The following is a 72,089-nucleotide window of genomic DNA, read 5'->3' on the forward strand; positions in this document are numbered from 1 at the left end:
AAATAACTGATTTACATTAACTTGGTCAAATCCTTTCATTATTTAGTAGACCTCTATCATATCCCCCCTCAGTTGTCTCTTCTTTAGTCTTTCCTCATAGGGGAGCTGTTCCATGCCCTTTATCATTTTGGTCGCCCTTCTCTGCACTTTCTCCAGTGCAACTATATCTTTTTTAGATGTGGCAACAGATTTGCACACAGTGTTCAAGGTGCGGTCTCACCATGGAGCGATACAGAGGCATTATGACATTTTCCGTTTTATTCACCATTCCCTTCCTAATAATTCCCAACATTCTGTTTGCTTTTTTGACTGCCGCAGCACACTGAGCCGACGATTTCAATGTGTTATCCACTATGATGCCTAGATCTCTTTCTTGGGTTGTAGCACCTAATATGGAACCTAACATTGTGTAACTACAGCAAGGGTTGTTTTTTCCCTATATGCATCACCTTGCACTTGTCCATGTTAAATTTCATCTGCCATTTGGATGCCCAAACTTCCAGTCTTGCAAGGTCCTCCTGCAATGTATCACAATCTGCTTGAGATTTAACTACTCTGCATAATTTTGTATCTTCCACAAATTTGATTACCTCACTTGTTGTACCCCTTTCCAGATCATTTATAAATATATTGAAAAGAATGGGTCCTAATACAGATCCCTGAGGCACTCCACTGCCCACTCCCTTCCACTGAGAAAATTGTCCATTTAATCCTACTCTCTGTTTCCTGTCTTTTAACCAGCTTGCTATCCACAAAAGAACATCACCTCCTATCCCATGACTTTTTAGTTTTCTTAGAAGCCTCTCATGCGGGACTTTGTTGAACGCCTTCTGAAAATCCAGTTACACCACATCTACCGGTTCACCTTTGTCCACATGTTTATTCACCCCTTCAAAAAATGTAGGAGATTTGTGAGGCAAGACTTCCTTTGGGTAAATACATGCTGGCTGTGTCCCATTAAACCGTGTCTATCTACATGTTTGGAATTTTATTCTTTAAAACAGTTTCCATGATTTTTCCCAGCTCTGAAGTCAGGCTCACCAGTCTATAGTTTCTCGGATCACCCCTGTAGCCCTTTGTAAATATCAGGGTTGCATGGCCATCTTCCAATCTTCAGGTACAATTATTTTAATGATAGGTTACAAATAGATTGAAATAGGTCTGAAATTTCATTTTTTAGTTCTTTCAGAAGCCTGGGGTGTATACCATCTGGTCCAGGTGATTTACTACTCTTCAGTTTGTCAATCTGGCCTACCACATCTTCCAGGTTCACCGCAATTTGATTCAGTTCATCTGAATCATCACCCTTGAAAACCGTCTCCAGAATGGGTATCTCCTCAACATCCTCTTCAGTAAACACCAAAGCAAAGAAATCATTTAATCTTTCCGCGATGGCATTATCTTCTCTAAGTGCCCCTTTAACCCCTCGATCATCTAACAGTCCAACCAACTCCCTCACAGGATTTCTGCTTTGGATATATTTTTTTAAGTTTTTATTCTGAGTTTTTGCCTCTACGGCCAACTTCTTTTCAAATTCTTTCTTCGCCTGTCTTCTCAATGTCTTATATTTAACTTGCCAATGCTTATGCTTTATCATATTTTCTTCTGATGGATCCTTCTTCCAATTTCTGAATGAAGATCTTTTGGCTAAAATAGCCTCTTTCACTCTCCCATACTTGTTGGTCATGTTGTATGGCTAAAGCAACACTTTTTCATCTTTTACTATTGATACATGATGAATTCCTTTTGGCAGGTTGTGTGGGAAAAGATTTTGCAAATAAGCTTAACTGACACACACAGTTTTTGACACTAAATTGTTACCGTTCTATGATGGCACATGAGTAATCTATACCACTCGTATTTTTCGTTAACGTGCCTTTTTGTAAACCGTTGTGCTGGTTATCTAACTCAACGATGGTATAGAAGAGTTTTTAAATAAATAAAATAAACAAATGTTGTTTTTAACTTCTCCTTTAACATATGATATTATTATTCTCAAATCTCTAGTTTTACAACCTAAATTGTCATATCCGAAAGCAAACTTGCTAGATATTTTGCTATCTGTTGCCACTAAGATGGTTTTAGCTAACTGGTAGAAACCAGCAATCCTTAATGTTCATTTTTGGTGAAATACAGTTTGCATGTATTATAAATATGAAGTAATGAATTGCAATGTGGCGATCAATAGGCCATTATTTCCAATTTTAATGTGCCTCCTTTTGTTAATCAAAGCTGATTAATAATATGGCCTCTGCTATTAATTGCATCAGTAGCATGGGATCTTCTTAGTGTTTGGGTACTTGCCAGGTTCTTGTGGCCTGGATTGGCCTCTGTTGGAAACAGGATGCTGGGCTTGATGGACACTTGGTCTGACCTAGCATGGCAATTTCTCATGTTCTTATGTTCTTATGCCTCAAGCTGTATGGTTCTCTGTCTTTGATCTTTTCTTGGCTGTTAATGCCAAATGATATTTTCTTTTGGTGTGGACTCCAGAATGTTCCCGTTAAGTAATGTGTCCTTTTTATGATACGCCTTGGCTTTCTCTTGTTTTGTTCATGTATATTTTTTGTTTCAATAAAAAGGTTTTATTGAAAAATAAAAAGATGGACTTGTGTACCTGCAAATAACTGTGAATTCTCCTAGAAATTAAAATGTACCTTTTATTTATTTAATGCACTGAGTATTGAATTTGGCTCTTCTCTTTCCATTTTGGTATTGCATCTTCCAGTGATCTCAAGGCAGCAAAACTTGTAACCATAGAGATAGCAGGAGAAATATAAAGTAGTGTGCTGGAGACTTTGGTGTAGCAACGCCCACCCCAGGATCCTAACCTCCACCTTCCAAATGTCCCAACACTGAAAAATTATGGGAATGTAAAGTCAAAAACCAGGATGGAGTCAAAAGTCTCCCTTCCAGAAACCGGGCCTGGATGGGGGAGCCTAAGCCAGGGCCTACACATTCCCAAAGCTCCTCTCTGTAGGGAAGAGAATAGCAATGGGGAGATGCCTGTTCTGTGGAAAAAAGAAGATGCAGATTTATCAACAAAAATAAAGGCCAGGATTATTACTGGGAAAACACTCAGGGCACCAGGCTCACCACTATCATGAGGACATCCTCACAGAAGCTGATCTGTCATGCAGGGATGATGAAACGCTGCCATCTTGTGGGATTGCAGACTCATTTCCTGTGGAGAAAGTCAATTTAAAGAAAACTTAAAGGAGAAGCCACGCGCGGATTCCTTTTCTTGTCAAACTGTTGTAGCTGTTTTGGTCCTGAAAACGTAAAAGTATGTACATACCATGATTGTGGGGGTCATTTTAAACATAGGTCACACAGTCCTCTAAAAGGCCAATTCTGTGGGTAAAGCACCAGTCCCAGACACATGCACAGACACAGACAGAACCACACCCCCTCCATGCACATGTGATCACCTGTATGAAGCCCGCACACACTGATATGTACACTCACACACCTGCACGCAAGGTCCAGGGCCAGTCCCAGACACATGCACAGATACAGACAGAACCACACCCCCTCCATGCACATGTGATCACCTGTATGAAGCCCGCACACACTGATATGTACACTCACACTCCTGCACGCAAGGTCCAGGGCCAGTCCCAGACACATGCACAGATACAGACAGAACCACACCCCCTCCATGCACATGTGATCACCTGTATGAAGCCCGCACACACTGATATGTACACTCACACTCCTGCACGCAAGGTCCAGGAGCAGCCCTTTCCGTACTAACAGGATCCGTATTTCTCTTTCAGCGCCGTGGCATGTTTATGGCTCACGAGCTGCCTCACACTGACTCTCTGTTGAGAAGGGATGGGTGATGGCCTCCATATCCCGAGTAATTGTGGGCACCAAGCAGTGGCACAGGGAATCGAGGAAGGTGAAGTGTATTCTGTATCTTGGCGAATAATTCCATCTGTCGTTACAAAGATTAACAAAGCCTACACTGCACTCTCAGCCCCTGTGTTCTCTGCATTTTGCTGCTCTAGAAGCGTAAGAACGACCGGACCCAGTCCTACTCTGCTCCTCTTTGCCAGTTCTGCTCAGGTAACGGGAGGCAGGAGGGAGGGAGGGAAGAAGGGGATGCTTTGTGGGTTTTTCATGCTCCACACCTAAAATCTTTCCAATCAGACTTTTATTTCTTTTACAAAGTGTCGGGAGCTCTGGCAGAATCCATCACCGTGGGGAAACCATGTGTTTGGGCCACAGGAGAGTGGTGAGGGCGGCATGTGCGGCAAGAGCATGGCATTTAGGGAGGGGGTGCGAGACACCACTATCTCTGTGCCTGGATCAGTCCTGGAGCACCACAAACAGGTCTGGTGTTCCGGATATCAACAATGAATATATTTTCAGATAAACTTGCTTGAGCTGCCTCCACTGTACGCAAATCTACCACATACATATTCACTGTGGATATCCTGAAAAGCAGAGCTGCTTGTGGCGCTCCAGGACTGGAGTTGCCTATCCCTGGCCTGGATATTATCAGTGGCTGTTCGCGGTCCCCCTGTTAATTATTTTGCTTCTGATCTTTCTCGTGTGTCACCTCTTTGGCCTTCTGTAGTACTCAGAGCAGCGAGGGACTGTGAGGGTCCTTGCAGAGTGCCACAGACCCTTTTGAGACCATGTTCTGGGAGTCATATCCACCAACAAGGAATTTGGGGGCCTCTTCCATTGTCCAAGAGACTCCCACATGAACCCTGATAGCAGGCGTCACATCTAGTGAGCTCTGAAAGTAAGGGAATGATGGATGCTACAGGCCAAAAGTATCTGGAACTGCTCTTTCATGGATAAAATCCTTCCTACAAAATCGACACTACTCAGTTACCATTGACAACTACAAATCCGACCCAATTAGCCTTGACCAAGGCGTTCCCCAAGGTTCCTCTCTCTCCTCAACTCTCTTTAACCTATACATGCTCCCCCTTGCCAATCTCCTTACCAGTCTTGGTATCAAAGACTTCATCTATGCAGATGACATTCAAATTCTCCTCCCCTTTACAGACTCTCTTCAAACCACTCTCCAAAACTGGGAATCCTGCCTCACCTCTATTAACCGACTACTCACTGGTATGCACCTGGCTCTCAACCCCCAGAAAACTGAACTTCTCATCATCTCCTCAGAACGCCCCTTACCACCCATTCCCCCATCCTACTCTTCCACAACCTTCCCTACTCACACGCGAAGCCTGGGGGTCATGATTGATGACCAGCTCACCCTTAAACCCTTTATAAAATCAATCCTCAGCGACTGCTACTTCAAGCTGCAAACGATTAAAAAACTCAGACCATTACTATACTTCACCGACTTTCGCACCATTCTACAGTCTATTGTCTTTTCCAAAATAGACTATTGCAATGCCCTTCTCCTGGGCCTCCCTTCCACCCATACTAAACCCTTACAACCTTTACAGAATGCCGCAGCACACATCCTCACAAACTCTAAAAAGAGAGACCATATCACACCAACACTCAAAGAGCTACACTGGCTACCAATTAAATCGAGAATCCTATACAAAACCTTATCCCTCATTCATAAGAGCATCATAAATGAGAACACTCACTGGATCAACCCTCCATTCATTCCACGCACCTCCACAAGGCCTACTCGGTCCACCCATCAAGGAACGCTCCACCCCCCTTCGATCAAGTCCACCAAACTCCTTCGATCAAGTCCACCAAACTCATCTCTACAACTAAAAGAGCTTTCTCACTTGCTGGCCCTACCCTTTGGAACTCCATGCCCCCAGACCTACATACTGAAACCTCCTCCCCAAAATTAAAAAATAAACTAAAAACTTGGCTGTTCCTACAGGCCTTCCCCTCAAATACCCCTCTTTATCCTTCACCTCCCGACATTGCGAATGAATAAATGCAAAATGTTGTTTTACACTATATTGATACTAGCCACTTTTGTTGCCATATATTGTAAATATTGTAAATATTGACCGGTATATACAGCCTGCTCTGTATATACAATTTTCCTAGCCTTTGTTTTCTTGCGTTTCCTTGAACTACCAAACTTAACCCTCCTCTTCCTGCCTATCCTCTTCCCTGTGATATCCCCTCAATTACTCTGTACCCAGTTAATCTGTAATTCGAAAATTTGTACCAAGTTATCCCATATCCCATATTTAACTTTGTGCTACAGTTTTTTGTTCCTTGTAAAGGCTCTGCCTGTCATTATGATGACACTGTTTTTTGTTATATGTAAACCGATACGATGTGCAAATGGATGTCGGTATATAAAAATACCTAAATAAATAAATAAATAAAAGCGTCATCAAAGGAAGCATTGATGCCACTTTTGCATGACCCTCAGCTGCATCATTGGCGATGGACACAATCTTTATCTTTATTGGTATTTATATACTGCCACATATATATACTGCCCAGGACAGTTTACAAAAAACATACATAATAAACAGAAAAAAAGTGACATAAAATCAGATATAGTAAATCAGTATCATTAAAATGTCATAGTGTGTATCAGATAAAATGAGGGCAATGGAGGCTATCGTCCATCCCTTCTTAACACCCAGTACATAACTCTACTCATAGCACGGAGTTCCCCATGCTGTTTTAATACCAAGCATTAGGGATGTGCAGAGCAAAATTTTATGTTCATATTTTTTATGTCCGAAAGGGGGTCCCACTTGCGGCCAATATGGACATAAAAAAAATCCAATGAGTTGGGTATATGTACATATGTGCAAAAAAAAAATTTAAACCCCCTCACCCTCCTTAATCCCCCCCCCCCCAGACTTACCACAACTCCCTGGTGATCGAGCGAGGAGTGAGGACGTCATTTCTGCAATCCTTGGCGAGAAGCATGTGACGTCGGTGGCACGTCGAGTGACGCGGCGTCACGTGATTCCTGGCTCGTTCGCGCCGGACGGCTCGTTCGGCCCAAAAAGAACTTTTGGCCAGCTTGGGGGGGCCTCCTGACCCCCCCAAGCTGGCCAAAAGTTCTTTTTGGGCCGAACGAGCCGGGAATCACGTGCCGCCGACGTCACATGCTTCTCGCCAAGGATTGCAGAAATGGCGTCCTCACTCCTCGCTCCATCACCAGGGAGTTGTGGTAAGTCGGGGGGGGGGATTAAGGAGGGTGAGGGGGTTTATATTTTTATTTTGGCTCAACAATCGCGATTTCCCACATATCGAACATATCTATGTTCGATATGTGGGAAATCCGATCGTTTATGTCGAATCAATTTTTTAAGTAAAAAAAAAATATGAGTTGCGTTTTACTAATGCGGTCAATCCGAATGCACACCCCTACCAAGCATTTCCTGGACATTTTCTTTATTTAAATGACTCGGTGTTTGTTATTTTTACTGCTTACTGGCTCCGAATAGACAAGGAAAATGCCACCCTTGAAACCAAGAGACTTGCAATCAACCCATGAGTCCTCAAGATGGTGCCCTTGCTCCACAAATATTGCAGTGTCTGGACCTCAGCATCTTTCTCTAGATTTCACCCACCTCCACCCAGGCTCACAGCCTGATTTCCACGTTATCTGCAATGACTCTTCATCCATTGCATCCGCATTCGTTTCAGTCATGGTCAGAGTTTTGTTGAATTCTCCGTGCATCTCTCAAGGAGCGTACCTTAGAGTGACGGCTTCCTCCTCCTTCTTCTCCCTCAGATGGGATTTCAGGGTGACTGAAAAATGCTAATTACCCCTAAAATAAACAAATTCTAATTATATCTCATTAATATTCAGTGTAGATATCCCAAAATAAGAAAACAAAACAAAATCTACAGGCCAATAGAGTTAAGCTCCAGGCCCGGGTGGGAAACACTGTGATGCACCCTTCATCCCTGAGCTGTAAGTCATTGCTGGAGCGCCAGTGGTCCCAGCCAGCCCAACACCGGAGGAGAGCTGCATGCTTGGAAGATGAGGAGTGGGAAGAGCTGGGGCCTGGATTTACCCAGAGCCAGCGAGTCCCTCTGGTTCTCAGCCCCATTCCTCTCCCTCCTTCCCTCTCTTATCGTATCCGTCATGCAGTGAAGTGACAGTGAAGGTGCCCTGCTCAGCCCCCGCCCCAGAGGTGGCTGCATGCCTTTCACTTTGCGATTCCATTTTGACAGATGTTGTACAAATACAAATTATTATCATGACAGATAACATTTGTAATAAAGCTATGCAAATCTTAGCCTTCTCGCATGGCCTGTCAGAGCACTGTTACAGGGACTGATCCATTTGTCACTGGATCCATTCGAGGGACTGATGTCTGCAGCCTTCAGTGTTATATTAAGAAATAATGTCTGACTTTGTGTTCTCTTTCTGGTGTTAAGTTGATTTATTTATTTGCAAAGGCGCGCACGGTCATATAATGTGTTAGGCAGAAGGGAACCCAAACGTCTCTGGAATCGGACCTTCCCTTGACTGCCTAACAGCTCCCTCTTTCTCTGCCAGGGTAATCCAGGGAACAGTGAAAAACAAATTACCTGCTCTTCATCCGGAGCCAGCTGTACAGTGATGAAAAATATTCCTTTCCAAACTCAGATCTGATAATCAGCTCAGGATTGCAGGATCAGCTCTCTTTCCTAGTGCGAAGCTGTAACATCCCACCAATATATTTTCTGTCCATAAAACAACGGCTCCCCAACTTGTCCTGCTGTCCTCCCACAACTGGCTGAGTTTCCAGGAGTATCCACAGTGAATACGCACGACTTTAACTTTGTCTATTCTGGGTCTCCAGTGCGTGCAGGCCACTCTCGTGCATTGTGCATCGTGGATATCCTGCAAACTCAGATGGCTGTGAGCTGGCCCAGACACACTTGGGAAACCCTGCCCTAAAAAACTGTCCAGCTGATTTCTGGAAGTATTAAGTGATGTAGCCATAACTTCTGCTGGCAAAATGCTCCATAATTTCACCACTTGTTGAGCAGAGAATCCCTTCCTCTGAAGGTGGGGAGATCTGTCAGTCTTCTAGGATGTCCACTGGTTTTTGTTTGTTTTTTGGGGGGTTTTTTTGCTTTTTCTGAGGTTAAAGGGAGAGGATAAGAGTGGTGTGGTGAAGTGTCTGTTATTTGGGGAGGGCGGGAGATGGAAGACAGGGAGGTAAAAGGGTAAAACATGGCAGCGAGTCCTCATCATTGAGCAGAGCAATTCTATAGGGGGATTTCCTGTGTAATGCCCACCACCACCACCACCCTATCCCTGTTAATGGGATTGGGGGGGGGGTGCTGCTGTGACTATGGGGAGACACCTCGTCAAAATTAGTTATTCAAAATTTTATGGATCTCGTCATGGGAACCATCTCTTATAAACCTGCCCCCGAGCCATAGACTTTTCCCTGGGAGCCATGGGAAGGGCCTTCTCCAAAAGATGGAGGCACAGTCACCCAGAGAGATGTCTCTCATGACGTGGGCTTCTCTAAGGTTGCACAGACCTCTCCAGAGAGACTTCCACAATCTTCCTGAACAAAAGGTAGTAACAGGCTTATATCTAAAGCCACCAAATCAGTTTTCCTCTAACCTCAGAGCTAAACAGCACTCCGTGTCTAGAGGGGATGAATTTATCCAAGCAATTAAACACATTTTTTATTATATGTCTCAACTTCATCTTTTTAACCCCTTATCACAAAAATGTAATCAGTTGTAGTCACCAGTCTGATACATTCAAGACTAATTTTGCATACATTGTATCTAGTTTATGAGGGTTGTGGTTAAGAGTGATACAAACTGAAAATTAACGTGCATGCTTGTTTGGGTTCTCTTTTGTAAGGGATATTATCCATTAAAAGGTTTTCTTTTCTGGAATGAATGTGCTGTAAGATTGGGTTTGATGTGTGCTACGTCTGATTTGTATTTTTTATTTCACGAGAGTTGGAAGGTGTTGAGGGTTTTTGGATTATGCATATTGTTTGATATGTAAAACTTTTGTGAAAAAAAATGTTTATGATAAGGGGTTAAAAAGATTAAGTTGAGACACATAATAAAAATGAGTTTTATTGCTTGGATAAATTGATTCCCTTTAATTTTTGGTTTGTTTTACAATAGTTCATTCTTGTATTACTCGGGAGGGGATGACCCCATGAAAGCTGCTGAGGTGCGGGGTTGAGGGGGACTGAGCAGACTTCAGGCCATAGGAGACTCAGCGCCGGCTGAGATGCCACAAGAAATGTAACCAATGTCAGCAGATGGGTCACATTAACCTACCCACAGCCTGTGGTCATTCCCTCTGCTCCACTCTCCTCAGTAGGCAATCAGGAAGGGGATGTACACATCCAGGTCCTCTTCCAGGAACCACCCGATCCCATCCAGGACACGCTCCTGCATTAAAAAAAAACAGGATGCCCTGGTTAAAGCAAAGGGCCAGGTTGAAGAGCTGTTTCCTCACTGCCATGTTGGCCAACCTGGATTCATGGGTCTGGGCCATGTTGGAGACCTCTATGTCTTCATTCGTGGATCCAGTCAGGAAGACGTTCATCTGCTGTTCCCTCTGTGTGTGTGTGTGTGAGAGAGAGAGAGAGAGAGAGAGAGAGATGGGATCCTCTGTTGCTGGTCCTATATAAACTTTCCCATTATCTTATGACTAAGAGCATTCACTTTGTCCTCCAACCAACTGCCTACACTTAAGCTCTCCAGAGAGAAAACTTAAATCTCTCTCTGAAAAGCTACAGTCAGGAGTATTTTAAATAAAACAAAAGAAATGGCAGTGAAGTGTAGCTTTTGGGTCAAACACCTGTAAAATCACCTTTCTAACAATGAAAAGTTGGTGAACCCACCTCTCTCTGTGCTACCTTCGTGCAATGAAAGAGCCAAAGCCCCATTCAGGTCTTGCACCTGTTGACCTTGAGGGAGTGCCGTGTGAGTTGGGGGAAGGGCAGACAAGAAGAGACTTGAGGTAAAAGTGAGCCTGCAGGCACCATCTGACATCACCACAGGGGAATGGAAGGCATCTGTGGATCGAAGTTTCGTGCCAAACATGAGGCTAAATCTGCCCCATGCATAGAGAATGGAAGCTGCTCTATCCGTAAACTCATTGACTCCACTGGATGCAGCACTGAAACCAGTTCAGGCAGCAACTGGAGAAGTCCTGTATGGTTCCAGCAGAATGCAACGGCTTTGCACTCAAGAATCAGAGGGGAAACACGTGTAAGAAGTGCTCACGGTGACGGGAATTAAAGGACCACTTTTATGGTGATACCACCTGGGAAGCAATGTAGAAACAGATCCTTCACTCCTATGTTCCCCTTTCTTCCAGCTCCTTCCCTCCCCCCCTAAATATCCCAATCACTGCAGTGACAGGATCCACAGACCGTGACTCTCTCTGGAACCCAGGACCCTTAGCCTGTCCAGCAGGTGTCACCATTGTGCAAATGCCAGGGCTGCCTCCTACCCAGGGTGCACTGCATGACGGGGACACAGCCCAAACTGGCCTAAAAACACAAGAATAAGCCAGATATAAAACACACGAAAGGCATCTCAAAGTGGATATCCCAAAGAGCGAGCAGGGTGCAAGGCACAGCCTCATGCTGGATGCCCTAAGCTCATTTTAAATAGGTGCAATGCCTAAATCTGCCACATTTTGATCTTCTGCTGCGTCCCGTGCTGATGCATCTAACTAGGCACCTAATCCATGGCTCCAATCAAAGAAGGAGATTTAGATTCATTTCTGAGCTGACCAGAAGGGTGGGTGGTGCATCTGCAGAGGCCATCATGACTTCTTGAGCCAGATATTCTCATGAGATCCAGGTGTGAAAATCTGCAAAATATCTGTCACGCATGCCCGAAATCAGGCTCCTCTTACTAGCAATTTTGCATTTGTAGAAACCTGAAGGGATGTCTCTAAACCACCATGCTTGCGGTATTGGTGATGAGTATTGTTGCAGGGATTAGTAAGGGGTTTGGTCATTGCCATTATCATTCTGCCCCTAATAAATGGTTAGAATTTGTTACTTAACCTCTACCTTTCCTCCAATGATGAGGGATGCATGACGAGCTGAGTATGGGAATTCTGTGGATACCACTTTAAGTAACAGAGAATATATCTAGGGGGGTGAGCTCTGGTGTTAAAAAAAACAACAACTTTTGTGGTGTGGATGGGAGGGAGGATGTTTGAATAGAGGAAGAGTGGAATACAGCCAGAAGGGGAAAGTCTTTGTGGTCCATCAGTGGGGCCATCCTTTCAGGGGTCCCTTTGCTATGTTTGGTGAAAGGGCCCTGAAAGAAACTGGGATACTGAAGAGCTTCTGTTCTGAGGAAGGACTGTGAGCCCTGCCTGTGTGTTAGAAAGTAGGAAAAAGAGGAAGGGGACGTCTAGATGGAAACGTTTGAAGAGAAGAAATGTATTTTTTGCCACTACTGCAATGCCGTGAGGAAGCTGTGAACCCTGAGAAATCATTGATTGTTAACGTCTGACTGCTGGGGGCTCCAGAACTGAAAAAGAGATTTTGTGTTTAAAGAGCCCTTCGAGTGAGACCCTTTTTAATCCCAAGGACTAGGGGTTCGAGGGAGGCATCTGCCAGTCCAAGAAGAATGTTGGAGTGCAGGCAGATTGGTCATAAAGATGAACGAAAGGATATTGGTGGTTTTTCCTACCTGGCCAGCATGAGATACAGCCCTGGTCTCTGGGCCAGGTCCACTACACCACCTGCTTGACCAATTTTTATTCTGAACCCACAGAAGCTGGTGCTCAGTTTCCAAACAGGCATCTGGTACCTCTGTCATTTTATGTGCCCCAAGCTGAGGTTACATATTAGCAAATATTTGCCACAGCAACAAGCTCTTCCCTTACCAAGGCACTATTATGAGTGGAGTGCCTCCAGTGCATATCCAGATAATGTGATATGTTCCACGTAGGACCTGGGCAGCCACTCTCAAGAAGAAGCACATTCTGGAGCATTCTATGATTTCCATAATTATTTTATTTTTTAATTTTCTCTGACAGTGAAGTATTTACAGATGATGTGGTCTGGCAATGATATCTATGACATCCATGGAGATAAATGTCATAGCTAGAAGACGGATCTCATTGAAGTCTATGGAGGTGAATGACATGGTTAGGAGGGAAATACCTTTGAAGTCTATGGAGGTGAATGACGTGGTTATGAGGGAGATACCATTGAAGTCTATGGAGGTGAATGACGTGGTTAGGAGGGTGATACCATTGAAGTCTATGGAGGTGAATGACATGGTTAGGAGGGAGATATCATTGAAGTCTATGGAGGTGAATGATGTGGTTAGGAGGGTGATACCATTGAAGTCTATGGAGGTGAATGATGTGGTTAGGAGGGAGATACCATTGAAGTCTACGGCGGTGAATAATGTGGTTAGGAGGGTGATACCATTGAAGTCTATGGAGGTGAATGATGTGGTTAGGAGGGTGATACCATTGAAGTCTATGGAGGTGAATAATGTGGTTAGGAGGGTGATACCATTGAAGTCTATGGAGGTGAATGATGTGGTTAGGAGGGACATATCATTGAAGTCTATGGAGAGGAATGATGTGGTTAGGAGGGTGATACCATTGAAGTCTATGGAGGTGAATGATGTGGTTAGGAGGGAGATACCATTGAAGCCTATGGATGGGGAATGATGTGGTTAGGAGGGTGATACCATTGAAGTCTATGGAGGAGAATGATGTGGTTAGGAGGGAGATACCATTGAAGTCTATGGAGGGGAATGATGTGGTTAGGAGGGAGATACCATTGAAGTCTATGGAGGAGAATGATGTGGATAGGAGGGAGATACCATTGAAGTCTATGGAGGTGAATGATGTGGTTAGGAGGGAGATACCATTGAAGCCTATGGAGGGGACTGATATGATTAAGAAAGTGATATCATTGAAGTCTACAAGAGTCATCAGGCATCACACTAAGGAATTTTTTTTATCTCCTCCAGCACATTTTACTTTCTTTCCTTTCATTCAGTTTGCATCCCATAAGTATCCATGAAACCCCCATCCCCACCCTTCCCCACCTCCCTTATCTGCTCCTGCACTATACCCTTCCTGTCACTGATGCCATCCCTATATCTCCCTTTTCTTCCCATTTAGGCTGTAAGCTCTCTCTTGAAGGGACCTCAATTACCCATGGCACCTACAGAATGTGTGCTGTACCAGTGTACATTGTACAGGGCTGTGTACATTATCAGCATTCTAGAAAATGATAGCAATAATAGCCATCAGCGGAGTAACAGAGACAGAAGGTTGTTTGGCAGGGCTGCCTGCCTTTTCTCCTGTGTTCATTCCTGATGTGCATCGCAGGGAAGCTTCTGGCTCCCATCCAACCACACCCAGCGTTACTGTACTTTCAACCCTATGCCCCCAGAAGTCAACGGGTTTACACAGCAAGACGAAAAATGCTGGGGTGTGTATTATTATCTATTTGCATGTGTGGGTGGGGGGATATCACAAGCTAAGAGGGGGCAAGGGAATAGAAAGAGTCTCTGCTGTTCCCCTGCATGGGGGATGGTGGTGAGGGCTCAGGAGTGCCAACCAGACAGAAGAGACAAGCCTTGAATCCCAATGCCCATCCCAGGTCCCCTCCAGTCCTAGAGGTGACAGGCTCTGTATCCCTGCATCCATCCCCTTATCCCTCCAGTCCTAGAGGTGACAGGCTCTGTATCCCTGCACCCACCCCTGATCACTCCAGTCCTAGAGGTGACAGGATCTGTATCCCTACTCCCATCCCCTGATCCCTCCAGTCCTAGAGGTGACGGGCTCTGTATCCCTGCACCCATCCCCTGATCCCTCCAGTCCTAGAGGTGACAGGCTCTGTATCCCTGCTCCCATGCCCTGATCCCTCCAGTCCTAGAGGTGACAGGCTCTGTATCCCTGCTCCCATCCCTGATCCCTCCAGTCCTAGAGGTGACAGGCTCTGTATCCCTGCTCCCATCCCCTGATCCCTCCAGTCCTAGAGGTGACAGGCTCTGTATCCCTGCTCCCATCCCCTGCTCCCTCCAGTCCTAGAGGTGACAGGCTCTGTATCCCTGCGCCCATCCCCTGATCCCTCCAGTCCTAGAGGTGACAGGCTCTGTATCCCTGCTCCCATCCCCTGATCCCTCCAGTCCTAGAGGTGACAGGCTCTGTATCCCTGCTCCCATCCCCTGAGCCCTCCAGTCCTAGAGGTGACAGGCTCTGTATCCCTGCTCCCATCCCCAGATCCCTCCAGTCCTAGAGGTGACAGGCTCTGTATCCCTGCACCCATCCCCTGATCCCTCCAGTCCTAGAGGTGACAGGCTCTGTATCCCTGCTCCCATCCCCTGATCCCTCCAGTCCTAGAGGTGACAGGCTCTGTATCCCTGCTCCCATCCCCTGAGCCCTCCAGTCCTAGAGGTGACAGGCTCTGTATCCCTGCTCCCATCCCCAGATCCCTCCAGTCCTAGAGGTGACAGGCTCTGTATCCCTGCACCCATCCCCTGATCCCTCCAGTCCTAGAGGTGACAGGCTCTGTATCCCTGCTCCCATCCCCTGATCCCTCCAGTCCTAGAGGTGACAGGCTCTGTATCCCTGCTCCCATCCCCGATCCCTCCAGTCCTAGAGGTGACAGGCTCTGTATCCCTGCTCCCATCCCCCGATCCCTCCAGTCCTAGAGGTGACAGGCTCTGTATCCCTGCTCCCATCCCCCGATCCCTCCAGTCCTAGAGGTGACAGGCTCTGTATCCCTGCTCCCATCCCCCGATCCCTCCAGTCCTAGAGGTGTCAGGCTCTGTATCCCTGCTCCCATCCCCCGATCCCTCCAGTCCTAGAGGTGACAGGCTCTGTATCCCTGCATCCATCCCCTTATCCCTCCAGTCCTAGAGGTGACAGGCTCTGTATCCCTGCTCCCATCCCCTGATCCCTCCAGTCCTAGAGGTGACAGGCTCTGTATCCCTGCCCCCATCCCCTGATCCCTCCAGTCCTAGAGGTGACAGGCTCTGTATCCCTGCACCCACCCCTGATCACTCCAGTCCTAGAGGTGACAGGCTCTGTATCCCTGCTCCCATCCCCTGATCCCTCCAGTCCTAGAGGTGACAGGCTCTGTATCCCTGCTCCCATCCCCTGATCCCTCCAGTCCTAGAGGTGACAGGCTCTGTATCCCTGCTCCCATCCCCTGATCCCTCCAGTCCTAGAGGTGACAGGCCCTGTATCCCTGCTCCCGTCCCCTGATCCCTCCAGTCCTAGAGGTGACAGGCTCTGTATCCCTGCTCCTATCCCCTGATCCCTCCAGTCCTAGAGGTGACAGGCTCTGTATCCCTGCTCCCATCCCCTGATCCCTCCAGTCCTAGAGGTGACAGGCTCTGTATCCCTGCTCCCATCCCCTGATCTCTCCAGTCCTAGAGGTGACAGGCTCTGTATCCCTGCTCCCATCCCCTGATCCCTCCAGTCCTAGAGGTGACAGGCTCTGTATCCCTGCTCCCATCCCCTGATCCCTCCAGTCCTAGAGGTGACAGGCTCTGTATCCCTGCTCCCATCCCCTGATCCCTCCAGTCCTAGAGGTGACAGGCTCTGTATCCCTGCTCCCATCCCCTGATCTCTCCAGTCCTAGAGGTGACAGGCTCTGTATCCCTGCTCCCATCCCCTGATCCCTCTAGTCCTAGAGGTGACAGGCTCTGTATCCCTGCACTCATCCCCGATCCCTCCAGTCCTAGAGGTGACAGGCTCTGTATCCCTGCTCCCATCCCCTGATCCCTCCAGTCCTAGAGGTGACAGGCTCTGTATCCCTGCTCCCATCCCCTGATCCCTCCAGTCCTAGAGGTGCCAGGCTCTGTATCCCTGCACCCATCCCCTGATCCTTCCAGTCCTAGAGGTGACAGGCTCTGTATCCCTGCTCCCTTCCCCTGATCCCTCCAGTCCTAGAGGTGACAGGATCTGTATCCCTGCTCCCATCCCCTGATCCCTCCAGTCCTAGGGGTGACAGGCTCTGTATCCCTGCTCCCATCCCCTGATCCCTCCAGTCCTAGAGGTGACAGGCTCTGTATCCCTGCACCCATCCCCTGATCCCTCCAGTCCTAGAGGTGACAAGTTCTGTACCCCTGTGCCCCTCGCCCAAGCTACGGAGTCCTAACCAAGAAAATCTATTGCTATCTGTGCTAATTCTGATTATCCTCACCCAGTTTATTAATAACCATAAGAACATAGGAATTGCCATGCTGGGTCATACCAGTGGTCCATTGAGCCCAGCAATCTGTCTCTGAGGGTAGCCAGTCTGGATCACTTAGAAGTACCTGGCACATCCTAATGGGGAGATCTTTTCCCTGTTTCTCTCTCCCAAGCTGTTGCCCTCAGTGCTACCTGCCTTATAATTGTTAATGGAACTGTCCAATCCCTTTTTAAACCCAGCTGTGCTGTGGGCCTTCATCACATCCTCTGACAACAAATTCCATTGCTTAATTTTGTGTTTACTGAAAATAAATTATTTTTATATTTGTTACAAATTTTCAACCAGCTACTGTAATTTCATGGAGTGTCCCCTATACCTAGGGATACCTAACTGTTTTCTTTTTACCCATTGCATTCCACTCATTATTTAATAGACCTCTATCCTATCTCCCCTCAGTCGTCTCTTCTCCAAGCTGATGCCCTGACCTGTTCAGCTTTTCTTTACACTGGAGTCATCCTAATCCCCTTTTGCATTTTGGGCGCTCTCCTCTGCACCTTTTCTAGTTCTGCTTTATAGTTTTTGAGATGGGGGTGAGCAGAACTGCACACAGTACTCAAGGTGTGGTCGCACCATGGCTCGATAAAGAGGCAATTTGATCTTTTTTTGTTTTATTCTCCATTCCTTTCCGTATCATTCCTAACATTCTCTTTTGCTTTTTTTATTTTTGTCCACTACACACCGAGCTGAGAACTTCAATCTGTCATATTCAGCGACCATAAATATCAGAGCATCCTCAGGCAACTCCTCAGATCAAAGCTCCCTCTTGCCAAACCGTAGTCCCCATCTCTGCCCCGGGTGGAATGTGGTCAGACCGCTCGCATTAGCGTTACGTAAACTCGTCTCATTCCCCGATGGGGGCTGCCGGGGCTCCCGGGCGAGGTGCTCTTCCTGCCCTCTGCGAGCTCAATGGCACCACATCAGGCCTATCAGGTAAGAGCACATATATGCACACCCCCTCTGCCTTCCTGCTCGCACACACTCGCTTAACCTGTTATGGGGTTTTTTCTTAATTTAATTTGCCTTTTTTTTTTTTCCTACTTTTCTAGGTGGTTGTGGGGCTCAGTTTTCAATGGGAAACCTCAATGCAAAGTCTTAGCCAAACTTTTCAAGCTGGCATGCAACAAGCCAGCTTCAAATGCAAGGCAACTGCCTGAAATGGGCAACTGTGCACGTGTGCCAATCTGCCCCGCTTAAATCTTTAATTATGTGCCTAGATTCAGACTAATGCAGCCCTGAATGTAGATGTTTAAGAGTTAGACAGAGCATGTTGTGAATACATTGAGGTATTTCTTGGTTTATTGAGCTCCAGGAGCCATATTGGACTTGGACCACACTGGACATGCTGCAGGTTCTGATACCTCCTGTTTGAGTAAAGTTACAAATTATCCCAAAGTAGACTAGGGGTCTTGCAGTCACATCTGTGAGTCATCCTTGGACGCTGTGGGATGGCCTGTGGGACGCTGTGGGATGGCTTTCAAAGCAGCTTAGCAGGACTGACTTCCAAAGTTAGGCGGCTGCACTCAACATTTCAAAATCCTGTTGCACTGAAAGGTTTCTTTAGCTGATCAAAGAGGAGGTGGTCCCAGAGGGACACAGTTGGGGCAGGGAGAGATTAGCTGGCTGGTGCCGACTTTCAGCAGCTCGGTTGTGGCCAAAAATTCAAGACAACTTCACCGGCGATCCCATGAGCGCTTAAGTCGGGAGCTTGGCACGGTTTCAAAATTTGGTTCCATGTGCTCTCGAATCCTCATGAAGTTGAAGATGATGGCAGATAATGTCTTCCTGGCCCATCCTGTCTGTACCCATTTTCCCTCCCTATTGTAGGATCATAGATGCTCCCTGATCCCAGCTTAAACCTCTCGCTCCTCCATATCAATGAATCCTCTGTGTCTGTCCCAAGCTTTGCCCCTCACTCCACCACCTCTGAGGATCCTCTGTGCCCGTCCCAGGCTTTACCCCCTCACTCCCCCACCTCTGAGGATCCTCTGTGCCCATCCCAACCTCTGAGGATCCCCTGTACTCATCCCAGGCTTTACCCCTCACTCCCCCACCTCTGAGGATCCTCTGTGCTTATCCCAGGCTTTACCCCTCACTCCCCCACCTCTGAGGATCCTCTGTGCCCATCCCAACCTCTGAGGATCCCCTGTACTCATCCCAGGCTTTACCCCTCACTCCCCCACCTCTGAGGATCCTCTGTGCTTATCCCAGGCTTTACCCATCACTCCCCCACCTCTGAGGATCCTCTGTGCTTATCCCAGGCTTTACCTCTCACTCCCCCACCTCTGAGGATCCTATCTGCTTATCCCAGGCTTTACCCCTCACTCCCCCACCTCTGAGGATCCTCTGTGCTTATCCCAGGCTTTACCCCTCACTCCCCCACCACTGAGGATCCTCTGTGCTTATCCCAGGCTTTACCCCTCACTCCCCCACCTCTGAGGATCCTCTGTGTCTGTCCCACCTCTCCCAGAAGGCCGTTCCACCACCACCCTTTGCTGGTAGTTGGACTCAGGCCACTGATCAGCATTTTATATTTGCGAGAGGTGACTGCAAGGTTTAGTTTGATTTTTTCCTTCTACCTAAGCGATGTCGTGAAACAGGAAAAGGTCCCCTTATCAACTATTAATGAGGTGGCCCCCGCTCCATGAGAAGAAAGGGCCCAGAAGACAATTATGGATTTTTGTTTAACAAAGATGAAGCTGAAAGTGGCTCAAAACAGTTCAAACTCCTAGGCCGATTCAGAAAGAAACGCGGGAGACCGGGCGAGCACCCCCTCTCCCGGTGCACGCACAGGCCAGTGACCTGTGCGCATGATACACTAAATAAAAATATGCTAATTAGGGCCCGTGGTAAAAGGAGGCGCTAGGGACACTAGCGCATTCCTAGCGCCTCTTTTTGGACAGGAGCGGCGGCTGTCAGAGGGTTTGACAGCCAACGCTCAATTTTGCCGGCGTTGGTTCTCAAACCCACTGACAGCCACGGGTTTGGAAACCGGACACCGGCAAAATTGAGCGGCCGGGTTTCAACCCGCGAGCCGATTTTAAATTTTTTTATTTTTAATTATTTTTTACTTTTGGGACCTCCGACTTAATATCACCATGATATTAAGTCGAAGGGTGCACAGAAAAGCAGTTTTTACTGCTTTTCTGTGCACTTTCCTGGTGCCGAGAGAAATTAATGCCGACCTTTTAGTAGGCGCTAATTTCTGAAAGTAAAATGTGCGGCTTGGCTGCACATTTTACTTTCTGAATCACGCAGGAATAACTAATAGGGGGATATGATAGAGGTCTTTAAGATCATGAGAGGTCTTCAACGAGTAGATGTGAATCGGTTATTTACACTTTCGAATAATAGAAGGACTAGGGGGCATTCCATGAAGTTAGCATGGGGCACATTTAAGACTAATCGGAGAAAGTTCTTTTTCACTCAACGCACAATAAAGCTCTGGAATTTGTTGCCAGAGGATGTGGTTAGTGCAGATAGTGTAACTGGGTTCAAAAAAGGTTCTTGGAGGAGAAGTCCATTAACGGCTATTAATCAAATTATACTTAGGGAATAGCCACTGCTATTAATTGCATCAGTAGCATGGGATCTTCTTGGTGTTTGGTAATTGCCAAGTTCTTGTGGCCTGGATTGGCCTCTGTTGGAAACAGGATGCTGGGCTTGATGGACCCTTGGTCTGACCCAGCATGGCAAGTTCTTATGTTCTTATCAATATGCATTTGCATGTTGCGGGCACTATTAGTTTCGGGGGGGTTGGACGTGTGTTTTCGACCTGCTAGCTTTACCCCTTATTCAGTAAGGGGTAATAGCACGTCAAAAACGTGCGTCCAACCGTGGGTTAACAGTACGGCGGAGCGCACTGTACTATATCAGCCTGAAAGTAATCTGAGGCAGGGAATTACAAGCTATCCCTATACGCTGAAGCCTCCCTGTGGCCACTAGAAGGTATTTATTTATTTATTTAAATAAGTTAATAAACAAATTAAATAAATAAATAAACAAATAAATTTATTTAGATAAATAAATAAACAAATAAAAATGTATTTATTTAAATAAATAAATAAATCAGGGAGAGGTGGGACAGGCACAGAGGATCCTAAGAGGTGGGGGAGTGAGGGGTAAAGCCTGGGAGAAAGAAGACTTTCCAGGACTTCACCCTACATTCGAACAGACAAGCTCTTAGATTAGCACTCCAATTCCTTAGTCAGATTTTCTCTTGCCCTCATTAGAGCCTATTATTTATTGTTGTCTATCTAATTATGCACCTAGAACCTTAGTCAGTTTTCTCTGGTCTTTCTATAGAGCTTATTTATTGTTGTTTTGTCCCTGTTTCGCTGCTCCAAGTTATATTATTCCTGTTATATGTAAAGCATTCTTACATGCCAATTTGTTATACTGTAAACCGAAGTGATATGTAATCTTCTACATGAATATTCGGTATATAAAAGTGTTAAATAAATAAATAAATAAATAAATAAATCTCAAGGACACCACACTGCATCCTACTACACTACCCTGCTTCCTATAACACCCCTACTCCCTGCCATCACAATAACTTATGCCCCCTACACATACCTTATCACCTCACCACACAGTAGCTCTCCTCTCGGAGAATACTAATCTCCACCTTACCCGAGTTTATCCTACTGAAAACGGTCCAGTCTACACTCCCAAATGATATTATGACATTATTTATACCAGTCACCTTAGATATATATGTACATTATTATTATATCATCTAGCAACCCTGATTGGTTAAATTATAAACCTGTTACTGCAGCACGAAGCAAATATATTCCGCTTAGCTGTTTTTTTGTTTAAAAAGTTATACTGTTATTATACTTACTCTGTAAAAGCTGTTAAATGACTCAGAACCAACATCAGGAAATATTTCTTCAGGGAGAGGGAGGTGAATGCCTGAAATTCCTTGCTGGAAGAGTGGTGAAGATGAAAACAGTAAGTGAATTCAAAAAGGCATGGGATAAACATTGTGGATCCATAAAGGCTGGAGCTGGAGTGAAGAAAATGGTTCATGGGAGTAATCAGCATGGAACATCAGCTATCACTCCTAACAGGTGTGGTGATTACTACCCTTAACCAATTAGCTTACATGATTTTAATGCAACTGCAGCATCATTCTCTGCTTCAACGGTGGAGGTGCAGGTGCAGGGAAAAAAGGGAAATTGGATTTAGATGACAGCCCAGTGCTGGACCCTGACTTTTACAGTCTGGTGTACTGATACTCAGGCATTGGGGGAAAAATATAGGACAGAAAAGACCATAAGCAAAGTATGTTCAAGCAACATTGTCTGAATTATCAAGAAGGCTGCTCAACCCACAAAAATGTTGCTATCAGTAATTTTGTTATGGGTTTTATAATTAATTGGTTTTCATTGTAAATATTATTACCCTTGGGGAAACCTGCAGTTGTAACTATAGGAAACTTAATGGGCAGACTTTTTCTGCCATCATTACTATGTTTCTATCTTAAATAGAAAGGAAGTAAACAGACCTAGTACTGAATTTGTGAATAAATACACGTAATACCTGTGCCTAGGGTGGCAAACATCTAAGTGCAGAAGACTGGCTGTGATCCTTTGCCTTCCATTCAGCAATGAACAGGCTTTGCTACCCTGTAACAGATCCTCACAGGAAATGGGGAAGGTAGCAGTGGAAGGAGCTGAAAGCACCAAAAATGCCCCAGGGCAGCAAAATCCTAAATCTATCCCTGAGCCAGGAGTGGGAATGGGATGGCAGGAGGAAGAGAGAGAAGAAAGGGTGGGGAGCCAACAGCAGATAGGGGCTTCCCATACAAGTTCAGGATCAGGGCTGTGCCTATCTATAAAGTAATATCAGATGTAGTTTCTATGAAAGACTCTCTGTGTGTGTCTATAAAGCACTTTGGGATACAGTTTGTATGAAAGGCTCTGTGTCAGTGTCTATAAAGTGCTTTGGGATACAGTTTGTATGAAAGGCTCTGTGTCTGTGTCTATAAATTGCTTTGGGATACAGTTTATACGAAAGGCTCTGTGTTTGTGTCTATAAAGTGCTTTGGGATGCAGTTTGTATGAAGGGCTCTGTGTCTGTGTCTATAAAGCGCTTTGGGATGCAGTTTGTATGAAGGGCTCTGTGTCTGTGTCTATAAAGCATTTTGGGATACAGTTTGTATGAAAGGCTCAGTGTCTGTGTCTATAAAGTGCTTTGGGATACAGTTTGTATGAAAGGCTCTGTGTCTGTGTCTATAAAGCGCTTTGGGATACAGTTTGTATGAAAGGCTCTGTGTCTGTGTCTATAAAGTGCTTTGGGATACAGTTTGTATGAAAAGCTCTGTGTCTGTGTCTATGAAGTGCTTTGGGATACAGTTTGTATGAAAGGCTCTGCGTCTGTGCCTATAAAGTGCTTTGGGATACAGTTTGTATGAAAGGCTCTGTGTCTGTGCCTATAAAGTGCTTTGGCATACAGTTTGTGTTAAAGATGCTCATCTGTTTGTCTGCAGATGGACTGCAATCTCTAAGACAGACAGGTTTGGGAGGAAGGGTGTGTCCCAAAGACAGAGAGGGAAGGGGTGCCCTGTCCATCCCTCTCATTCTGCTTTGGAAGGTGTTTATGAGCCGGGCATAAATTTAGCTTGAGTTCCTGGAACTGCTGACAGGTGACTTGCTTCATGAGCTTATAAGAAGGGACAAGTCCTCTGGCTTGAAACACACCTGGGCCACAGGTAAAAAGCCTCCACGGAAGTTCACGTGAGAAGCCTGCAGATGTGCATGTGTGGATAATTCTAACATCTGGACAGGTTTAGCACACACTGGGGAAAGGAATCCAGCTTTCCTCAGGACTGCGACAGCTACCTGCCTGCCACAGGAGGGAAGGGGAACATCTGGAAACACCTGCAGGACGAGAGAGTGCCCCAGGAGCTGCCCCTGGAGTGACCCTCTGGGCAAGGTCTGGACAGCTCTGTGACTTTGCTTGTGTCCCATTGGGACAGAGACCAGGGGTGGGGATTAGTGGTGGCAGAGGATTGGCTCCCCAGACAGCAGAGCTGAGACGGAAGGCAGAGGCGTTGCCAGTGCAGTTTCCACCCCTGAGTTGGCTGCACCTGGGGCACTGTTTCTGTCTTCCTGCCTTTGAGGTGGAGGCGGTGGTTGAGAATATGGAAGTGTTCTTCAGCCAGAGGCCCCGGGCCATGGTCTCCCACATCTGGAACGGGGTGAGCGGACAGATGCAGGTCAGGCGTCGGGCTGATGTGGACAAGATTCATCTGCTGCAAGAGTGGAGGTGAGCAAGCTTTTAGCATTTTCCCTTCTTGCTTGCAGTGGCTGGATCTCTCCCCCCTCTCTCCTGTCTCCTTTCTGGTCTCCTGCTCTTCCTGCTGATCAGGATCGATGGCCTCAGCTCATCTTTCCTGACTCCTGAAATTCCCTGCCAAATAGTTTTGCAGACTGAGAGGCGCTGTCCCCTGTCTCTTTTGCTGATATTCGGAATTTCACTTCCCCTACAAGCAGGGGGAGGAGAAAGGGTGGATGAAAACCTCCCTCTCTCCTACTCCAAACATCTTTTATTTTGGAAATCGCATGCACTGCACGCAGGGCTGAATATGAAGGGAGCTACAACCCTTTCATTGTCCCGCTTTTGTTTGTAGAAAGTTAAGGAAGGTGCCAGCAGTGTTTTGTACCTCACAGGATCCCCTGGTGCTTCAGCCTGAGACCTCTCACCATGCTTGGCCCCCTGCTCCTGCAAGCTTCACTTCACTTTATTGTATTTGATGAATCCTCTTATCATAATCATGAAATACAACAATTATATTACAAATATCTTTAATTAATAACCACAACAATTTAAAAATATTCCATGATCAAAGTAGTCAGAATACAATGGAATTACATAAAATAAGCGTGATACCAAAATAATGCGCAAACGAATAGTGAGGCTTTTAAATAGGAAAAGTTGTTAAGCACCAACAAGTCCTTTGTTTTGAGACGGATACATTTCAACAACAACAAACACACGGAGATTAAAGCACCTTTCATCTATTTGACACCTTAGGATTGGTGTTCTTCAGCTGTTATATACATTGTGTCACTGGTAGTGAGGTGATACAGTGTTTAAATGTGAATGATACTTTGCAACTTACCTAAAGCGAGTTTGTCCTTTGGGTAAACATGAGTTGCTTGCAGTACATTAGTTAGCTAGATTTTTTGGTATGTGATTATGTATGAATACATGTGATTATTGCTTTTACAAATGTGTATGTATGACTTACTTTGATAACACAAACAATATTCAATCGGTTCAACTGGTATATTCTTTATATCATTTTAAATAGGCATATTCAACATCAAAAAGCTATGAATATGTCGATAAATGTAGGACCCACACTCACTTTTTTTGTGAATAATTTTTGTGTTTTGAATTTTCATTAAAATGCTGATAAACTGCAAACTGCAACTTTCAACTTCCTATATCAAAAAACTTGGGAGCACACCTTTCATTTTTCATGGGCAAACATTAAGTGAAAGTCCCGAACAAATAATATTAAGAGAATACTCATCTCAAAATGTCCCAAGTCCTACCAACAGGTCCTGCTTCAGGGGAATTGCAGTCTGGACTCTCTCAGTTTTATCAATAACTTTCAGTCTTCAAATGGCTAATTTTCCCATGTGTCTTTCTCCTGCGGTCTGTATTCTCTTAATATTATTTGTTCGGGACTTTCACTTAATGTTTGCTCATAAAAAATGAAAGGTGTGCCCCCAAGTTTTTTGATATAGGAAGTTGAAGTTGCATTTTGCAGTTTATCAGCATTTTAATGAAAATTCAAAATACAAAAATTATTCACAAAAAAGTGGTATTTAAAATAAAGTGACCCTTCACCAACATTTTCCGAGTTTGATTGATATACAAACTCTGTGAGTGTGAGTCCTACATTTATTTACATATTCATAGCTTTTTGATGTTGAATATGGTTATTTAAAATGATATAAAGAATATACCAGTTAAGCCGATTGAATATTGTTTGTGTTGCCACATGGAGGTTTTCTGGAATACATATGGTTTATTTTCGGTGCTGTTTGTGATTGACTTATTTTGATAACATGTTTGTTGTATGTAATTGTATTCTAACTACTTTGATCATGGAATATTTTTAAATTGTTGTGGTTATTAATTAAAGATATTTGTAATATAATTATTGTATTTCATGATTCCTTCATGTTTAGGATAATAGAGTTTTAGAATCCGTTTTTTCTACCTTTGTTTGTTAGTACCTTTATGGTGTTGTCTTTACATAATACAATCAAGGCAATGTACAGAAAATAAATTATAAATTAAAATAATTAAAACAGTTATCAATATTGTATACTAGTAATTTCTATAACCCATTTAAGTGATAAAAGTCAAAAACGGTAAAATAAGAAACAAATTACATTTACATTTTACATTTATTGTTATTTATGAATCGCCTAACACTAAAAGGACTAAGTGATGAACAAGAGCAAAATCATAATATAAAATTAAAAATCCAAGGACAAAGAATAAAAACATAAATAACATAATACAAAAAATGTACTTAATACACAAATTGTGTGTATCAGAAAGAAAATAGATGAAGAAACAATACAATAAAATTAGACAAAGTGAAAATAGATCAAAGATAGGAAAATGGTACAAAATAAAATAATAAAAGAAATAGATAGTCCTTGTAAACAAAACTAGACTGGTGCTGGAGAATAACCCCACAATGTAAAATCACTGTAAAATGTTTATATACCTCATAAAGCTGAGAAAAGTTCAACAGGACAAGTCCCGTTATGGAAATTGATCCCAACAGCATAAAACCAATGAACTAAATTTATGTACTTATAAAACAGAAGAAAATATCAATACAAATGGACCTGTACTGGAGGCTGATGTGAATAATATAGAGCCAGTACCTCAAAGACATTTGGTAATAATAGCTAGGTTTCAAGATCTTTCTTAAATTTACAAAATTCTTTTTCTGAATGAAGAGATGAAAGAAGAGAGTTTTCAAGAGTTGAGGCTAAGTAAGAAAAACTAAGTTCAGGAGTCATGACCAAATGAATTTCTTCATGGATCAGTACTCTTAAACTCTTGGGCTGGGAAGAACGTAGTGCTCATGCTAGTTAAGAGGTAAGATACTTATCTAAGTATGGTGGTATTCCCCAGCATAAGGCTTTAAACAATAGACAACAGGTTTTGAATTGAATGTGGCTGGTGACATGAAGCCAGTGTAGGTCATGCAGGAATAGAGCGATGTGATCAAATTTTCTTTTACCAAAGGTTAAAGTGGCAAGGTGTTGTGTACTATTTGAATTTTATGTATGAGATGTGAAGAAAGACCATGCTATAGTGAAATGTAATAGTCTAGTTGACTTAAAACAAATGAGTATGTAAGAGTTTTAAGGTCATTCACATCTAGAAATTGCCTAAGACATCTGATTAGGCATAAAAAAAATAGTAGGATTGTTCAATAATATTAGACATGTAAGAAGAAAAAGTAAGAGCTGAATCCAATGTAACCCCTAATGTACAGAAAGAATCTTGAAGCAGTATATTAGTTCCAGTCATTTGAGGAGACAGTAACATTGTTGCTGCGAATAGTGTAAGTGTGAGCCCCTCTTGCCATGGTACAATTGACGCAACCTTGTGGGCAGCGACCCAAAGTTTGTACCACTGGTGGGTGAATGAGTATTTGCATGGGCCAGGCTAAGGCAAGGTCCAAGAATCTGTAACTATGGTCAGATCCAAAAAGTAGGCAGAGCTGAAGCTATGGCAGAAGTCGAAGCAAGGCTGAGGCTGAAAGCAAAGCAAGCCTGGGACTGAAGACTGTGGCTGAAGGTGAAGCAATGCTAAGACTCTGGTGGAAGGCAGGCTTGATAGGCAGGCTTGGATGAAGGCAAGGCAAGCTTGGGACCTGTTTGCTGAGGCAGCAAAGGAACATCAGGAGAGCCCTTTTATAGGGAAAAGAGTCATGATAGCATTCAAGCGCACCATGGGCTTTTCCTGTCATGGCCCTTTAAAGGAGCTGGTTTCGGATGTATGTGCACCTAAAAGAAGGTCCAATGGTGGTGATCCCTGCAGCGTCCTCCCATGTCATGCTGCTCGGTGGTGTCCCTACGTGGCAAGACCCACCAGCTATACGTGGGGCCTTTCCATGAGTGGCAAATGTAACAGTACTCCCTCCTCTAAGCCCTCTCCCCAAGCCTCTTATCTTTGGCTTCTGGGGAGATGTCGAAGGTCTGAGATGTCGAGTCTGAAGGCAGATCGCATTAGAAGAAATGGATGCAGGAATAGCCATTTGAAATTACACTGATGGAACAAACATAGACTTTTGTGAATGTCACAGATAAGAAGTTTGGAATTCCCCTGAAGCAGGACCTTGTGGTCCGAAACACGATCGTGTCGGGACTGTGATTTGGACGCAGTTTTGCGATGAGTATCATGTTTTGAATTTATCTGTGATCGTGACTTGACATTTCAGCATTGCTTCAGAACGTATTACGTTAGTTGGCATGAGTTTGTCATAACTTAAAGTTCGTCAGCAAGTCCAAGAGATTGGTTTTATTTGAACAAAAAGACATAAAAAATGAACAAAATACAGTGGAGTTAAATAAAGTAAAGTGACCCTATGCCATATGAGAGTCTGCTTTTAATACTGACTCTAGGAGTAAGGGTCCTACAAGATCTAATGGCTAGTTGACATGATATAAATGGCTAGTTGACATGATATAAAAAAGATACCAGTTTAACCATTGATTAGATTTTGTGTTCACAAACAGAGGTTTACTGGAATATACAGTTGTGTGTTTGTGGGTGTTGTTTGTGATTGAAGGTGCATCTTTACCATCATGGAACTTGGGGGTTTCAACATGACATCCAAGGATTCTTTGGCTTCAAAGCTGAATTGAAAAAAAAAAATATCTGCTACTTGACCCTGTTGTACAGACAAGGATCCTTCTGGGGGCAAAGACATGAATTGTAGGCTCCAAGATCATCGTGTTGAATGAGGACAGTCCCTGCAGTCTTGGCAGTAGCTTCTACCTCCATAACAACAGACATCAGAGATTTTGAGCAGTCATCAGGATTGCAGGATGCTAGAGCTCCTGGTTATGACTCATAGCAAAAGCTGGAATGGAATGTATACTGGAGTGGCATGTCCAGAACTTCAGGCAAGGTGGTCCAGAGCAGAGTGCCCAGAGATAAGGATAAGGCAGCACAATGCTTCCGATAGGATGGACCACAGTGGTTGATCTGTAAGGTGCTCCAATCAATGGATGGTTGGTGGAGTCTGAGCCAGGGTAATCCAAGTACATGAAGGCTGGATGCCATAGGTAGCATATAGAACTGGAGGGTTTCTTGGTGGGACCCAATATGCATAGTGATAGGCAAGGTGTTTGCAGTCACACAACTGGGTGAGGGTTATCCTTAGATGGAAAAAAAAAACACAAGGAGTGGTCAGGCTGGAAGTAGGGCATCCACACCGGTGTAACAGAGATTCCTGAATAAAGTTGCTCCTGGCTTCAGAATCTACTAAGGCTTCAATTTGAAATGAGTGTTTTCTGAAGGTGAGGGACACTGTTATCATTAATTGTGGTGAGGAAACAGATTGGTGAAAAACTACCCTCCCCACCAGACTTCTCCTTACAGAGGTTTCTGGTCTCTTGAGACAATGGCTAACAAAATGACCCTGTGTTGCACAGTAGAGGTAGAGATTGGTGCAGTCTTTGCCTCTGTTTTTCATCTACCAAGAGTCATGTACTGCCCAATTGCATGGGCTCTTCGAGGGCAACAACCCTTGCTGGCTCTGGGGCAAACTCCATGGGGTTCAGAGGCTTAGGAACCACAGGAATGGTCTGTTGGGATGTCTTCTTCTCTCGAGCTTATTCCTGAAATCTCAGATCTATTCAAATAGCCAAGGCAATAAGTGCTTCCTAAGATGGAGGAAGTCTCAAGCTGCTAATTCATCCTTTATTCTCTCAGAAAATACTTGCCAAAAAATAGCGGTTTGGCTATCCTTGCCCCAACCAAGCTCAGAAGCCAAGGTATGAAATTCCATGGCATATTCGCCAATGGTGTGAGTGCTTTGATGGATGTGAAGAAGTTCTATGGCGGCAAATGAGATATGCCTGGGTTGGTGGAAGATCAGATGAAGTTATCCAAGTTCCTGAGAAGCAAGTCATCTTGTTCCCACAGGGGAGAAGTCCAGGCAAAAGCGGGACGATCCAACAGGGTAAGGATATACATTACCTTGATACAAACAGATAAAAAACTAGCCGGCTGTAACTCAAAGTGCTCTTTGCACATAGCTCAGGAGTGCAGCAGCCACCTGAATTAAACCTGTTCCCCCACCCAAGCTTGAACTGCCTTCTCTCCGGCTCCCAGCATCCCCCCCAGGTCAAGGCACAGTCTTCAGGGGCAGGGGTGATGCCCAATCGTTCCTGCTCTACCAGCGCTAAAATACAAGATGGTGCCGGCTGACCCACAGCTCTCTTTTGCTCTTCACACATGGGGCAAAGGGAAGCTGAGGCTCAGCCTATGCCCTCTTGAATTTTGGCATAAGGGATGGGGAAGAGGTGGAGAGGGGAACCAACACGAGGAATGCTGTTTTATCTATTATTTTACACCGTCTCATTAGTAATAGTGAATTTAGCACTGCTGCAAGAAGCAGCACAGGGAGTGCTGGATTAAAACAACATTATCTGTTAACCTTGCCCACTAACAGGCTGATACATTAGAAATCACGGAGAGCGGGTGAGCGCCCGCTCTCCCGTGCGCGCGATTCAGAAAAAAAATTATTCAAATTAGGGCCCACGGTAAAAAAGAGGTGCTAGGGACACTAGCGCGTCCCTAGCGCCTCTTTTTTGACAGGAGTGGCGGCTGTCAGCGAGATTGACAGCTGATGCTCAATTTTGCTGGCGTCGGTTCTCAAACCCGCTGACAGCCACAGATTCGGAAACCAGACACTGGCAAAATTGAATGTCCGGTTTTCAACCTGCAAGCCGCTGGCTGATTTTAATTTTTTTTTTTTTTTTTTTATTTTTAATTATTTTTAACTGACTTAATATTGCTATGATATTAAGTCAGAGGGTGCACAGAAAAGCAGTTTTTACTGCTTTTCTGTGCACTTCCCTGGCGCCGGCAGAAATGAACGCCTACCTTTGGGTAGTGCTAATTTCTTAAAGTGAAATGTGCGGCTTGGCTGCACATTTTACTTACTGAATCACGCGGGAATAACTAAAAGGACCATCAACATGCACTTGCATGTTGCGGACGCTATTAGTTTTGAGGGGGTTGGACGCACGATTTCCACGCGCTATTACCCCTTACTGAATAAGGGGTAAAGCTAGCGCGTCGAAAGCGTGCGTCCAAACGCGGGTTAACAGTGTGCTCCGCCGGAGCGCACTGTACTGTATGGGCCTCTAAATGAATGTGGGCAGGTCCCACGTTGGACTCTTATTGGCTGTTTGTAGCTGAAATGCACGTTATGCAACATTATTCCTATTGCCATCAGCAAAAAAAAGAAAAAACCACCGCACCTGATGACATGCCTCAGGAGGACCTGGAGCGCAGCAATTTGCACAACTTTAATAATTATTGCCATTCCCACAACTTAATTAGTGGAAAAAAATGTTTCCTCTGTAAACGAGATAATTTCTCAAGAATGTGGATGCCTATCCTGGGATATATTCTGGGCCGGGAGAAGTCTGTACACTTAGATGTAAGGCCTGTGAAGAGCTGATCCAGGAATGCAGGTTGAGGGGGAGGGCACTTTGTGCACATCAGAGAAGGGCCGACGCAGCTTTTGCAAACCGAGACAGACTAGCAAACTGGATTGAGTCATAAACTCTACTATTTCTGGCGGAGCGGGTGGAGTGGGTGGGGGAAAAGCTTGCACTGTTTAAAAGTTGCATAAAGGCCAAGAGGTCAGATTGCCTCTGGGGTTTTGTGGAGAACTGGGACAAGAGATCTTACTCTGCCCTCACATTCTCTGCTTAATTTGAACTCCGATCTCTCAGCCCCGTATCCCCATTCCTAATGGAGCTCAGCTCTCCCAATAATTGGGAAATAGTTGCAGAAAGTAAACAGAAGAGGCTCCAGCAACCATCAGGGCCGGGCGAGTTCTTGCGTGTATTAGATGTGGCATGGCATCAAAAGACGAAGATACAAGCCTGTGACCCTTGGTGGGTCACACAGAGGAGGGGGGTGTGTTTGTGGTACCCACACACCAAAAAGGTTAAAATTCAAGTGACCACAGAAAGTGCAGAGAAGGGGGCAAAGAGGACTCAAACTAGCTCGGACCAATGGATCCTTGTATTTATGCTTTGTTTAACCCTACAGAACCTTTATATTAACCTTCCTTTTAACCAGTGCACTGTGTTTGTTGATTTCCAACCAGAATCTGTGTGTACTCAACTGATTCTGCTGTCTTCCCCTTCCGGAATGATTTTATATAGTCGTGCCAGGTAGCCAGAACAGTTCTATCTGTAACTCATATCTCTGTAGTACTCCTATTATGCAAGCTTGTGCAAACGATTGGGTCGCTCTGTATAAAATGGCTCTATCTGTAATTGGAAAAGCCTGTCATAACTAAACACTGCTAATGATGATCCTCCCATCCTTAATGGGATGCTGGGCTTGATGGACCCTTGGTCTGACCCAGCATGGCAATTTCTTATGTTCTTATGTCCTCCTCTCCAGCTCATCTTATCACCACCCTATGTTGATCTTAATCCCTGCCATTGGCGCATGTCGTGTAGGTCTCCTGTTCCGTACCCTGATTCCCAGTGTCTTTGATCTGCTCACCAGGTAACCACCAGGATCAGCACTTAATAGCGCTTCAGCTTCCTCTGCTGCAGGGGACCACTCTCTCTACAAGATCCCATAATCTCGCTACTCATGCTGCAAGACTGCCCCAGCACAGTAAAGGTAGCCAAATCACATACAGTGCAATTCCTCCTGCCAGCAATGCACATGGCAGAGGCAGGGGGGAGTGGGCTTGGAGGTAGACCCAGCCCACCAGGCTTAGCTTCCTCTAGCTATGTCTTAGACTTGGTACCTGTAATCACCACAGCTGCCTCACCCACTGACCGACCAGACCAATTGATAATGTCGGCCGTTCCAAAGCACTGCTTATCTCACGGAGCAATAGATGGCAGCCCTGCCATCTATTGCCATCTATTCAGGGACCAGGTCTGTATCCCTACCTGCCCGGCAAGACTGAAATGTATTGATTGATTGATTGATTGATCTCTGAATGTGATAAGAAAGAGAATTATCAGACAAGCTAACAGGAAACAGAGGGGAGAGACAGGATGAGGGAGGAAAAGACGATGTGATGGGGAGAGAGGGCACAAAAGTGTAGCAAAAATTGTAGATTACAACAGAATACATTTCTGAATATTCTGCAATTGTTTTTTAAATAAACATTGGATCTGTTCTTAACGCTTGGCAACATTAATTGAAAGCCTTTTTGTACTTAGCTCCTTCTCTACTTACTGAGGTAAATTTATCGGGCTAAAGTGTGAACATTTCACTGCCAAATGTCCTGCAAAATCCATTTGCCTGCTTAGCTTAAGATGCACATTGCTAAATGCGATATTCCAGTACCAGAGAGCTCTTGCGCTGTTGATTCACTGGCGGCATCTTGTGGTCATGCCTGAATCGCAGGTGTGAGGCTTTCTGTGGTAATACTGCCCCCTGTGCTCACTTTTGTGAATTGCAACTACATCTTAATTGTGTTTTTCTTTAGCAATGCTGTCCTCTCGTGGTCATTTTAGCAACATGTGGATATTAATTGCTTATGGATCTGTTCATGCCACTGATTTGCAGTAGTTGGGGAGGCACATTTCTGGGCTTATTAACAACTGTTTTCACATTACAGAATACGGGAATCACCGTTGCTTCTGGCTGCAAAACAGGACAATGTCAAAGCCATCAGAAAACTCCTGAACTGCCCATCGACTGACCCCTTTGAGAGAGGTGTGTTTCCAGGTCACTGTCCCCTCTTCTCTCTGACTCCTTTCCAGAGAGGTGCCTGTCCAGGCTCTGGCATGGTTCCCTTCCTTCTGACCACTTCCAAATTCTCTGGTCTCAAGGTGCAGTGAGTGAGGTTGGGATGAACAAGGTCCTCTGTGTTTCTCTGGTCCCCAGGCGCCGTGGGTGAGACAGCTCTGCATGTGGCAGCTCTGTACGATAATCTTGAGGCTGCCAAGGCCCTCCTTGAGGTGGCTCCCGATCTCGTCAATGAGCCCATGACATTTGAGCTCTATGAAGGTAAAATTAAAAGAGAAAGTGAGCTAAGGAACTCAAGGTTTTCTTTATCAATGATGAATAGATGAAACCTCAGATGTGTGCGTTAGTAGAATTCAGTGAGTGATTTGTTGGGGACTGGGAGAAGAGGGTGAGAAATGGAGCAATGACATAGCCAGAGGGAGAATGAGCAGTGTATGTGAGAGAGAGAGAGAGAGAGAGACAGAAGGAACGTTGTTTGGGTCAATATGATGAGTGGGGCTGGGCTTAGAGATTCCCTGTACAGGGAGTGCACACACGCACAATGGATGAATATTAGAGAGAGAGAAAGGCATGGCTACCTACAAATGTTAAGACTTAGGCAGGCTGCAACAAGTCAGCTACTAGGCTGACAAAGGCAGAAAAAGCAGTATGAAGAGATGTGAGTGAGAGAGAGAGGTGCACTGGAGAGAGAATACAAAAAAATGAACAAACGGGGAAGGACAGAAGCTTCCTGTCCTGGGATTCAGTGAGGCGATGAACAGGAACCTTACCTGGATATTCAGCAGAATGTACCCAGATAAGGGTTTCACTGAATAGACCCAGGTGAAGATATCTGGGTAACATGTAGGGAGATATTTTTCCAACCAAACCTGCCCGGTGAACATTAAGCAGCTAGCACTGGATATCGGCACTCACTGGCTAAAATGTAGCCACACCCCTGGAATTCCTCCTTTTAATTGGCTAAATTTTATGTGGGTAATGAGTTACCCCAGACAGCAATGGGGAATATTCAAATCTTGGGTTTTGTAATGGCTGATTCCAAAAGTTATCCAAGCAAAGCCTCTGAATACCGACCTCTGTGTATCTGTCACTAATCCCAACTGAACAGAGAGAGACAGATTTGTCACTGAGAAAAGTGGATAATTTGCAGGGCTTTGATATCCTGTATTGAATCAACATAAGATGTGGCATGTGAGCTGTGGAGACCATACACGGGGCCCTTCTTCAGGTGTGATCTTGACAGCCAATCCACTCGAGGTTAAACATCTGGAGTACGGACCCATTCTTGGTATCCAGACGTTCATTGAAAACATCATCTTTGGATAAAGTCTTAGGCTGGTCCTCTACAAGGTAAGGCAATCTACAGAGAGTCCAGCACCCAGAACTGATAGCACAGGGAGAGACCCAAACATACTCCGACACTGCTCTGAACTCTCTGTTGTGTCCTTGTGTTACAGGGCAGACAGCGCTTCACATCGCTGCAGTGAATCAGAATCTAAACCTGGTGATGGAGCTGGTGAGCAGAGGGGCAGACGTTTCCTCTCCCCGAGCCACCGGTACCTTCTTCAGATACAGTCCTGACAATCTCATTTACTTTGGTGAGAACCATGGGCGGAGGATGCCTGTAATATTCCCATCCCTTCCTGTAGAGCAATGTTTCCCAACCCTCTCCTGAGGGCACACCTACCCACTTGGGTTTTCAGGATTGCCACAATAAATATGCATGAGTCACATTTACATACACTGGTTCTCGTGCATATTCATTATGGATATCCTGAAAACTGGCTAGATGTGCCTCCAGGAAAGGATTGGGAAACTGCTATAGAGCACTGTCTCTGCATCCACTGATCTGTCCCCATCCCATGTCTCTTTATATTTTATTTTTCTTCCCTTGTTTTCTCTGCAGGTGAGCACATCCTGTCCTTCGCAGCTTGTGTGGGAAATGAGAAAATAGTGCGGTTCCTCATTGAGAGAGGTGCTGACCTCAGAGTCCAGGACTCTCTAGGTAAGAGAAAGGAGTTAAGGGGAGGGGAAGAGTGTGGCATGTAAGTGCACCTCACATTGGGTTTTTAAGAAGATAGGGTGGCATTGATTGAAGATATTGTCTTTAGAGAAGTAGATGTCCCTATTTCCTGCCTTTTGTGCCTGGAGAACCTCTCCCAACCCTGTGGATTTCTGACCCTACCACTCTCTCCTCAGGGAACACCGTCCTTCACAACCTGACCCTCCAGCCTAACAAGATCTTCTCTACGCAGATTTATGACCTCATCCTCACCTACGACAAGGGGGACAGGGGGCTCAAACTGGACATGGTCCTGAACAACAACTTCCTGACCCCCTTGAAGCTGGCAGCTGTGGAAGGGAACACCGTGGTGAGTGTTGGATGTCTTCTCAGCCCTCTCCCAAGCATGGGGTCCCTGCAGAGTCTGCATTGTACACTCAACTCTCCAACCAGGGTCATGCACACCCTCTTCCTAGACTCAATTTGAAGAATCACAGGCAGCTGGGAGAGCTTTTCTATTGGTCAGAGGCTGGGGAAGAGAGCACAGGCAACTGGGACAATCATATTTGGTTCAGTTTGTCTCTTGTTTTCCCATATATCTGCTGTAGATGAGGACAAATATACGTTGATATAACCCAAATTCAAATCTACAATGTGATAGATATTTAGAACTAGGCAAAATGATTGTTGATGTCACTAAGTATAATCTTTCATGCCTGTTGCCCCCAGAACATCTGGTCTTTTCTTACCATATCTGTGTAACCCACCTTCCCAGGGAGTCAGTTTTTCTAGCCTTGGAGAGCAATTTTGAAAATCTGCCAAGGCGGGGAACAGTGTCTCTCAGGGCATGGGCTGGGGGCACAACCATCTTCAAGGCCAAACTGGGTTGAGGACACCCTGAAACAAAGTTCTGTGTCCACACCTTTCTTGTGCTCCAGAAAAGAGAAAAAATATTGTAAAACACCTAAAAATCAGTTGTAGGAGTTGGAAAAACATCTCAGCATTTCTCTAGTCACACACGTCAACCCACAAAAATCACAGTTCAGCCTTTTTACTCTCCAGACGTTGCATTTGTACTCTTCATCTGTATTCTCCAGAACTTCTGTGGGTCCAACACCACTTCCATACAGTCTCTTTTCACACCTTTCCTTAGGTCTTTACTTCCCACCTCAGTCTCCAAGGTTTCACTGCTCACACACCACATACTGGGATCCCCAGACAACTCACTCCCTCTATAAGCAGATGCAGCTCCCGACCCATCTGGTCTTCTCCCAAGCACAACTTCCCCTTGAGTCCTGTAGGCATCCAGTCCACAATTTGCCTCACTCGGTCTCTGCAACCATGGACTGCTCCAGTCTTTCTCTCTCTCTCTCTCATAAAGCCACTCCAGTTTCCACCTCAAAAGTCTCTCTTCAATATGACTCCACTTTTCAGTTCTCCCCTCTCACAGCCACTGTAACATTTCAGGTGGAAGCACCAGCTGTTTCTCTCAGTCAGTTCACTTTCAGCAGCTGTAGCAAATCTGGAGGAAGCACTTGCTGTTAAATCCAATCACTCAGATGGCATGGACCCTTCAGACCCCCTCCCCCCCCCCCTTCCTCAGATAACCAGCCCCATGCCCATGCATAACACTTCCATTTATACCACATCAACCACACATTATCATTGGTCAGCATCACCATGCCACTCACACCACTGGCACATACCTTCTTGAGTTGGCCTTGCCCTCTACCTTCTGAAATGTGCCCACTATTAAGGGATAGCTGCACTTTACAAGACCTTTCACACTTTAGTTGATCTTAGAAATGCTGGAAGAATCTCAATATTAAAGTATAGGGCTCAGTTTGAGAACAGACCCAGTGATTAATGATATCCATATCCATATGATTAATTATATCCATATGTCATCTAATGGCACCAGGGCCTGCTTTATCCTTTCACCTCTTCTTTCCCATCACTAGATGTTCCAACATTTGCTGCAGAACAGAAAACACATACAGTGGACATTTGGCCCCTTGACCTCCACCCTGTATGACCTCACTGGAATTGATTCTTGGGAGGACGATCTCTCCGTTCTGGCTCTCGTTGTTTTTGCAAAGAAGAAAGAGGTACAGTGAGGGATCAGCAGTCAGAAATTTGACTGCCCAGTAATCTGCAACAAGACCAAAGATGGCAAAGAACATGATGCTTTCCTAGTAGAAGAGCTTGGGGAAATGAGTGGGGTATCCATGAGTATTAGTACTGGGGAGGACCACTCATGAACAATGAGTGTAGGACCCAGGAGTGTGTAGTACTGAGGAGGGCCCAGCTTAAGGCAGTAAGAGTGGGATCCTGGAGGCTTTAGTACTGGGTAGGCCTCAGCTCTTGGGCTGTGAATATAATAATTTATTTTTTTCTCCTCTTCCCTCCCTTCCCCTTATTTCCTCACTTCTTGACTCACTACTCTTCCACTCTTTTTTTTATTCCCTCCCCTTGTTAGGCCTACCGCATCTTGGACCTGACCCCGGTGAAGGAATTGGTTAGTTTGAAGTGGCAGACCTTTGGTCGTCCCTACTTCTATTGCTTAGCCACTCTCTACCTGCTGTATATCATCTGTTTCACCCTGTGCTGCATCAACCGGCCCCTGAAAGCCAAACAGCCTGATCTCAACAACACCAGGGACATGACCATCTTTATGCAGAAAAAAATTCAGGTGCGCTCTTTCTCCCCTGATCTAGGGAATTGAGAGGAGAGGAGGGGGAGATAAAGGGATAGGTGAGACAATCAATCACTGCATTGACTCAGACTCCCATGAATGAGGTGTCCGTGGCATCGCAGGCAGGCACAGAGGTCAGGTTTGGACATGTTGGTTACCATGTCATCGTCTTTTCCCTAGTAGGAAGCGTACATCACTTATGGAGATAATCTCCGGCTGGCAGGGGAGCTGGTGAGCGTGATTGGGGCCATTGTAATCTTATTTCTAGAGGTAAGAAGTCCCTTCTCTATGCTCCCTTTCCCTTTCCCTCCCCTCTTCTCCCATCCACTTCTGTTCCTAATGCCTGGCTCTTCTTAGCTTCCAGATATCCTGCGGATTGGAGCCACACGTCTCTTTGGGAAGATGGTGCTAGGGGGGGCATTTCACATCATGATGTAAGTTGGCGTCATCTGTAACTGCCATTCATGGGGATTGGTAGGGAAGGGGACAGCAGGGGGCATCCTATGCTGGGGGAGGAGAGAAGGGAGAGAGAGCTCTCTGTAGAAGAAGGGAAGGAAGAGAGTCTGCCCTGCAGAAGGTGAAAGGGTATGTGGAGGTTAGCATTATGTAGGGTGAGAGAAAGGAAGCCCCCTGCCACAGTTTCCCTCTGCTGTAGTATCCCTGTGCATTCCTGCCCCTCACCGCCTATAATGCATATTTTTTGTCTTTCTAGCATCTCTTATGCCTGCATGGTGCTGGTCAATCTGGTCATGCGTCTCACGAATACAGATGGGGAGGTTGTCCCAATGTCCCTGGCCTTGGTGTTAGGCTGGTGCTACTTTATGTATTTTACCCATGGATTCCAGATGCTTGGACCCTTCTCCATCATGATCCAAAAGGTACAGAGGCAGAGCAAGGAAGAGTTTGGAAACAGGGGAACAGAAAGAGTCAAGAGCAGAATCTGGGATAGGGAAGGACCTGTAGTTGAGGAATGAAGGTGAAGGGGAAAGTAGTGGATGGGACTGGGAGCAGAGACACCTAAATAGGCCATAATGGTCTTTTTCTACCATACTCTTTTGATGTTTCTATTAGAGAAAGAACATGAGCGTGAGTACACGGAGAAGGGTGGATCCTGGGAGCAGTACACTGGGTAGATGACTAGGAGACAGGATCATAGTTGCACTCTGATAACCACTCTGTTTTTTCCATATAGATAATATATGTGGATGTCTTGCAGTTCTGTTGGTTCATGGCTGTTGTGACACTTGCTTTTGCTGGAGGTAATTTACCATTTTGATTTACCCCTAAAGATAGTGTAAGCCTGTTTATTTCCTACTCCCCAACCCTTCTCATTCCCCAATATCCTTTCTTCCACCAGCTTTTTACGTAATTTTCCAGACTGAGGACCCCAACCAGGTGGGAGAATTTTTCAACTACCCAATGTCGCTCTTCAGCACTTTTGAGCTCTTCCTCATGGACATCAATGCTCCAGCCAACTATGGTGTGGACCTGCCAGTCATGTTCAGTGTTCTGTACTCTGCCTTTGCCATCATCGCTAGCCTTCTCATGCTCAATTTGCTCATTGCCATGATGGGTGACACCCACTGGCGAGTGGCACATGAGAGAGATATGCTTTGGAGAGCCCAGGTAAGAGACCACAGCCTACCTGCCATGGTAACTCTGGCCATTTGTGTGTAGGAGAGGAGCATGCCGTATTCACCAGGAACAATATGGGCCATGTCAAATTACTGAGTAATGTCATGGTGCTTGCTGATATCTCCTGGTTATACAAGCAGCTAATATGTTCAAAGCCAATAGCATAGCTAGGTATAAAAAGGGTTTAGTCAAGTTTTGGTGAACCAGTCCATTAGCAGATATTAGCCAGGCAGACTTGGAGATCACCACTTCTGGTAATAAGCAATAGGCAATGGATCTCCCCATTAGGATCTGCTGGGTACTTCCAAGTGATCCCTGATTGGCCACTATTGGAGACAGGATGCTGGGCTTGACTGTTTGATCCAGTATGGCACTTATGTTCTTAAAATGCTGGGGCTTCTCTGGCTGGATGCCATGATCCTCTCTTAATTTGCATCCTCTGAAACTTAGTGATCTTCTGTCTCTCTGTGCTTAGTACAGAGTAATCATAGTTGAATGAACCATGGTCACCTGTGACATCTCCACACCATTAGATAACAAGATTGAGGCCTAAAACCTGGACATAGCAATAAAGGAGAAAAAACACAAGCAATCACATGCTGCTGTGAGAGTGATGTGATGTAGTATTCCTCTCTCGAGCCATCTCACTCTTCATCCACCCCCAACTATAAGAATTTTTAACCGAATTCTCTCCTAACCTCATGAAGGTTTTGGCTAGCAAAAAAAGAGAAAGAAAAGGAGAAAACAAGCCAGTGGTGTCCAAGATGGTGGTCAGGTGCTCTGGTTTAGAGTTGTATTCTAATAAAGAGATTGCAATCACTGATCTTAAATTGGTGGTTGTGGAGGCTCTGGAGCTAGAATTAAAAAAGATCTCCAACATGCTGGATGATGTCTTGGTGGGATTTGAGAGGTGGGCTGCAGAGGCTGAGCAACGAATCTCAGACATGTGGGATGGCTTACAAGCTACCAAGCTGGACGTATCAGCACTGAAAGCAGCCTTGAACAAATAGGAGAAGCGGCTGAAAGATCCAGAAAATAAATCTCGCCACAACAACTTACAATTTATTGGGCTACCGGAGTCATTGGAAGATCGTGAGTTGTTGGGGTTCTTGGAAATGTGGGTCCCCCAAGAATTGAATCTTTATGCTACACACAGAGAGCTATGAATTGAACGAACACATCGAATAGGCCTCCAGAGGGAAAACATGGACCAGCCATGTGTTGTGATTGCTCGGGTGTTTAATTTTGCCCACAAGGTCAAAATTCTACAGGCAATGAGAATGGAGAAGCAGCTGAATTACAATGGGAGGAAGATTTTAGTATTACAGGACTATTTAACTAAATTATCAGCGCAGAGACGGGAGTTTACGCCTCTCTGTTCAAAGCTTTACTCTTTGAGAATCCGCTCCGCGCTGCTCCACCCAGCTAAACTAAGAAGTAAAGTGGTTTATTGTGGTCACTGAGGAGAAAAACATTTCTCAATGAGATTGAAGTCAAGGCCTGCAGAGTCAACTGGATCATGAAGGGGACAAACGCAGGTAACATATTACTGAATCGCTAAGATATACAGTGTGGCCGCACAGTAACAGTCTTTCTTTTTTTTTTTGTTTGGCTTCAAACTTTTGAGTTTCACTGCGGCATTGCCCTTTTATGCTGAATGTTGGATCTTTACCGAGACTTTTTGGACGAGTCAACAGTTTTTTATTAATACTTCAGACATGTTTTCAGATGCATGGTTTGTTGCTTTCTGCCACGTTTTGTTGGCAGAATCCAGCTCTGTTTGAATTGTTTTGATGTTCTTTTTGTGCCATAACTTGTTGTAAATGTATATTTTACCACTAAAGAGGGAATTTGTTAAATTTTTATGTAATTGGGACTCAGCGGGACTGGGGAGTGGGATTGGGCCTATGCATAATGCGTGATCTTCACATAGGCTGTATGTGGATGGTGGGAAAATGGATCGGGTTAGGGAAGCTAGGGTGGAGGAGGGTGGGGGAAGGGGAAGGAGTTTTGTTTCATAACACAGATGACACACAGAGGTATTGAGGGATTTTCCTTAAAGTTGTTAAGGAATGGCAAAATCAGGATCTGGGAGGATCCACGCTCACCAAATCAGTTATGTATAGAGCTTTGGATAATCTCTCTGGTTAATGGTGGAAGATAATGACTTTAACTGTCTTGGAATGTCTCTGGTATAAATTCAGCGATTTAAGAGATCTAAGACTCTGGCTGCCCTTAAAAAGCAAAAGATTGATGTGGCTCTTTTGCAAGAAACTCATCTGAATGATCTAGAACATCAAAAATTGAAAAGATGGTGGATGCGGAATGTTCGATATGCTTCGGAAAATATAAGATCGGTGGGTGTGGCAATACTGATCCATAAAAATTTTACTTTGGTTATTAAACATGAAATTAAAGACCCTAAAGGTCATTATCTCATTCTGGTTGCTGAATTGTACCATAAACCAATGGTTGTGTGTAACATAAATGCCCCTAACAACTATGAGCACTCTTTTTTTGGGGGAAATTTGGAATCTTCTTTTTCTGTATGTGGAGGAAGGGTTAGAACTAGGTGGTAACTTTAATTTGGTGAAAGACCCTATGGTAGATAAATCTCACCAAAACCAGGGGACAAGATGAAATTGGATAAAGGCATCTGGTTTTTTGGAAGAAAGACTGCAGTTGATAGACACCTGGAGAATTCTCCACCCTTCAGAGAAAGATTTAACCTTACCTGTCCCAGGTGCATTCTTTCTTATTCTAGAATCGATTATATCTTAATTTCTAAGAGTATTTTTTCTAGAGTCACTGATTCTGCTACAGGCGACATTACTATATCGGACCATGCCCATCTGGATTCAGCTGATTAGAGGGAATGGTGAGAGATTGAGGTGGCAACAGAGGTTCCCATACTTTTTGGCAGAAGACATGCATTTTCAGGAATTTCTGAAAACCAAGTGGTTGGACTATGTCAGTAATAATAGTACACATATGGATAATCCTTTCTTGTTTTGTCAGGCTGCTAAGGCAGTTTTATGAGGGGATATTATCTCGTATGTAATTAAAAGACAGACAGAAATTGATAAACAAGTACTGACTTTAGAACAGCAATTAGAGCCAAGAAACACTTGGGGGCTTTCCCATACCAACGAAAATAGGGAAGCAAATCTGGCAGTGCGATCTGCTCAAAATTCATTGATCCATCAGAGGGCTAAGAAAAGATGGTTTTGTGCTATGATTTCAGGGGAGGGTTGGGCAGTATGAAGAATGTGTTAATGGAAATGTAAGATTGTCTGGCTGAATTGCCTTTGGAGTGCATAAGAACCACTGCACTCCTAAAACTGGTGTACTGAATTTATTTTCTGTCAATAAAAAGATTTAAACTAGAAAAACACAAGAATGGTATTTGTTAATAAAAGAATCTGTATCAACTGACCGTTCTGTATTACGTATGGAGAATGAGAAGATCCTCAAATACAAAGAGATGCCATCAGAGACCAAGAAAATGTGGCAGATAGATATTGAAACAGTTTAAATTGCCTTTGGTTCTGCCAACCACATAAAAAGAGCTTCCAAGCACACCGCGATATGTTGCCTGTAATATAGCCAAGCACACCTGTAATATAGCCAAGCACACCGCGATATGTTGCCTGTAATATAGCCAGGGAACATATCGCCTGGCTATATTACAGGATGTAATATAGCCAGGCAACTGAGGGAGACGAAGAAATTAATCAAGATGGCAAAAAGTCAAGCGGAAGAGAGGATTGCCAAGGAGATAAAGAATGGTGACAAAACATTTTTCAGATACATCAGTGAAAAGAGAAAAGTTCAAAGTGGTATAGTGAAATTGAAAGGTGGAAAGCATCAATGTGTGGAGAAAGATGAGGAAATGTCAGAAATATTAAACGATTACTTCAGTTCTGTGTTCACTAAAGAAGACCCTGGAGAAGGACCATCTCTACTTAACAAGAAACTGGAGGGAAGTGGAGTAGATGAAACTCCATTTACAGCAGAAAAGGTATGGGAAGAGCTGAAGAATCTGAAAGTGGACAAAGCCATGGGACCTGATGAGGTTCATCCCAGGATACTGAGGGAACTAAGAGATGTGCTGGCAGGTCCACTGTGTGACCTGTTCAATAGATCCCTAGAAATGGGAGTGGTGCCGAGTGATTGGAGAAGAGCAGTGGTGGTCCCGCTTCACAAGAGTGGGAATAGAGAAGAGGCTGGTAACTACAGACCAGTTAGCCTCACTTTGGTAGTGGGAAAAGTAATGGAGTCACTGTTGAAAGAGAGAATAGTGAACTATCTACAGTCAGGAAATTGATGGACCAGAGGCAGCATGGATTCACCAGGGAAAGATCAAATCTGATTGACTTTTTGACTGGGTAACCAAAGAATTGGATGAAGGAAGAGCGCTCGATGTCATCTACTTGGATTTCAGCAAAGCTTTTGATACAGTTCCACACGGGAGATTGGTGAATAAAATGAGAAGCTTAGGAGTGAGTGCCGTGATGGTGGCCTGGATTGCAAACTGGTTGATGGACAGAAGACAATGTGTGATGGTAAATGGAACTCTTTCTGAAGAGAGAGAGGTTTTAAGTGGTGTACCGCAAGGATCGGTGTTGGGACCGATCCTGTTCAATATCTTTGTGAGTGACATTGCAGATGGGATAGAAGGTAAAATTTGTCTTTTTGCAGACGACACTAAGATCTGCAATATAGTGGACACACCGGAAGGAGTGGAGAGAATGAGACGGGATTTAAGGAAGCTGGAAGAATGGTCGAAGATATGGCAGCTGAGATTCAATGCCAAGAAGTGCAAAGTCATGCATATGGGAAGAGGAAATCCGAATGAACTGTATTCGATGGGGGGGAAAGGTTGATGTGCACGGAGCAGGAGAGAGACCTTGGGGTGATGGTGTCCAATGATCTGAAGTCAGCGAAACAATGTGACAAGGCGATAGCAAAAGCCAGAAGAATGCTGGGCTGCATTGAGAGAGGAATATCGAGTAAGAAAAGGGAAGTAATTATCCCCTTGTACAGGTCCTTGGTGAGGCCTCACCTGGAGTACTGTGTTCAATTCTGGAGACCGTATCTCCAAAGAGACAGAGACAAGATTTTCTAAATGATCATCAGCCTCTATTTCCATCCCAATATGGATTCCGCAAGAACCATAGTACCGAAACTCTGCTCATATCACTTTCAGATATAGTATTAAAAACGCTAGACACAGGTCACTCTTACATCCTTGCTCTGCTTGATATATCAGCAGCATTCGACACTGTCAATCACAATACCCTGATCACCCGCCTATCTCAAATTGGAATCTCTGGCACTGCGCTCTGCTGGCTCCAGTCCTATCTTAATGAGAGAAAATACAGTGTTAAAATTGGCATCAACCAATCCGAACCCAGAAAATTACAACAAGGAGTTCCTCAAGGATCCTCTCTCTCATCAACACTGTTTAACATTTACCTTATCCCTTTATGTCGACTCTTGATGAAACTTGGATTCCTGCACTTCATATATGCAGATGATGTGCAAATTCTCATCCCCATTAAGGACTCTCTACCCAATGCTCTGAAAATCTGGGACTCTGCACTTGAAGAAATAAAGAAGCTACTCACTGAAAACTTTCTAGCAATCAATACTAGTAAAACAGAACTTCTCATCATCTCTCCACAAAGTAACATCCCCCTCAATCCTACTAATTACTCTCAAGCTGGCCCCCTCGCTTTACAGCAAGTCCGTAGTCTTGGTGTTATCATAGATAACTATTTCTCACTAAAAAGATTCATTGCAGCCACTGTGAAAAATGGATTCTTTAAACTCCATACTCTAAAGAGAATCAAATCTCTTCTACACCCGTACGATTTCCGAACTGTATTACAAGCTACAATATTGTCAAAGCTGGACTACTGTAATTCCATACTACTTGGATTGCCTAAAAACTCATTACAACCGTTACAAATGTTACAAAATGCAGCCGCCCGAATACTTACTAATGCGCATCTCCATGACCACATTACACCGGTACTCCAATACCTCCACTGGCTACCAGTAGCATCGAGAATTACATACAAAGTCCTAACCCTCATACACAAATCAATCTACAACCAAGAAATGCAATGGTTCTCTGACCACTTTACATTCCACAAATCCAATAGACCTACAAGAACAATACACCTAGCCAAACTCAAGACTCCCACTTTCAAACAAATTAAACATGTTTCCACAAGAGATTGATCATTTACTATAGCAGGAACAAACATCTGGAATAAAATGCCTACAGACTTGCACCTGGAGCCCTGTATCAAGAAATTCAAACAAAACTTAAAAACGTGGCTCTTCAGAGAAGCTTATACATAATGACCTTAGACTCCTCAAACAGCCTTCCTACCTCTAACAGCCTCCCTCTCCTACCATTCTATCTCCACTCTATCAGCCAGCCTCTCTCCCCCCCCCCCCCCCTTCTCTCTTACTACTTTCTGCCTTCCGCGGCCTGAATGTATATATATTTGATTTGTACATAATTTACTGAAGTATATACCGTTGGTAAATATATATAGTTTCTCCCATAAGATTAGATGGGATTTAATTGTACCATATGCTGATTCATTGCCTTGTTGATTTATATTTGCTTGTTCTCTCTGAATTGATTGTAAAGCCTGTTGCTAAATTATTGTTCATTGTAAACCGAGGTGATGTTTGCTACGTTCTGCGGTATATAAAAAACCTTTAAATAAATAAATAAATAAAATAAATAAATAAGATGGAAGTGGTCCAGAGAAGGGAAACCAGAAAGGTGGAGGGTCTTCATCGAATGATTTATGAGGAGAGATTGAAGAATCTAAATATGTACACCCTGGAGGAAAGGAGGAGCAGAGGTGATCTGATACAGACTTTCAGATACTTGAAAGGTTTTAACGATCCAAAGATAATGACAAACCTTTTCTGTTGGAAAAAAATCAGCAGAACCAGGGATCACGATTTGAAGCTCCAGGGAGGAAGACTCAGAACCAATGTCAGGAAGTATTTCTTCACAGAGAGGGTGGTGGATGCCTGGAATGCCCTTCCGGAGGAAGTGGTGAAGATCAGAACTGTGAAGGACTTCAAAGGGGTGTGGGATAAACACTGTGGATCCATAAAGTCTAGAGGACGTGAATGAAGAGTGGGTGGCTCACGGGAATGATGGCTACTGCCTGGAGATTATGCCCTTATTCAATGAACATGCGCACGGTTGGTGCAACTCCAGCGTTGCTCTGGGCTTCAGCGGCAGGAGGAAGTGTGGAAAAAAAAGGGATTTGCATTCACGAAAAGCGGGGAGTGGCATGCTTGTCATGGCGGTTGCTGCCTCAAACTAAATAGGCCAGATACTTTACATTCAATGCATATCCAGCATAGCTCTCTGCTTCTACGGTATGGGAGGAAGTCTGATATTTCACGCATATCCAGCATAGCTCTCTGCTTCTACAGCAGGGGAGAAAGTCCGATACTTTACATTCAATGCATATCCAACATAGCTCTCTGCTTCTATGGCAGGTGAGAAAGTCTGATACTTCACTTTCAACACACATCCAGCATAGCTCTCTGCTTCAAAGGCAGGGGAGAAGTCTGACACTTCAAGCAAATCCAACATAGCTCTCTGCTTCTACAGCAGGGGAGAAAGTCTGATACTTCACTTTCAACGCATATCCAACACAGCTCTCTGCTTCTACGGCAGGGGAGAAAGTCTGATGCTTCACTTTCAACGCATATCCAACACAGCTCTCTGCTTCTATGGCAGGGGAGGAAGTCTGATACTTCACGCATATCCAACATAGCTCTCTGCGTCTACGGCAGGGGAGAAAGTCTGATACTTCACTTTCAACACACATCCAGCATAGCGCTTCAACGGCAGGGGAGAAGTCTGATACTTCAAGCAAATCCAACATAGCTCTCTGCTTCTACGGCAGGGGAGGAAATCTGATACTTCACGCATATCCAACATAGCTCTCTGCTTCAACAGTAGGGGGAACGTAGAAAGGTGGATCTATATACAGACAATAACCAACAAGGACTGAGTTACATAGTCTGGGTAAACAAAGGCATGGGTGTAGCTTGCTTATTGAGGCGGTTACTACACCTAACTATGGTAGATATTCACTTGGATGCAGTTCCAACACTGCTCTCTACATTAATGGCGCGGGTGGAGGGGAAATGGAAGCAAAGTGTTACTAAGAGCCAAGAGTATGAGAGAAATTAAAAAAAAAAAAAGATAAAGTGCATAGCTTGCTGGGCAGACTGGATGGGCCGTTTGGTCTTCTTCTGCCGTCATTTCTATGTTTCTATGTTTCTATGTAAGATCCAAAAGGAAGCTCCCTTTGGCAGCAAGTGTAAATTTTGAGATTGTACTCAGAATATCTTGGCTTAACAGAGAGGTTCAGTCCTGCTGTGATATTCAATAAATAAACCAAACTGGGACGGGGTGAGGATCGTAGTTTTTCAAAGACTAAAACTTTCAATTAAAGCCAAGGTACACAGAAACAAAACAAAGAGTTTTATCTTCTTTACATGTATAATCCAATTTATTGAAGAAACATCAGGTATATAAGTGCACCAAAAAAAATATTCAATATGTTTGAATACATAACTGCGCTTGGTAAAATGTTAATTTCTTAAACAATATGGTTCCCTTTCAAGGCCATGTTTTGCCTGCTGGCTTCCTCGGAAGGGACTCAGCTGTAAAGTACAGGAAATTAAAATTAAAGTTAGAATTGGCACAGCCAAATCATAATAGATCTATTATAAACAAATACATACAAGCTAACCTAGACAGCACCCTATAACAAAATTAAATTAAAAACCAAAAGAACTAGCACATACCTATAAAGTTGTATACTAACAGGATTCACAGTGAGATCTAAATGACAGCGTTAGATAGACGGTAAAGAACTTTCAGAAATGGCACAAAAGAGTCAACTGATTCAAAAGAACCAATCACAGCATGGGAGTCAGATTGCATGAATACGGACCAATCAATATTGTGATTCAACCCCAGGGGATGTAGAGAGAATGTAACTTAAAAATCCATCTCTGTTCCATTTGTAGTAGTAATCGATCTCTGTTGCCACCTCTAGGATGGGAGGGACTGAAACGGAGATCTGAAATTGAATGATTATTTATTTATTTTATTATTTATTTATTTATTTTTAGCTTTTATATACCGATGTTCCTGTATAGGATACATATTGCACTAGTTTACATGAAACTGAACTGTCGCCGGATTAGTTTCATACTAATGTGTGGTGAGGGAAACGTTGTCATTATGTCTCTGTATACTACCACAGTGTTTTGAGCGACTGAGATGTTTTCCCTACATAAAGAAAGTTACAAGGACAAGTTATAACATAAACTACCTTAGTAGAGGTACAGTCAGTGGACAATCACAATTGATAGAGATGTTTTAAAGATGGATGACAGAATGATGTAAGTGTAAGAGACAAATCACATGCAAGACAACCCCACAGGGTTGATGCTCAGAGAACTCCTGAGATGGTAAAGGATTTTCAGAAAAGTTAGAGGAGACTAATAAGTCCCGCAAATTTCAGCTCCGATAGAAAGCAAAATGGGGCGGGTCATGAAAGCAATTTAATGGAACAAGGATCGGCCAAGATGCTGGATCAATTTACAGATTGAGCCAGCCTGAGATGAAAATGGGAGAATACAGGTAAGATTTGTCGATACATCTTTATATTTCTGAATAAAAAGTAGGTCTCTATTTGTGTAGAGGGCACATTTGTAAGCACACCTCACTATGCCCCGAGGGTATCCACTTCCAAAAACTGTTGAAACATCTGTTTAAGAAATGAACATTTTACTGAGCACAGTTATGTATTTAAACATATTATATTGAATTATCATTTTTGATGCACTTATATAGCTGATGTTTCTTCAATAAATTGGACTGGACATGCAAAGAAGATAAAATTCTTTGTTGTTGTTCTGCACACCTTGGCTTTAAATGGAAGTTTTTGTCTTTGAAAAACTACGATCCTAACACCTTGCCTGTTTGGTTTATCTACCACTGTAAGATCTTACATGCACTTGATGATTTTATGCTATTAATGCACAAAACAAACCCATTTGGAGACACTAACCAAAGTCAAATGGATGGCTCTTCCTTATTTTACAGGTGGTCGCAACCACGGTCATGCTGGAGAGGAAGCTCCCACGATGCCTATGGCCTCGCTTGGGGATCTGCGGGAAGGACTATGGCCTAGGTGACAGGTGGTATCTCAGGTAAATCCAACAGCTATGGGTCTAGGTGTGCTGAGTAAGCCATGTACTGTGAAAGAATGCCCCATTCTTGTCCAGTCTAAGAGATCCAACTCAACTGCGACCTTGGAGCGAAAACAGGAGATTGAGAAGCATACTCCATACAATTTTGGGCTTTTCTGAAATAATTTTGTTAAGACTTTAAATCTACATAATTTTGTATTCAGGAGTGGCATGTGGTCCCTATGATGGGTGTGTGGTGAGTCCAAATGACTGGGTAATTGAAACCTGAGCAGGAGGAGGTGTCTCTTGCCAGTGCTACCACTGGGGCCAACAATTAATTTCTCTGTTTGACTCATTTATGACAGGGTAGAAGATCGCAAAGACCCTGCCAAACAGAAAATCCAAAAGTATGTGGATGCCTTCCTGACCCCAGAACTTGAAGAGAATGAAAATGATGAAGATTGCCCATGCCCTCTTCATCGTAAAGAAGAATCTGAACCCTCTGAAATTTTGCCACCACCACTCTCCCGGAACACCTCCTCCATGAGAACATGCAGTCGAGGTTGGAAAATCTTGAGGCTTGCAGCCATCAACCAGCTTCAAGGGAAGGTCAACTATGCCATGGAGGACGAAGAGAAAATCTACCAAGTCTAAGGGCAGCTGTTCTGGTCTGTTTATGTGGAGTAGAATTCTACAGGACATTATGGATGTCATTGTTTGTCCTATGTCACATCATCTTTACCCCTTCATACACCATGGAACATGTCTTACTCTGGCACAAACTGTTTTCATTTCTGGTGGTATAATCCTTCCCCATAATCATCTGGAACAGATCGTGTAGGTTATGAGGAAACTTTTGCCTGTGATGATGTCTCCCCACCACTCCTTTACTCAGTGGAATATTCTTTCCTGTGGCACGAATTCCATAATCTGTGGTAGTAGTAATCTATGTGAGGGGAGTTAATTTTTACAAAAATAGCTGCATTATGGACAAATCCCATGGCCACAGAAGCCTCCTAGAATGCCCTTCCTCTCTCCTCCTTACCCTTTTGGAACATTCCTTCCGCCAGCATGGACAGAACATGCAACTGTATTCTTGTCTCCTTTCCCATTGGCACACTCCTTCCTCTGGCATTAGACATTTGATATGCTGTCTCTTCCCCTTACCCATTGGAAGAGTCTTCATACTGTCATAGACAAATCCTTTACTCATCGGAACATTCTTTGCTCCGGTATGAACAGATCATGTTGCCACCAATAGCCAGACATGGAAGAGGGATAACTTTTGAGATTTATCTCAAATTTTTAACTTCAGAGTAATTTGTCTGAGAGCAAACATTATTGTACTGTCAATGTGATATTGTCCTGAAGTGTGCAGAGGCCAACTGAGAATTTGTAGAGCATCACCTTCTCATCCTCACCTCAGATGTACGGGGTGTGGTGGTAGTGGCTGAGAGAATTTTATCTAAATTTTGGGTAAAGTGCATCTGGGTTGCTCGACAGAAATTATATATGCCAGGCTTCTTGCTGTGAAAATAACCAGGGCACCAAAATAAAACTAGGCTTTCTCCCTTTCTCCCTTCCCCCGCCATCCCCAACATCACCATTGTGCGTCTTCTAGTCATGATCCCTCCCCCACCCCTTCTTGTTATTCCTGCACTATCAGCACCTGCCATCCAGATCCCTTTTTCCTGGCTCCTGCTGCCACGATCCTTGGGATCTTCCTATCCATCCATTCCCCTCCCACTCTCCTTGAGACCCTCCTAGCTGTCAGATCCCACCCTGCTTCCTGCTGTCCATTTGTGGGATGGAGTAGCTGAGGTCTGCGATAGACCCGTCAGATATTGTGTGTCTCCTTTTGTCCTACTTTTAATGCACTTTAACAGTATTTTGATGTGAATAAGGTATAATCTCCCCTTCAGCTGAACACACCACTACCACTTCCTTCCTATTCCTGTGCTCTTCTCCGCCCGCCGTGCCCCCAATGCTGTGCAAATGAGCCAGACCACCCTACCACTGCACCAATTCTGAATCTTCTGCCTCTGCTTTTTTCTGAGAAACTGAGACCATTCCTCTCCCTCATCAACTGGGCATAGACTGTGGGTCCTCCAATCACCCTCTGAATCCTCAACAAGCAGTGTTATCCATATAACGTCTTGAGTCTTCAGAGTCACAGGCGTTAGTTCTTCTCAATAAATTACTAATTGCTGGACCACCCTGATTGCACCCTCTGCCTCCCTTAGAGTGAGTGACATGCTGCACAGCATCAGTGGGGATCATTAACTGGGTCCCTAATTACCAGTTGAGTTCCAGTAGATTCTCTGATTATGTACACAAAATTGGCCTCTCTTCACCCCAATTCAGCGAGGCAATCACAAAACCAAAGACATTTGGTTATTTTTTGATCGTGTCAGCCCCTCGATGGCCCATAGCGATAACTTGTGGAAAAGGCCTTCCTCGAGACATGAAGCTGAGTTTTCGGGAGGAGAGGGGTTCCCTGCACCTTGCCACATGGGAATCTAGCCCCATCCACAGGGAGTCGAGAAGTGAGGAGATAAGGGATAGAGGGAGGTGGGGGAGAAGTGAATCCACAGTCCTGCCTCACTCTCTCAGTTCCCTGTCTTCTCCCATGTTACACACGTACTGTGTGACCTACAAGAAATGGTGGACACCAGGATTTGCATAAAGATTTGGGGCTTCTGAAATTGCATGCAAGAATAACAGAATTTATCCAATGGTCATCTGCTGAGGCCGGGCTAAAGGGATGCATGACCCTGAGGCCCACTTGCATCAGCACCGTTTTGCAAGGAGTGGGTGATCAAAGGTCGCACGTATTTTTTATGCTGAGAGAGATTTTCATTGTTTTGTACTTGAATGTCTTGTACTGTGAGAGGGGTTGGATAATTTTACTAGTATTTAAGATAAGAAGACATGTTTTAGCCTGTCCGACATACACAATAGGGACTGTTGGATGATGAAGCCCAGCTTTCCCCTCCTCATTCAACTTCCATCCCCTGCTAAGGATGGACTTTTTGTACCTGCAAATAACTGTGAATTCTCCTGGACATTAAAATTTACCTTTTTTTTATTTAATGTGTTGAGTATCAAGTTTGGCTCTTCTTTTTCTATTCAGTGATCTCAAGGCGGCAACACCAGAGATAGCAGGAGAAGTATAAAGTTGTGTGCCGGAGACTTTGGTGCAGCAACGCCCACCCCAGCATCCTAACCTCCACCTTCCAGATGTCCCATCACTGAAAAATAATGGGAATGTAAAGTCAGGATGGGGCCACAAGTCTCCCTTCCAGGATGGAGGAGCCTAAGCCAGGGCCTACATATTCACAAAGCTCCTCTCTGTAGGGAAGGGAGTAGCAATGGGGAGATGCCTGTCGTGTGGTAAAGTGCAGATTATTACTCAGAAACCATAAGGCTCACCACACAACACCAGCAACACAACTTCCTGGCAGAAGCTGATCTGTCATGCAGGGATGATGAAACGCTGCCATCTTGTGGGATTAGAGACTCATTTCCTGTGAGGAAAGTCAATTTAAAGAAAACTTAAAGGGGAAACCGCGCGCGGACTCCTTTCATTGTCAAACCCTTGTAGCTGTGTTGGTCCTGAAAACGTAAAAGTATGTGCATACCATGAATGTGCATGTCATTTTAAACATAGGTCACGCAGTTCTCTAAAAGGCCAATTTTGGGAACCTCTTCCAATGTCCGAGAGGCTCCCCTATGAACCCCAAGAGCATTGCATCTGGTGAGCCCTGAAAGTGGGGGAAGGATGAGCTGCTACTGGCCAAAGGAGTAAAGTGTCAAAGGGAGCACTGATGTCGCCTTTGCACGACTCTCAGCTGCATTGTCAACGATGGACAGTACCTTTATCTTTATTTGGCATTTATAGTCCATCATATACCAAAGCCCAGATCAATTTACAAAAATCATACATAAGAAACAGAAAACAAAAATAACATAAAACCACGTGTAGTCAATTATCATTAAAACGTCATAGTGTGCATCAATTAAAACGAGAATAACGGAGTCCATTTCTCGTCACTTCTGAATGGACAGTACGTAATACTTCTCATGGCATGGAGCTCCCCACATTGTATAACGCCAAGCATTTCCTGGAGTTTTTCTTAAATTGAATGGCTTGATGTTCATTATTTTTCCTGCTTCCTGGCTCTGAACTGACAAGGGAAATGCCAGTCTTTGAAACCAAAAGATCTGCAATCAACCCATAGGTCCTCAAGATGGAGCTCTTGCTCCACAGATATTACATAGTAACATAGTAATGACGGCAGAAAAGAACCAGATGGCTCATCCAGTCTGCCCAGCAAGCTACTTGTATCTGCTGCACCGTGCAGGTTACCCCCATGTTTCTCTCAAGGGTAGTAACTGCTGCTCTGTGCAGTTACCCCAAAGTCATTAGGGTAGAGATATTTACAATCAATCAAAACCAAGCAACTGTCAAGCCCATAAACTACTGGCAGCAACATGTTTACTGGGTGAGGAGCCTTCTTGATCATTCAGACAATACTGCCTGACGTTCTTTGCTTTTGAAACTCTGCACCTCAGCATCTTCAGCCTCACCTCCCCCAAGGCTCACAGTGTTATCCGCAGTGACCCTTCTTCCTCCGTTAGGACAAGCTTTGAAAAGCCTCAGTGCCAGAGCTCCTGGCATCTCTCAAGGAGCGGAGTGTGCTTAGTACCTTCCACTTCCTCCCTCAAGGGGGACAGGATTTCAGAATTTCTGGTGCCCCCACCCAAAAAATAAAAAACATGCAAATTATCTCTCATTAATATTCAGTTTGGATTCCACAAAACAACGAAGCAAAACAAAATCTACAACCCTATAGGGTGAGGCTCCAGGCCCGGGTGGGAAACTCTGTGATGCACCCTTCATCCCTGAGCTGTAAGTCATTGCTGGATTTTAAGGTTTCCAGTTGGCTCCGGGTCAGCAGGGATAGGCTGAGCTGAACTTCGTTTTCCCTCCCAGTGGCTCCAGCTTTTTAAGGAGAAACTTCAATTTCAAGTCCATCAGCGCCACAGGGTCGAAACCAGGACCAGCTCGGTCTGGACTTGGTGCTCCGCTGGCGAGTCCCTTTAGAGAAACCAGCGTGAAAGAGCAGGGCTCCAGCGCCGGTGGTCCCAGCCAGCCCGACCCCGGAGGAGAGCTGCCTGCCTGGGAAGAGCTGGGGCCTGGATTTACCCAGAGCCAGCGAGTCCCTCTGGTTCTCAGCCCCATTCCTCTCCCTCCTTCCCTCTCTTATCGTATCCGTCATGCAGTGAAGTGACAGTGAAGGTGCCCTGCTCAGCCCCCGCCCCAGAGGTGGCTGCATGCCTTTCACTTTGCGATTCTATTTTGACAGATGTTGTACAAATACAAATTATTATATTATTATTATTAGAGATAACTTTTGTAGTAAATCTATGCGAATCTTAGCCTTCTCACATGGCCCATCAGAGCACTGTAACAGGGACTGATCCATTTGTCACTGGACTGATGACTACAGCCTTTAATATTATATTAGCAAATAACATCTGTTTTCTCTTTCTGGTCTTAAGTGTATTTATTTTATTTGCAACTGCTCGCACAGTCACAAGATTTGTAAGGCAGAAGTGAAACGGGACATCTCTGGAATCCGACCTTCCCTTGACTGCCTGACAGCTCTCTCTGTCTCTCTGCCAGGGTAATGCAGGGGACAGTGAATTAGTTCTGCCACGATGAAAAATATTCCTTTCCAAACTCAGATCTGATAACCAGCTCAGGATTGCTGGATCAGCTCTCTTTCCTAGTGTGCAGCCGTAACATCCCACCAATATCTTTTCTCATGCTCTACAGCCAAAATCCTTTCATTAGGATTTTTATTTCTTTCACAAAGACAGGAAATGCAGCAAAGTCATTCACCCTGGAGAACCCTCCTCTGTGGGCTACAGAACAGTGTGTGGCAAGAGCAGAGCTATTGGGGAGGGAGAGGAAGACCTCCACTATCTCTGTACCTAACATCAGGGATAGGTAGGTCCGGTCTTGGAGTGTCAGAAACAGGTCTGGTGTTCAGGATATCCACAATGAATATGTTTTGAGGTCGATTTGCATGTTCTGCTTCCAATATCATTTCTGTCCATAAAACAATGACACCTCTACTTGCCTTGCTGTCCCCCACGATTGGTTTGTCTATTCCGGATCTCCAGTGCATGCAGGCCTTTCTCATGCATGGTGCACCATGGCTGTGCGGTTGCATGGATAGGTTTCGCAAACCCTGCCCTAAAAACCTGTCTAGCTGATTTCTGGATGTGTTTAGTGGTGTAACTATAACAACGTCTTCTGGCAAGATGCTCCATAATTTCCCCACTTCCTGAGAAAAGATTCCTTTCCTCTGAAGGTGGGGAAATCTGTTAGTCTTCTAGGATGCCCACTGGTTTGTTTGCTTTTCCTGAGGTTAAAAGGAGAGGATAAGAGTGATGTGGTGAAGTGTCTGTTATTGCTGGGGGGTGTGGAAGTCAGAGAGGTAAAAGGGTAAAACATGGCGGCGAGATCTCATCACTGGGAAGTGGTGAAGCCCTTTCTCCTGGATGAATTGTTTTGCCACTGATGTTCCACAGGGGGATTTCCTGGGTAATGCCTCCCCCTACCCCTGGTAGTGGGATTGGTGGGGGGGATTCTGTGGCTATGGGAAGAGAGCTTGACAAGATTCATTATTCAACATTTTATGGGCATCATCATTGGATCCCTCTCTTAAAAACGTGCTCCCGAGTTACAGAGCTCCTCCTGAGAACCATGGGATCAGACTTCTCCAAATGATGAAGTCACGAAGTGCTCTAAAAGACTCAGTCACTGAGACAGATGTCTCTTATGATGTGGGCTCTCCAGAGAGACTTCCACAATCTTCCTTGCAAACCACAGCAACTGCAGACTTCTCTAGAAGATACATCCCCAGAGCTAAACAAAAGGTAGTCACAGACTTATCTACAAGGACAAACATGGTTTTCCTCTAATATCAGAGCTAAGTAGTGCTCTGTCTCTGGAAGGGATGAGGCTTACCCATGAAGGCTGCTGAGGGGGGTTGATGGGGACTGAGCAGACCTCAGTCCATGGGAGGAAACAGCGCCGGCTGAGATGCCACGAGAAATGGAACCAATGTCAGCATTTGGGTCACGTTAGTGTTTATTCATTCTGCAATGACCCCACCAGCCCATAGCCTGTGGCCCTTCCCCCTGCTCCACCCTCCTCAGTAGGCAATCAGGAAGGGGATGTAAGCATCCAGGTCCTCTTCCAGGAACCACCCGATCAGATCCAGGACAAGCTCCCGCATAAAAAAAGCAGTAAGGTGCCCAGGTTGAAGCAAAGGGCCATGTCGAAGAGGTGTTCCCTCACAGCCGTGTTGGCCATCCTAGACTCCTGGCTCTGGGCCATGTTGAAGACCTCCATGTGCTCCCCGGTGGACACGGCCTGGAAGGTGTCCACTAGCTGCTCTTCCCCTGATTAGAGAAAAGAAGGAAATGCGTTTTTAGCGTGCCTCTGTCATCATTTCTCTCATAATCCCTTCCAAAATATCAACCCCCTCCCCCAACACAAACACCCACACAGACGTATAGATTCATGAATATACACTGGGGACTACCTACGCATTAAGGAACTCTGGGCAGCTTACCAGCTTTCTTTATGAGGATTGTGAATGCACCTATGTTTATGTTATTTCTTGCTTAATCACAATTAATTACAAATGTAAAACAAAGTGATGTACAAGTAAAATAAGCAAGACTAACAATAATAAAAGATAACATAAAACATATAAAGGGAGAATCGAAATGGCCGCGGTGAGAGAGGTTGTGTGCTGAGAAGCCCTCTTGGTTTTGGTGGAATACCTGCTTTTTGACATGCCTCATATGAAGCGAAAGGGTAAGCTCCGGGTGGATATCCCGACCACCCCGATGCAGGCCCTTTCTCAAACGAATATAGAGAATTTCTTTACACCTACGGCAATTTCAACCCCCTGAGGGGAGATCCGCGGTGGCGTTAGGCGGGGAGCTAGGCCTAACCGCCTTTGGATGTGATGACATCGCTGAGCCCCGGGGCTCCCAAAACGCCTTCACCCCCTGCGTGCAGTCCCGATGCAGGATCCGGGGACGAATGCTCGACCGCAGTTGCCGAGTGGATTTTTTTGGTCCCCCGGGAGGGAACCTTCAGAGGCGGAACGGCTCGCCATAGCTGTAGGGTGGAAAAAGTTCATCGCAGCACACGGAACCGCTTCGGCTGGAAACGAGTGCAGAAAGAAATCTTGAACGGAAACCCGACAGCGTTGTTACATCGGGGGGGAGGAAGGTCTGTCGGCTGACCCAGAAAAAGGGAAGGAACGCCGACAAGAAAGAGCTATTTCTTCTTCTATAAGTGAGACAAATCCTCAAAATGTGACTTTAGAACTGGTATGGAAGACTCTCACCTCCCTGGAATCTGCTGTAGGGAATTTATCAAGGGTAATGACGGACACACAACAGCGAGTTTGTCAAATTGAACCTTTAATAACATCCCAGTTAAGTAAGATTCAAGTACTGGAAAAACAAGTAGCACAGATGCAAACCACACAGAACACCTTAATACAAGGAGAATTGATTAATTCCAGAAAAATTGAAAATCTGGAAAATGAACTGAGAGCGAAAAATGTAAGAGTTTTAAATTTCCCTCATATTCCTCTAATTTCTCCATTAGAGCAATTTAAGAAATATCTGCTGGAAACTCTGTTGCTCTCAAAAGAATTAATACCGTCTATAACAAAAATATATTTTATAAAAACAGAAAGGAAGGAGGGACAATGTAATCAGCCTCCAAATTTAGAAGCTGAAAATTTAACAGAATTCCTTGAGCAACCATCAGAAGAACAGATTGACTATTGTGGGACGTTGTTAGTAAGCTTCTCATTAGTTTCAGAAAGAGATATGATCTTGAAACTCTTTCTAAGAAATAGGGGGGGAAAAGCATTTGGGTTATAAGCTACGGATGTTTCCAGCTTTGACAAAAATGACCCAGCAGAGGAGAAAAATGTTCTTGGCAATGTGTCAGGTGCGCAGATCACCGTATGATATCCCTGTAAATGCATTCTTAGATTAAATAATGTGAAATATATTTTCTTTGACCCATCACAGTTGAGAATATTCCTAGATACGCATTCCTTGAGTAATCATAGCCCTACCTGATATCTGTTTTGGGATTTAAGATTGTATTAAATTGCTGTACCTCTCTTTTCTTTAAAGTAAAATTTTCCACATTTTTCTCCCAGTATTATAATGATTCTCCCTCTGAATTTCCTTATAACGGGATGATTTGCGTTAGTAAACTTATTTTATGCCTGACTTCAGAATTAAGGTAACAGAATTATTTGTGGAAAATTCTTTGTTATTGTATTTTTCTGTTTATTTCTAATAACCTAATCTTTTGATATGCGGGTATTGCTATCAAGACTGTTTGAAAATGCAAAATAAATAAATAAATAAACAGATAAATAAAATAAAATAAATAACAAAATCAAAAGAACAATCAATCTAAAAAATGAAATAGAACAAAATACAATAAAATATATCAAAGTACAAGTAATTTCAATTAAAAAATATAAAATGTGTGTACAAGCTAATTTCATTATCAATTAATAATAAATTATATCTGCGGGCTGCTTAGAAACAATCTTTGGAACCATTTTCGCTAGCTTGCAGCAAAGGACATGGATACTGCGGTGCCTGCCTGCCTTCAGCGATCTTTCAAAAAGAAACTGTTATATCCGTACAGTTAGAGCATAACATAAGTTATGCCATTCTGGGTCAGACTAAGGGTCCATGAACCCAGTATCCTGTCTCCAGTAGTGACCAATCCAAGTCACAACTACCTGGCAAGTACCCAAACATTAAATAGATCCCATGCTACTAATGCCAGCAACAAGCAGTGGCTTTTCCCTATTGATTAACAGCAGTTTATGGACTTCTCCTCCAAGAACTTATCCAAACTTTTTTAAACCCAGCTACACTAACTGCCTTGCCCACGTCCTCTGGCAATGAATTCTAGAGCTTAAATATGCATTGAGTGAAGAAATAATTTTCTCCGATTAGTTTTAAATGTGCTACTTACTTCATGGAGTGCCCCCCATTCTAGACCTCTCATGATCTTAAACACCTCTATCATATCCCCCCTCAGTCGTCTCTTCTCCAAGCTGAAAAGTCCTAACCTCTTCAGCCTTTCCTCATAGGGGAGCTGTTCCATTCCCCTTATCATTTTGGTAGCCCTTCTCTGTACCTTCTCCATCGCAATTATATCTTTTTTGAGATGCGGAGACCAGAATTGTACACAGTATTCAAGGTGCGGTCTCACCATGGAGCGATACAGAGGCATTATGACATTTTCCGTTTTATTAACCATTCCCTTCCTAATAATTCCTAACATTCTGTTTGCTTTTTTGACTGCCGCAGCTCACTGAGCCGACGATTTCAATGTGTTATCCACTATGACACCTAGATCTCTTTCTTAGGTGATAACTCCTAAAATAGAAAAAAGGGTTAGGCGGGGGGGGGGGGGATTGCATGTGCCTATTTGAAACTTTATTTGTGCATTCAGGGTCCCGGTGTTCCTGCCTGCCTTGTACTGCACTAGGGTAACTTCGGGGGTAGCGTCGGTCCAGCTTTATTGTACAGAAGCTTGAGGGTCCGGGTTTCCAGCAGCAGGGCCGGTGCTTCCATTAAGCAAACGAGCTGCTCACCCAGAGTGCCAAACTTCTGGGGGGGGTGGGGGAGCACCCCCAGAATCTTGCCGGTGTGAGGGCACAGAGAGGGGGCTGTGCAAGATCCAATGCCGCCAAAGAAGGGGGCGCCGTGCCGTGCTGGAGTCCCTGCCGCTCTGCCGCTGCTGTCGACAGCAGGTAAGTGAGGAAGGGGATGCACGAGCAGAGGTTCGCCAGGGAGCACCACGTTTTTTATACTGGCCCTGCCTGGCAGACGCTTATCCCTTTTATTCAATCAACATAAGAAAGATGTCATGCGTGAGCCAGTTCTTCAGGTCAAGTGTCATCAGCCACAGGGAGGAGGGATCCGGATGTGGCCTGAAGCCCACATAAAAAGAACATTTTTTTTTTTTGGATAATTAATATTTTAGCTCAATAGAAGGCATCATAACCTACAAAAGATCCCACAGAGCACACCCAATGGTCTGCACCCATGCACACCCTGCCCATCCCTTCCTGGGTGCATTACCTGGCGGGCTGCTCAGTGTGGTGGCAGTGGTTGACATTCCCTCCTGCCTCCGAATCCTCATCCCCTGCAGTGGCCTCATTCCCGTCTTTGGTGGAAGGACGCTGCCAGACACCGCCAGGAGCACCGAGGCCAGGAGCAGGACTCTGAGGTGGAGCCCGAATCTGGCAGGGCCCATGCTCTCCTCCAACCCCCACAGGACAGCAGCAGTCACCCCTCGCTCTCTGCTCTCCCCCTCTACCAGGAAGCACAGAACCCCCACAGGCCACTTTCTCACTGCCACCGGTGACGTCACTGAGGGCTCTGTGAAGTCAGCATTAGGCCACAGCCTGCCCTGCAGAGATGCTGCTTAAAGGGGCATTGGAAGGTGCGACAGGGTTAGGGCTGGGCAAGATGACATTTGTATGCACCCCCAAAAGGGTCACAGACTTTATAAAGCATATTAATTCTTGTCCCCAGAAAGACACGGACAGGGAGACAGTCATCCATACACAAAGCTATCCAGACACTGTCTCTCTCTCTCAGTCACACACACACACACACACACACACACTTAGGTCAGGAGCCCCAACAGAGAATCAGGGAGCACAGGGCAAGACTGTCACTCTCCATTTATCCTAATCTCTCTCTCTGTCCCAGTCTATCTTGCCCTCCTTCTCTCTGTGTCTGATTTTTCCTTTTACTCTCTCTCTCTCTCTCTCTTTCCCTTTTGCTCTGTCTCTCCCTATCCGCCTGTCCATCTGTCCTTCCCCTCCCCAGCAGAGGGTCAGCGAGTGCGCCCAGGCTGGAAGTAACGGGCTCGCTCCGTGTCCAGGCTGGGGAGGGGGTTCATGGAGTGAAGTTTCCACTCTCCGGGGACTGGGCCCCATTCCAGCAAAGTCTAGAGCGGATGCGCCGGTGGCAAAGGGACCTCAGACTGTCACATTGACTGCGTCTGCCTCGGGAGAAATCTGTCCATAGGAAGCTATTAGCTTGGGACCGGGGCACTGATACTGATCAAGGGCATGGGGGAGGCAGATGAGGAGCCCAGGGCACTCTGGAAACGCATTCCTGCCTTCAGTTCACAAGTAAATAATTATTGTACACGGGGGACGGGTGCCCTGAGACATCAGAGACAATTATTAACCCCAAAAGAACAAAACATTAGGGAGATGGGGAAAAAATAATGTAAGTACATAATTCTGGCCAAGGAACACATTGGCCTTGCCTGGATTCAAACAGAGAACTCAGAAAGTCAGACAGCAGGACCTAAGCTGGCAGGACATGATGGGATATCTTCATAGAGGAATACAGAATTCATCCCATAATACTTAGATGCTGTGGAAGTGAACTCTTGGGCCAGGGCGGAGTTGGCGCAACCTGCAGGGAGGAAGCTCTGCAGGTCCCTCCCGTTGGCAGGTGGAAGTGGCTGGAGTAGAGGCAACAACTGGAGCTTCACCAGTACCAGCCCATGTTCCCCTTGGGTTGACCCCCTCGGGTGCCGGGGCCGGCTGGTCTCAGGAGGGAGCCTCTGTTATGGTGGACATCCGTACTGAAGAAAGCGTGCAGGCCAGCTGGAGAAGGAGGTGAAAACAGGCCGAGCTGAGATCAGGGCAGGCGGCCGTGGACAAGAGCGGGGTCAGGCTGGAGTCTGGGGGAGGCAGCGACTTGCGGAGTCGTGGTCCAGGCAGAGGTCGAGGTGGGCAGAATACAAGCAGAGATGAGGTCCTGTCCAAGTTTCAAGCCAGAAGTCCAATCAGAAGAAGCAGGGGACAGGAACACAATAGCAAGCACACTCTCAAATAGATGACCTGTTGCCGAGGCCCTGGAGGGGCGTCTGCAGCAGCCCTGCAAAGCACATAGACTGTGATGTGCCACTGGCCCTTTAAATGTGAGGGAATTCGGCCGCGTGCGCACCTAGGACGGACTGGTGAGACCGTATTGCAGAAGGCTGCTAGGCCCAGCATTCTGCCATGGGCTGCGTCGGGCTGCAGCGGCGAGACAGCCAACCACACGGAGGAGCAGGGGAGCGTGGCAGATGGCCGCATTGAGCAGAGGAGGAACCAGGCCGGCGCAGGTGAGAGCGGCGGCTCGCGGCCTTGCCATGCAGACTGCCAATCGTAACATTTAGAGGATCTCATTGCAAGACAGTGAAATAGCTGTTGTCAGAACTTGACACCCTGAGTCTGCCCCTCTGACTGCTTTCATTGAAAAAAAATGTTTTCTTTTTTAATTAGAACCAACATGTGCTAAAGAACATCACATATTAAACCTATTATCGACGCATCATCATTCTATCACCATACATCCCATACATACATACACCCATGCCCATAAAACCCTAAAATTATACCAATAACCCTTAAATATACCAATACCATACAATGTTGACATGCCCAACATATAGCTTTTTAGTAATATGACATATATATTATACAAAGTGTTATAACGTGGCCAAAATAGCCTACACACAAGGTAGTATTAATTATACAATCATATGCTATATGTGAGTATATGTTATCGTTGTTATGCACCCAACAGGACACCTGTTTCGCCCAAAATTAGGGCTTCCTCAGGGAGAAAAATATATATTATTATGTCAGCAGTCTGTACTGTCATCACTTGATTGACACTTCCTTGATGCGAAAACTGTATAGTATTGATGACAACCCATCCCAAAATTATCAATTGCACATGATCCCGGTCTCTATACCTGTAAAGAAAAATAAACAACGACGCCTATTTTAAATAACCAAATGCCTTATATCCAGGAGCGTACACCCTGTGCACCACCACCTTTAGAATAGTACCAACCATTCCGTTAACTTTATTTATATGAATGATCATTATCAACTTAAAAACTTCCAAGAATCCACCCAAAGGTTTTTTGTGGATTTTGTGGAATTTGTTGCCAGAGGATGTGGTTAGTGCAGTTAGTGTAGCTGGGTTCAAAAAAAGGATTGGATAAGTTCTTGGAGAAGTCCATTAACGGCTATTAATCAAGTTTACTTAGTGAATAGCCACTGCTATTAATTGCATCAGTGGCATGGGATCTTCTTAGTGTTTGGGTAATTGCCAGGTTCTTGTGGCCTGGTTTGGCCTCTGTTGGAAACAAGATGCTGGGCTTGATGGACCCTTGGTCTGACCCAGCATGGCATTTTCTTATGTTCTTATGGGTAAACCTTTTAACTTCAGTTCATAGAAGCCTTGATGACTGGCACTATTGCTGACAAGTTTCAAACTTCAGTAAATTCAACCCCTTTTCATACCTGCATGTGCCTTTCGGAATAATTAAGAGCAGGACCTCTATTCAGTGCTATCCAGGTGCACAAGTTAGATGGATAAACTTATCTCGCTAATTTGGTTGAGATAGTGAACAGCACAACTGATGAAGTTATCCAGCAAACTTTAGGATAACCGAACAGCAGTTCTAGACTTACCAGCTAACTAAGCGAGATAACGCTGAGTATGGGCACTTATCCAGGTAAAGTAGCCAGACCAGCGTCTCCATCTTGGAACACCCCTGTAAGCTGGATAACCCTTTAGCCAGGGAAAACGTTAACAGCTAAGTGGCAGCCGCTAACGGTATCCATATATTCAAACATCACCACTTAGCCGACTAAGTTCAAACTTAATGAGATGAGCAGCGTTGAAAGCCGGGCCCAGCATGGCAAACTGCTAACAGCGAAGGTGTTTTCAGCTCATACACTTGGAAAGACGACAAGGACTTTCTAAAAAAATCGGATGGCTGCACTGTTTCAATTCAAAACAAAAGTGGTATTTCACAGTTAGCAGTTTGTAATTTATGTCTTTGCAAATTATCGATTTCTGTAGTTGGTAAGCTTTGTATTTATATAGTGTTTAAATGGTTTTCAATAAAAATCTTTTTTTGCATAGTCAGAGGTGTGAATCTTTATGCATAATTATGCAAATTTGTCACATGATTGCTGCAGAATCTTGAAACCGGGGGCTCTGATTAATGCCTCGTCCCTCAGCTGTGGGACATCAATGGTTGCAGATTTCCAAAAACACATCAGGCTTTGTAGCTTGCTGTACGGTTGACCACATGTGGAGATGCAAGAACCTTTGTATAAAGATGACATTCTTCTAAAGGGACATCACGCTACCCAGGAATTATATTAAAATCATCTTTGGTTTAATTTAAGAGATCTCTAGGAAATTGAACGTGCTGAGTGCTTTCTCTGCTCCCTCCAGTTCACTTCAGGAGAGGAAGGGGGAACAACAGGAGGAAAGGGCCTGGATTTGGGAGCAGAGTGGCTCACCTGCTCCAGTCTCAGCTTCACACACACACACACACACACACACAGCCCCCTATCCCTCCTGCTCCCCACAGGCTGTGTGCGAGGAAAGGAGCAGGAGCAGAAAGAAAGCCAAGAGTGAAGACAGATTGACCTAAGAGGTGGGGAAGCTTCAGGAATGTAGATTATGTGGCAGGCTGTAAATTATACGGCAAGGGTTAATTATGCGGTTTCTCTTGCAGCTGCACACTGATGAGAGCCTGGGGGCATTGCATATATCACATGTTCTAATAAGTTTCCTTTGCATCCCTGCAGTGAGCTGCCTGTGCGCATTGTACAGTGCTGTGTCATCATCAGCACAACAGAAAATGGTAGCAATAATAGCCATCAGCGGAGTAACAGAGACTGAGGGCTGTTTGGCAGGGCTGCCTGCCTTTTCTCCTGTGTTCATTCCTGATGTGCATCGCAGGGAGCCTGTGGCTCCCATCCAACCACACCCAGTGTTACTGTACTTTCAACTCTACACCCACAGAAGTCAATGAGTTCACACAGCAAGACGGACTAGTGCTGCTCTGTGTATTATTGTGCACCTCTATGTGTGTAGGGGGGGGGTATTACAGGGTAAGAGGAGGCGAGGGAAGGGAAGGAGCCTCTGCTGTTCTCCTGCAGGGGAGTTGGTACTGAGGGCTCGGGGGTGCGATGTCACTCAGATCAGCTTCCCTCCTCCCATCTCATGTGTCACCCCCAGCATTCTCCCTCCAAAAGCTTTCATTCTGCTGCACAGAGACTAAGCTTTCTGCTTCATTGTGAGGGAGACACTCCTGTGCCCATACCATGTGCCACCCAGACAGAAGAGACAAGCCCTGAATCCCAGTGCCCATCCCCTGATCCCTCCAGTCCTAGAGGTGACAGGCTCTGTATCCCTGCTCCCATCCCCTGATCCCTCCAGTCCTAGAGGTGACAGGCTCTGTATCCCTGCACCCATCCCCTGACCCCTCCAGTCCTAGAGGTGACAGGCTCTGTATCCCTGCTCCCATCCCCTGATCCCTCCAGTCCTAGAGGTGACAGGCTCTGTATCCCTGCTCCCATCCCCTGATCCCTCCAGTCCTAGAGGTGACAGGCTCTGTATCCCTGCTCCCATCCCCTGATCCCTCCAGTCCTAGATGTGACAGGCTCTGTATCCCTGCTCCCATCCCCTGATCCCTCCAGTCCTAGAGGTGACAGGCTCTGTATCCCTGCTCCCATCCCCTGAGCCCTCCAGTCCTAGAGGTGACAGGCTCTGTATCCCTGCTCCCATCCCCTGATCCCTCCAGTCCTAGAGGTGACAGGCTCTGTATCCCTGCACCCATCTCTTGATCCCTCCAGTCCTAGAGGTGACAGGCTCTGTATCCCTGCACCCATCCCCTGATCCCTCCAGTCCTAGAGGTGACAGGCTCTGTATCCCTGCCCCCATCCCCTGATCCCTCCAGTCCTAGAGGTGACAGGCTCCGTATCCCTGCTCCCATCCCCTGAATCCTCCAGTCCTAGAGGTGACGGGCTCTGTATCCCTGCTCCCGTCCCCTGATCCCTCCAGTCCTAGAGGTGACAGGCTCTGTATCCCTGCTCCCATCCCCTGATCCCTCCAGTCCTAGAGGTGACAGGCTCTGTATCCCTGCACCCATCCCCTGATCCCTCCAGTCCTAGAGGTGACAGGCTCTGTATCCCTGCTCCCATCCCCTGATCCCTCCAGTCCTAGAGGTGACAGGCTCTGTATCCCTGCTCCCATCCCCTGATCTCTCCAGTCCTAGAGGTGACAGGCTCTGTATCACTGCTCCCACCCCCTGATCCCTCCAGTCCTAGAGGTGACAGGCTCTGTATCCCTGCCCCCATGCCCTGATCCCTCCAGTGCTAGAGGTGACAGGCTCTGTATCTCTGCTCCCATCCCCTGATCCCTCCAGTCCTAGAGGTGACAAGCTCTGTATCCCTGCACCCATCTCTTGATCCCTCCAGTCCTAGAGGTGACAGGCTCTGTATCCCTGCTCCCATCCCCTGATCCCTCCAGTCCTAGAGGTGACAGGCTCTGTATCCCTGCACCCATCCCCTGATCCCTCCAGTCCTAGAGGTGACAGGCTCTGTATCCCTGCACCCATCCCCTGATCCCTCCAGTCCTAGAGGTGACGGGCTCTGTATCCCTGCACCCATCCCCTGATCCCTCCAGTCCTAGAGGTGACAGGCTCTGTATCCCTGCGCACATCCCCTGATCCCTCCAGTCCTAGAGGTGACAGGCTCTGTATCCCTGCTCTCATCCCCTGCTCCCTCCAGTCCTAGAGGTGACAGGCTCTGTATCCCTGCACCCATCCCCTGATCCCTCCAGTCCTAGAGGTGACAGGCTCTGTATCCCTGCTCCCATCCCCTGATCCCTCCAGTCCTAGAGGTGACAGGCTCTGTATCCCTGCACCCATCCCCTGATCCCTCCAGTCCTAGAGGTGACAGGCTCTGTATCCCTGCTCCCAACCCCTGAGCCCTCCAGTCCTAGAGGTGACAAGTTCTGTACTCCTGTGCCCCTCCCTCAAGCTACGGAGTCCTAACCAAGAAATGCTATTGCTATCTGTGCTAATTCTGATTATCCCCACCCAGTTTATTAATAACCATAAGAACATAGGATTTGCCATGCTGGGTCATACCAGTGGTCCACTGAGCCCAGCAATCTGTCTCTGAGGGTGGCCAGTCTGGATCACTTAGAAGTACCTGGCACATCCTAATGGGGAGATCTTTTCCCTGTTTCTCTCTCCCAGGCTGTTGTCCTCAGCGCTACCTGCCTTATAATTGTTCATGGACCTGCCCAAATCTTTCTTAAACCCAGCTGTGCTGTTAGGTTTGGTCACATTCTCTGGCAACAATTTCCACGGCTTAAGTCTGTTTTGACTGAGAAAACTAATACCTTTTAAATTTGTTTTAATCCGCTAGCAGTTGGTTGGTTTCTGGCAGTGTCTTAGTCTCAGGGCCAGTGCGAGAGTATTTGGCGTCCTGGGTGAACCCTTGGTCATGCACTCCCCACCCAGCTTAACCATCGGCGGCGGCAGCTCCAGCACGGCAGCTCCCTTCTTGGCAGTTTTACCTGCCCCCCCCCTGGGCTTCGTGCCGGTGGGATCTTTCCCGCCGCCCCCCTGCTGTAAGTGACTGCCCGGTTTACCCAATGGAAGCCCCTCCCCTGCCTAGCACTGTTTGAAAGGGCCAAATGACCGCTCCCTGTCTGTCCCTTCCACTCCGCTCATGATTTGTAGGCCTCTGTCACATCCCCCCCGTCTGCCATCTTTTCTCCAAGCTGAAGGGCGCTGACCTGTTGAGCAGAGGGGAAGCCATTCCAACCTCTCCATCACTTTTGTTGCTTTTCTCTGCACCTTTTCTAGGCCCACTGGCTTTTTTTTTTTTTTGAGATGGGGAGACCAGAACCACACACGGAATTCAAGATGTAGTCTCACCATGGCTCAATACAGGGGCATTTTGAAAGTTTCCATCTTTGTTTCTCCACTTGTTTCCAAATAATACCTAACGTTCTGTTTGCGGAAGAGAAGGATTTTTACTCGCTTGCCAAAATGGGAGTAGTCGATGTGCTTGGCGGAGCTTTTCTGGGAAAGAGTTTCATAGGGCAGGTGCTGCCCCTGAGAAACTTTGTCGACGGATTTCTTCTGTGGATTTCTTCTGTCGATAAACTTATAGGGAGGGTCTTACAGGCTCGTATAAGGGCAGTTAACTAACTAGCCTTGAAAATCAGCAGCGGGGTTTTGAATTTGGCTCTGTCAGTGACCCATGACCCATGTGGATTTTGAAAGGACAGCTACGATACAGCTTGCAACCCACCGTCAGTCATTGCAGTGGAGCTATGTGGGAGCTGAGTTTCTGCAGGGCTTCGTCTCTTAGGACCCTTGCACAGTGCCATGTGGCTAGCAAGGCGCAGGCTACTGTGACCTAGGGTCTTCTTCTCGATGAGAAGACGGAGTCTCTGCAAATTACGTAGCTTGAAAGAGGCTCCAGCTCTTTAACATTGCCTGGAGTTCCTAGTGAGAGCTCGAAGGTGTCAGAAAAGGAATTTTCAGAGCAGGGAACCTGCCTGCTTGTGTTTTGCATCCAAGGAATCTCCGTTTTGTAAGGGATGAGATGGAATCCCACAACTGCCTCTTGGGAAGATGGACTCAAGGACTAGTCAAGTACTTCTGAAAACTCTTTATTTATTGCAGTTATATATATCATCCATTCAAAGCTGACTCCGAGTAGTGAACACAACAAAAAAAAAAAAAAAGAAAAACAATAATTATAATACATAAGTGAAATAAATCAAATCATAATTACTAGTAACAAATCAAATTAAATTATATAATCTAAAAAAAAAAATCTAAGAGAGAGAGGTGTGTGAAGATCTCTAGGCATTCAGAAGAGGCCTTATCCTGATATAATTTGGATGCTCATTCTATCATAGCAAGAAATAGCAGGGAGGGGGCCTGAATGTTGGATTATACATGGAAAAAGGTATGCGCATCTACTCAAAAGTGGAGAGCACCAAGGTCAAAAAGCAACACAACTGATTAGGACAGGGATGGCGAACTCCACAAACAGGCCAGGTTTTCAGGATATCTACAGTAAATACGCACGAGAAAGGTTTGCAAGCATTGCAAATCTCCATTGTATGCAAATCTATCTGATGCCTGTTTGTGGCTCTCGAGGACTAGAGTTCGCCATCACTGGATCAGGATAAGGAGCGATATCCCGCAGGTGGTCGGGCTTCCACGGCTGACAGCTGAGGAGATATCCTCAGATAAAGCAGCACTAATGGCAACAAGCGGCTGGACTGAGTGAGACAACTGGTCCTCCTCTGCCATCTTGCGCCATTTTCCTAGGTTCAGATGTAGTAGGACAACTGATCTGAAGCCATCGCCACATCTGATCACAGGAAAATGGCGCATAGCCCGCGGGACCACCCTGGGTGGCCTGGTTTTCCAGCGGAGCCGGTATCGTAGGGAAGGCTCGCTTGCATTTCCTTTCATACTCGCATTTTTTTAACCTGCCCGCCCACTCTTTTCTGAATGCAGGGGATGCCGGTTGCTGTTTGTAGAATTCACGGGCGTTTCAGATGCTGCGCTTAGCCCATTGCGAGAATCCTGGCAAGAGAGTGAGATGGATCATCAATGAAAGAAAACTCGGCATCCTGAGTCTAGAAGGACCTTTGGAGCATGGAAGGCCAGTAATCCACCAGACTTCAACCACGTGTCTGATTTCATGCTGCAGGAAGCTGTCTCGCCATCTCTCATCAATGAAAGAAAACTCGGCATCCTGAGTCTAGAAGGACCTTTGGAGCATGGAAGGCCAGTAATCCACCAGACTTCAACCACGTGTCTGATTTCATGCTGCAGGAAGCTGTCTCGCCATCTCTCCCTCGCTCTCTCCTTGGGATGCTATCTCTTTCTTTCGTCACTGCCTCTTTCAATCATCTGATCTATGTCTGTGTCCCTCTGTCCCTGTCTCCTTCTGTCACTCCTGTTGTCTCAGTTTCTGTTTGTCTTTCTGCTTCTTGGTGTCTCCTGCTCCTGTCACTGTCCTGTATTTCTGTCTCTTCTCTCTCTCTCTGTGTTTTTCTGTCTGTCCTTGTGTCCCGGTCACTGTCCCTCTATTTCGCTCCCTTTTTCTCTCTCTTTCCGCTATCTGTCCTTCCCCTCCCTATCTGCAGCCTCCCCCCCCCCAGCAGAGGGTCAGCGAGTGCGCCCAGGCTGGAAGTAACGGGCTCGCTCCGTGACCAGGCTGGGGAGGGGGTTCATGGCGTGAAGTTTCCACTCTCCGGGGACTGGGCCCCATTCCAGCAAAGTCTAGAGCGGATGCGCCGGTGGCAAAGGGACCTCAGACTGTCACATTGA

At 45.3% G+C, this 72,089-nt stretch overlaps 1 protein-coding gene across 1 annotated transcript; it reads left to right on the plus strand.

Moving 5' to 3' along the window:
• Positions 1-24,255: 24,255 nt before the first annotated feature.
• On the plus strand, positions 24,256-51,394 carry LOC115078286 (transient receptor potential cation channel subfamily V member 6-like). Its single transcript, XM_029581129.1, has 15 exons — positions 24,256-24,395; positions 34,015-34,112; positions 34,284-34,406; positions 35,603-35,743; positions 36,052-36,150; positions 36,345-36,517; positions 38,109-38,255; positions 38,627-38,839; positions 39,026-39,112; positions 39,200-39,276; positions 39,555-39,720; positions 40,035-40,101; positions 40,200-40,468; positions 50,655-50,761; positions 51,106-51,394. The coding sequence occupies exons 1-15, from the start codon at positions 24,271-24,273 to the stop codon at positions 51,392-51,394; spliced, it is 2,181 nt and encodes a 726-aa protein (XP_029436989.1). The 5' UTR covers positions 24,256-24,270.
• The last annotated feature ends 20,695 nt before the right edge of the window (positions 51,395-72,089 follow it).

Source organism: Rhinatrema bivittatum, chromosome 16, assembly GCF_901001135.1.
Source record: "Rhinatrema bivittatum chromosome 16, aRhiBiv1.1, whole genome shotgun sequence".
NCBI lineage: Eukaryota > Metazoa > Chordata > Amphibia > Gymnophiona > Rhinatrematidae > Rhinatrema > Rhinatrema bivittatum.

Coding starts and splice junctions, on each gene's coding strand:
- LOC115078286 (XM_029581129.1), top strand. CDS start 24,271: ATGGAAGTGTTCTTCAGCCAGAGGCCCCGGGCCATGGTCTCCCACATC. Junction 35,744..36,051: donor TGACAATCTCATTTACTTTG/GTGAGAACCATG, acceptor TTTTCTCTGCAG/GTGAGCACATCCTGTCCTTC. Junction 50,762..51,105: donor GGTGACAGGTGGTATCTCAG/GTAAATCCAACA, acceptor CATTTATGACAG/GGTAGAAGATCGCAAAGACC.